Here is a 72,089-nt window from a genome sequence, read left to right on the forward strand (position 1 = left end):
CCTGATTTGGATCCATATGTTTCATGCTATGGTTAGGTTTACCTTAATTCTTTTTTCGTAGTTGCGGATGCTTGCGAGAGGGGTTAATCATAAGTGGGATGCTTGTCCAAGGAACGGTAGTACCCAAGCACCTGTCCACCCACATATCGGATTATCAAAGTAACAAACGCGAATCACATGAGCATGATGAAAACTAGCTTGACGATAATTCCCATGTGTCCTCGGGAGCGCTTGCCTTTATATAAGAGTTTGTCCAGGCTTGTCGTTTGCTACAAAAAGGATTGGGCCAACTTGTTGCACCTTGTTTACTTTTGTTACTTGTTACTCGTTACGAATTACCTTATCACAAAACTATCTGTTACTGATAATTTCAGTGCTTGCAGAGAATATCTTACTGAAAACTGCATGTCATTTCCTTCTGCTACTCGTTGGGTTCGACACTCTTACTTATCGAATGGACTACGATAGATCCCCTATACTTGTGGGCCATCAATGGCAGCTAGAACTACGTCGGTATTTCCCCGGAGAGGGAGGGATGATGTAGCATAGTGACGGTAGAGTATTTCCCTCAGTTATGAAAACAAGGTATCGAAGCAGTAGGAGAATCAAGCAACACAATGTTGGCAACCCCTGCACACAAATAACAACACCTCGCAACCCGACGAGTTAAAGGGGTTGTCAATCCCTTTTGGGTAACGGCGCCAGAAATTGGCGTGTGATGGGAGAAAGTTGTAAATATTGATAGATCGAACGCCAAATAAAATAAATTGCAGCAAGATATTTTTGGATTTTTGGTTTAATAGATCTGAAAATAAAAGCAAGGAAAAAGTAGATCGCAAAGGCAAATATTTGTGGAATAAGACCCGGGGGCCGTAGGTTTCACTAGTGGCTTCTGTCGAGAAAAAATAGCAAACGGTGGGTAACAAATTCATGTTGGGCAATTGATAGAACATCAAATAATTATGACGATATCCAGGCAATGATCATTACATAGGAATCACGTCCAAGATTAGTAGATCGACTCCTGCCTGCATCTACTACTATTACTTCACACATCGACTGCTATCCAGCATGCATGTAGTGTATTAAGTTCATGGAAAAATAGAGTAATGCAATAAGAACGATGGCATGACGTAGACAAGATCTGTTTATCTATATGGCATTAGATATAGATCTCATCTTTTTATCCTTAGGAGCAACAATACATACATGTCGGTTCCCTTTCTATCACTGGGATCAAGCACCGTAAGGTCGAACCCACTACCGGGCACTTCTTCCCATTGCAAGATAAATAGATCGAGTTGTCCAGACAAAACCCAAATATCAGAGAAGAAATACGAGGCTATAAGATATCATGCATGAAAGAGATCAAAGAAACTCAAATACTTTCATGGATATAAAAACATAGATCTAATCATAAACTCAAAGTTCATCGATCCCAACAAACACACCGCAAAAGAGTTACATCATATGGATCTCCAAGAGACCATTGTATTCAGGATCAAGAGACAGAGAGAGAGAGAGAGGAATCCATCTAGCTACTAACTATGGACATGAAGGTCTACAAGGAACTACTCACACATCATCGAAGAGGCACCAATGGAAGTGGTGAAGCCCTCCATGATGGTGTTTAGATTGGATCTGGTGTTTCTAGACTATGCGGCGGCTGGATGAATATTTCGTCGACTCCCCTAGGTTTTTGGGAATATTTGGGTATTATAGAGCAAAGAGGCGGTCCAGGGGGCACCCAAGGTGGGCACAACCCACCTGGGCGTGCCAGGGCCTCCTGGCGCGCCCTGGTGGGTTGTGCCCCCCTCGGGGCACCCCCCAGGTTCAACCAGGGCCCATTGCCTTTCTTTTGGCCCATAAAATCATCGTAAAGTTTCGTGCCATTTGGAGTCCGTTTGATATTGATTTCATGCGATGTAAAAAAACATGGAAAAAAGAGGAACTGGCACTGGGCACTATGTCAATAGGTTAGTACCAAAAAATGATATAAAATGACTATAAAATGATTATAAAATATCCAAGGTTGATAATAAAACAACATGGAACAATAAAAAACTTATAGATACCTTGGAGATGTATCATCGGTCTGGGCCGCTTCATCCAACAATATCGCCGAATCAAAGTAACACGTTACTGGTAAGCAGTATGACTATTATCGCCCACAACTCTTTGTGTTCTACTCGTGCATATAACATCTACGCATAGACCTGGCTTGGATGCCACTGTTGGGGAACGCACTATTTCAAAAAATTTACCTGCTATCATGCAAGATCTGTCTAGGATATGCATAGCAACGAGAGGGGAGAGTGTGTCCACGTACCCTCGTAGACCGAAAGTGGAAGCGTTTAGTTACGCGGTTGATGTCATCGAACGTCTTTGCAATCCAACCGATCCAAGCACCGAACGTACAACACCTCCGCGTTCAGCACTCATTCAGCTCGATGATATCCCTTGATCTCTTGATCCAGTTGAGGACGAGGGAGAGTTCCATCAGCACGACGGCATGGCGACAGTGATGATGAAATTACCAACGCAGGGCTTTACCTAAGCACTATGACGATATGACCGATGTGTGTAACTGTGGAGGGGGCACCGCACACGGCTAAGAGAAGACTTGGTGTGCCTATGGGGTGCCCCCTGTAGCGATCTGACCTCAAACGGTCAAATCTCTGTGCATAAGTGTCATCCCTGGATCGGTAATGCTGACACACACAGTACTTGAAGGATTTATAACAGAGTACCAATCACACACTTATTACATCGAATGTCTCAAAAGAGAACTTATTACAATAAATATGGCTTAAGGCCATCTAAATAAAATAACAACGGAAGGCTTGGAAGATAAAGTGAATCCATCAACTCCAACGGCATAGCTGAGTGCACGATAAACGACCTAGCGCATCTTACTCTTCATCTGAAAAGTCTGCAACATGATATGTAGCAGCCCAAAAACGGGTCAGCACATGGAATATGCTGGTAAGATAACACAGTAGAGCAAAGAACAAGTAAATTCTATCACTACATGCATATATGGCTGGTGGAGGCTCTATGGTTATAATGTTTTTGCGAAAAGCCAATTTTTCCCTACAACAAAGGAATATACTTTATATAACTATCATGGTTGGTTGAAAAGCATTGAGAATGGTAAATCCCCATCTCAATCCCAATTAGAAGTTATTAACATCCCAACAAATTAATTTAGAGTGATGACATCCACATGATAATCCAAGAACCAGATACTCAAGATGTCCATAACCGGGGACACAGCTAACCATGATTAGTTTGTACACTCTGCAGAGGTTTGTGCACTTTTCCCCACAAAACTCGACCTCCTCCGTTGTATATCTCGCACTACATGGTGTTTGAGAAATGGATGACCGAGGCACAGTCTTTCCGAAGAGGTCCCCTTAACCGATAGTTAGGCCGGTACACCTACAATCCCCTACATCTGCTAGCCCATCATGGAAAGGTATCCCACAACTTACTCAACTATGCTAGAGCCCATAATAGCTTGTGGCTACACACGGAAGTTTCCAGCATGAATAATCTTATGATCCCTTTGAGCCTGGGTGGCGAACCAAAAAGGAAAGCACTGTATATCCCCAGGTGCCCGCAACCAATCCACCCAGATGTGTGTTTAAGTAGCCACCTTAAGTAAACCTTTAATTAATAATCTCACATCTGTCATGGATACTCTCAAATCCAAACCACGTCTACGAGCATAGCATGGCAATAAGTAGCATAACGTAGAAGTAACGCCTAGGGTTTGATAGTAAAAAGGGTAATAGGTTCTACCTCATCATCTACTTCCCAAACTCAGAAGTTAAGAGATCCTACTCATGTAATGTTTGAGGGTTGAACTAATGCATAAAACTGGGTAAAGGGGATATGATCAAAGTGTTACTTGCCTTGCTAATGATCCGTAAAACCTAGTCACTCGTAGTAGCACGCTGCGCACTCCGGGAATTCTAGTGCAAACCAACAATAGCATACATACGCACTCAAGCATAGATGCGTAGGTAAATATCGAATAAAAAGATCAAATCTGAAAACTCAACTGAAGAGATTCGATCTGCAAAAAGAATCAATCGAATCAGAGCTACGGAACTGAAACTACGATCAAAAGAACTTCGAAAACAAATCTGCTTGAAACCAAATTTTAAGATTGTCAAAACCTTGTTCAAGTTGATTATACAAAAAGTGGGTTTCGAGACGAAGAATTTGGCGTTGGTTTCGTTGGATTTGGGCAAACGGTTAAGAAACGGCGAGCGTTTGAAGATCAGGGGCTAATCTGTGATAAAAATAATCACAGATAGGTCCCTGGCCGAAAATAAAATAAAAAGAAAAGACTAACGAACGAACGAACGTTCGCTGTCTGAACCTAACCGACGAACAACGTTCGTTAAAATGAATGTACGGACGAACATCCGCTAAATAAACGAACCGACGAAAAACCGATCTAATAAATTAAACCGGGAAAACTAAAAAAACCGGATCTAGATCTAGATCTAGGGTTTACGTAAAAACAGAAAAAAAACATGGCAACTCCGGCGAGACTCCGACGATGGCGGCGGCGGTCGGCGGCGAGGCGGCGCGGCGGTGGCTGGCGACGGTGACGGCGCGGGCGGGGCGGCGGCTAGGGTTTGACGACGAGGTGGGCTGGCGGCGGGGTGGACTGCGGGGGAGGGGGTGGCTTATAAAGCCTGGGCGACCGGGAGTCCGGGTCGGTTATGGCCCGTTAGGTCGGTTGACTTAAAAAAAACAAATTTCGCCAGAAAAATCCTAGAAAATAAAATAAAAATCTAAAAATACCGAAACAATTTTTCACCGTCTAAATAGAATATTTAGAACAAAGTAAACATTTTCTTGGCCTACAAATGTAATTTTTAAAAATGCATATTTCAAACTTGAGGCCAAAGCTTGACAGTTCCAGTGCCCACTCAACAATCCTGCCTGTCGCTTCTGGATTCTGCAGTATCCTCTTCAGCGGAAAGCGAGTGACAACTGTGATCTCATGTGCTTGGAAGTAATGGCGCAGCTTTCTCGAGGCCATGAGAAGGCCGAAAAGCAATTTCTGCACACCAGAGTACCTTGACCTAGCCCCCTGCAGAAGGGAACTGACAAAGTAAACTGGGCGCTGCACCATCTTCTTGTGTATCTCGTCGTGTATCTGCGCAGATCCATCTTTGTCGGGACCAGAGCTTGTCGGGGAGGCTCCCTGCTTGTCGCTGGATGCGCTTGCCGCGGTTGCTGGCTCATCATCTGCCTCCCTCTCTGCTACTAACGCAGCACTAACCACTTGATTGGTTGCCGCTATGTATAGCAGCAACTTCTCTTGTGGCTTAGGTGCGACAAGTATTGGAGGGGAGGACATGTATCTCTTCAGGTCTTGCAGCGCAGCCTTCGCTTCCGGAGTCCATTTCATTGGACCTGCCTTTTTCAATAATCTGAAAAACGGCAGGGCGCGCTCAGCAGACCGAGAGATAAACCTGCTGAGAGCAGCCACGCAACCGGCAAGTTTTTGTACATCCTTGACGCGCTTTGGTGCTTCAATCTGCTCAATGGCCTTGATCTTGTCGGGATTGGCTTCAATTCCCCGCTGAGACACGAAGAACCCGAGAAGCTTGCCGGAGGGAACTCCAAACACACACTTCTCTGGGTTGAGCTTGAGGCTGATCTTGCGCAGATTTGCAAAGGTCTCGTCTAAATCTTGAATCAGGGTTGCTCTGTCCTTGCTCTTGACCACTATATCATCCATGTATGCTTCCACATTTCTGTGTATTTGTGGCTCAAGAGCAACATGGACTACTCTTGCAAATGTCAAACCAGCATTTTTTAATCCGAAAGGCATCCGTACGAAACAGTACGTGCCACATGGAGTAATAAATGCGGTCTTCTCCTCATCCTCTTCTGCCATGAAGATCTGATGATATCCTGAGTATGCGTCAAGAAATGAAAGCAAATCACATCCGGCGGTGGAGTCAACAATCTGGTCAATGCGCGGCAAAGGAAATGGGTCTTTGGGACAAGCTTTGTTAACATCGGTGAAATCGATACAAAGTCTCCATTTCCCGTTTGCCTTGCGCACGACTACAGGATTGGCCAACCACGTGGGATGGAGCACTCCTCTGACAAGGCCTGCTGCTTCCAGTTTCTTGATCTCTTCTGCAATGAATTCTTGGCGCTCCACTGCCTGCTTCCTGACTTTCTGCTTGACGGGCCGCGCAAGGGGACAAACGGCAAGGTGGTGCTCAATTACTTTCCTGGGAACACCGGGGATGTCAGACGGTTGCCATGCAAACACGTCGACATTCACCCGCAGGAAAGCAACGAGCGCGCTTTCCTATTTAGGGTCGAGCGTGGCACTGATGGTGAAGGTACCACCAGTGCCGTCCTCCTTGGCGGATACCTTCTTCGTCTCTGGCGGAGCTGCCATCATCTTCTTGCACTTGCCGGTGGAGCTCGATGGTGCGTCCTCGACGGTAGCGCAGCACTCCGAAGAGGTGCGCTTGCCGGAGTGGGCATCAGAACTCTTGCCGGACTTGGTCTTCTTCCCCCCGGGAGCTTCAGCGGCAAGTGGATTGCGATCTGCCGTGGCTGCTGCTTCCCGGTAGATCTTGTCGGCACAGATAAGAGCATCCTTCTTGTCGCCGGGGACGGAAATGACGCTTATCGGGCCTGGCATCTTCAGCATGTTATATGCGTAGTGAGAGGCTGCCATGAACTTGGCGAGTGCTGGATGGCCAAGTATCCCATTGTAGGGCAATGGAATATCGGCAACGTCGAATGTGACCTTCTCAGTCCTGAAGTTTAGCTCGCTGCCAAATGTTACCGGCAGCGTGACCTTCCCCTTCGGCTTGCTCCTTCCCGGATTGATTCCTTGGAATGTGCCGGTCTCTTCAAGCTCGCTGTCGGGGATCTGGAGTTTTTGGAGTACAGCGGAGGAGATCAGGTTTAAGCCGGCCCCGCCGTCAACTAGCATCTTGGTGACCTTGAGGTTGCGGATAGTTGGTGAAACCAACATCGGCAAACACTCGACCGCAGTCATGCGATCAGGGTGGTCCTCAATGTCAAAGATGATAGGCGTGCTGGACCATTTCAGAAGTTTGCACGATTCGACAGGTGGTTCCGCTGCATTGACTTCCCGCACCCACTGCTTGAGTTGGCGGTGTGAAGTGTGCAGGGAAGCGCCGCCGTCAACGCACAAGACCTCTGTTGCTTTTTGAAACTCCTGCTCACTGGTCTCGACATCATCCATGTCTTCGTCGTCGTCGTCGTCTTCATCGTTGTCGTGGCCGCGGGGAGGTCTGTCTCCTTGCCGCTGCTTGGCCTTACCGCGGCGTCCTCCTCGGCCGGCGCGCTTCTTGCCAGATTCTGCAGCGCCACCTTGGGCCCTCTCCTTGTCTCGCCGCTCGTACTCAGCCTTTTGCTGTTGGACAAGCTGCTCGACCTTTTTGCAGCTCTGGAGGTCATGGCCCTTGGTGCGGTGAATCTTGCAGTATTGCTTGTCGGAGCTGTCCTGCTTGTCGGCGGCTGCCATAGCCTGGCAGTTGGCGCACGCGGCAATCTCCTTGCCGGAGCTACCAACTTTGGCCTTCTTGGCGCCACCTTCATTGCCGGGCTGCTCAACGACTAGCACCTCTTTGCCTTTCTTCTTCCTGTTCCGCCGCCGGTTTTTCTTTGCCAGGGCAATATCCTCACTGTCAGATCCTTCTGCTCCCGTCTTCTCTCTGAGGAGTCTCCTCCCTTCCTCAGCGCGTGCACACTTGTCGGCCAGGGCATATAGCTCACTGACGTCTCTGATCCTGCACATCGCCATCTCCTCCCGCATCCTGCGGTTACGCACGTTCTGATGAAACGTGCTGATGACTGCGGCGGGGTGGACGTTTGGGATGTTGTACTGTACACGGCTGAACCTCTGAATATACTTGCGCAGGGGCTCTCCTTCCTTCTGGACGAGCAGATGAAGATCACTCTCTTGGACATGAGGTTTGTGGCCGCCTGTAAAGGCGTCGACAAACTGATGGCATAGATCAGCCCAGGAGGATATTGAGTTGTCCGGCAAGTGCATGAGCCAGGACCTGACGTTGGGCTTGAGCACCAACGGGAAGTAGTTGGCAAGGATCTTGTCGTCCCGCCCCCCAGCAGCCTGCACCGCGATGGTGTAGATGCTGAGGAACTCCGACGGATGCGACTTGCCGTCGTACTTCTCTGGTACATCTGGTTTGAAGTTCTTCGTACTGGGCCACTGGACTTGCCGCAGCTCATGAGTGAACGCAGGGCAACCTACCGCGTATGGCAAGTCACCTGGTTCCCCTGGCGCATGCATGTCAACAGAGGGCCCAGCGCGCTGGTCTGATTGACGCCGCGCTTCTCTCCGGCGCTCGATGCGAGTACGAGCGTCTTCTTGTTGTCGTTCTTGAAGAACTTGGCGCTGATCGCGACGAGCTCACGGATCTGACGACGCGGTGGAGTCGCTGTTGAGGTGGACCCGGCGAGTCGGCGATCTTGGCCTTCGGGGTGGAGAGTGCACAGTAGTTGCACCCCCACCAGTCTTGTCGTCTCTGGCTCATGCCTGGCTGGCTTGCCGCGGCTGAGACGTGCTCGACTGCCATGGAGTGTCGCCGTTGGCGAAGCCGATGAGACTCTGGATAGTAGCCCTCCAGTCGTCGATCTTGTCCGCCGCTGGAGGGTAGTCTAGGAGCAGCTGAGCTCGCGCCAGAGCCTCTGCTGCGGTGGTGGGTGGCGGTGGCGAACGGTGCGAGGAGCGGGATATGCTCGGACTTTTAACTACGTTAGAAGGAGCAGTATCTCGTCCAGGCGACCGTGTCTCGCTCGCGCCAGCAGGTTGACGTGCATGGTGGTCCTGAGCGCTCCGAGATCCACTAGCTTGATCTTGAACTAGCGAACGCATGGTACCGTGAGTACCATGACGCTGCCGGTCCCGCGCCTGCTGAGATGGGCGCGGTGCATGCACGGACGCCGAGGTCTTGGAGTGCGCCCGGTCATTGTGGGAGCCGGCTACGCCGCCGATGGGCAGCGCAGCCTTGTCCTGGGACCTGGCAGCACCGTGAGTTCCCTCGTCGACGCGTGTCCTTCCGCTGGCGCCTGCCCCACCAACCGTTTGCTCCGGCGGTGGCTGGCTCGGCGTGGACGGAGCAGCTGCCTCCGAAACTTTCTTCTTCGGCGGCATGTTGATGAAGATGATGAAGATCTAGCTCACGAGAACGCCGGATCTGGTTCACACAACTTCGACGCCCCCTACCTGGCGCGCCAAAGATGCCGGGGTGCTGATCCACGGACACCTATGGGACCGGCGGGCCGGGTCCCTTTTGGTTCGGCGGGGGCGGAGATCGTGCAAAGAGCAAATCGAGGCGAAGCACGCGAGCGATTTACCCAGGTTCGGGCCGCACGGATGCGTAAAACCCTACTCCTGCTTCATGGTTTTGTATTGATTTCTAGCTCGGGAGCGTGGAGTGCTACAGTACACACCAGCGGCCAGCAAGACCGAGCGTGAGAGTCCGAACTGGCTAACCCCCCTCTACGTTGCACACCGGCCTCCTTTTATATGCTCAAGGGGCTACCGACAGGTGGCAACAGAGGTAAAGGGCAAGAATGGAAAGGTGCTGTGGTAGGCACAGCTACCTGCTACAGTGTATCATACCTAACCCTGACGGCAGGGGACAAGGGTCTTAAATGCCCGTCTGTGTCGCCTAAACAGTGCGAAAAGGGACCGCCAGGGACGCCACCGTTCGCCACGATGGCGATCTTGTCAGCGCCGCTTGCCACCGCACGTCCCTAGCTGCACAGCCTTCCGCCACGTACGCCTGGAAGGGCCCCAGAGCGACACGTTGGTGGATGTGCTGGAGCGCGGGCGCGGAGAGGTGGCTTGCCGCGGCGAGCGCCTTGCCGCGGTCGTTGTCTTGCCGCGTCCGGGAGCTTGTCGCTCACCGGGTCTTGCCGGAATGCGTGGTGCGCCGCGGCAAGTTCCTTGAAATGCCTTGAGTGGCCTTCCCGGCAAGCTCCTCTTGCCGGGGTCTTGTCTTCTTGACTTGGACACTTTGTTCTTGAATGGCTCCAAAGGAACCACGGAGGATCTTGGCGGTCACCCGGCAAGCCTTGCCGCGGGATGCTGCGACTGCCCGTGCACAAGTTCGGGATACTAGGGTACCCCTACTCTAGTACACCGACAGCATATTTTTCTAATTCAAATAAAATAGCGATAAAATCCAAATAAAGTAATTTATTTGGTTTTAACATTTTTCCTCCAATATTTCAATTACTTTGGAGAAGTCATATTATCTCCTCTCATATATTTTAATATGAAATATATTCGAAGCGAAAAATAATTAAAAACCAAAATGAACCTTGTTTCAATATTTGAGAAAATTCAAATATGAAACAGTGAAGTCCCCAACTCCCTCCGTGTGTCCTTGAGTTGCTTAGAGCTTCGAGGATCGCAAAACAAAAATGCAATAAAATTTGATATGCAATATGATGTCCTATGTATAACATTCCAAATTGAAAATTTGGGATGTTAAAAACCTACCCCCCTTAAGATGAATCTTGCCCCCGAGATTCGGGTTGGCTAGAAAATAGGTGTGGGTGGTTTTTCCGTAGATCATCCTCTTGTTCCCAGGTGGCTTCATCCTTGGTATGGTGGCTCCACTGAACTTTGCAAAACTTGATAACCATACTGCGTGTAACTTGGCTGGCAAACTCGAGAATCTTGACAGGTTTCTCCTCATAGGTCAGATCACTATCCAACTGAATTGCTTCCAGGGGTACTGTATCTCTCAGAGGAATATCGGCCATCTCTGCCTGACACTTCTTCAACTGGGAAACGTGAAACACCTCATGAACTCCTAACAGTCCTTCGGGTAACTCCAACTTGTAGGCAACTGACACGTCTCCGTCGTATCTACTTTTCCAAACACTTTTGCCCTTTTTTTGGACTCTAACTTATCTGATTTGAATGATACTAACCCGGACTGACGCTGTTTTCAGCAGAATTGCCATGATGCTGTTTTATGTGTAGAAAACAAAAGTTCTCGGAATGACCTGAAATTCCACGGAATATCTTACAATAAATAATAAAAAATCCTCACCAAAGATGAAGACCAGGGGGCCCACACCCTTTCCACGAGGGTGGGGGGCGCCCCCCCTAGGGTGCGCCCCCTACCTACTGGGCCCCCTGGAGACCTCCTGACTCCAACTCCAACTCTATATATCTGCTTTCGAGGAGAAAAAAATAGGAGAGAGGATTTCATCACGTTTTACGATACGGAGCCGTCGCCAAGGCCTAAAACCTCTCGGGAGGGCTGATCTGGAGTCCGTTCGGGCCTCCGGAGAGGGGGATTCGTCGCCGTCGTCATCATCAACCATCCTCCATCACCAATTTCATGATGCTCACCGCCGTGCGTGAGTAATTCCACCATAGGCTTGCTGGACGGTGATGGGTTGGATGAGATTTATCATGTAGTCGAGTTAGTTTTGTTAGGGTTTGATCCCTAGTATCCACTATGTTCTGAGATTGATGTTGCTATGACTTTTCTATGCTTAATGCTTGTCACTAGGGCCCGAGTGCCATGATTTCAGATCTGAACCTATTATGTTTTCATCAATATATGAGAGTTCTTGATCCTATCTTGCAAGTCTATAGTCACCTATTATGTGTTATGATCCGTTAACCCCGAAGTGACAATAATCGGGATACTTACCGGTGATGACCGTAGTTTGAGGAGTTCATGTATTCACTATGTGCTAATGCTTTGTTCCGGTTCTCTATTAAAAGGAAGCCTTAATATCCCTTAGTTTCCATTAGGACCCCGCTGCCACGGGAGGGTAGGACAAAAGATGTCATGCAAGTTCTTTTCCATAAGCACGTATGACTATATTCGAAATACATGCCTACATTACATTGACGAATCGGAGCTAGTTCTATGTCACCCTATGTTATGACTGTTACATGATGAACCACATCCAACATAATTATCTATCATTGATCAGATGCCTACGAGCTTTTCATATATTGGTTTACGCTTATTTACTTTCACGTTGCTATTGTTATGATCACTACAAAATACCAAAAACATTACTTTTCTTTCGTTACTCTTTTGTTACCGTTACCATCACTATCATATTACTTTGCTACTAAACACTTTGCTGCAGATACTAAGTTTCCAGGTGTGGTTGAATTGACAACTCAGCTGCTAATACTTGAGAATATTCTTTGGCTCCCCTTGTGTCGAATCAATAAATTTGGGTTGAATACTTTACCCTCGAAAGCTGTTGCGATCCCCTATACTTGTGGGTTATCCAGACTAATTTCTGGCGCCGTTGCCGGGGAGCATAGCTCTATTCTTTGAGTCACTTGGTATTTATATCTGCTGGACACTATGAAGAATTTGAAAGACGCTAAGACAACAATTCATCCCTCAACTACGAGGGGAGGTAAGGAACAACCATCTAGCTCTACACTTGATTAGACTTCTATTATGAGTAAGCTTGCGACACCTAAACCTGCTTCTGCTATTCGTTTTGATATGTCGCATGTTATTGATGATGCTACTTCTGCTATATATGATACTTATGATGAAACTACTTCTATGCTTGATACTACTGTGCCACTTGGTGATTTTCTCGAGGAACGACTTGCTAGGGCTAGAGAGATTGAAAATATTGAATCTGATTATGATGATGAAAGTGATGATGAAGAATCACTTGTTATTCCTGAGGATTATTTATTTGATCAAGAAGCTTCTTTAGCTATTTTAGCTTGAAAAGATAGATATGAACTCAAAAGGTTATTAGCTAAATGGAATAAGCAATCTCTAAATGCTAGGATGAAACCTGACCCCTGCTTTTGCTACTTCACCTTTCTGTGTTACTGATAAGGATTATGAATTCTCTATTGATCCTGATATAATTACTTTAGTTGAATCTGATCCTTTTCTTGGCTATGAATCTGAAACTGTTGTGGCACATCTTACTAAATTAAATGATATAGCCACCCTGTTCACTAATGATGAGAGATCTCGCTACTTTTATATCCTTAAAATATTTCCATTCTCATTAAAGGGTGATGCTAAGATATGGTTTAATTCTCTTGATCCTGGTGTTGTGCATAGTCCCCAGGATATGATTTACTACTTCTCTGCTAAATATTTCCCTGCTCATAAGAAACAAGCTGCTTTATAGGAAATATACAACTTTGTGCAAATTAAAGAAGAGAGTCTCCCACAAGCTTGGGGGAGGCTTCTCAAGTTGCTTAATGCTTTGCCTGACCATCCTCTTATGAAAAATGAAATACTTGATATCTTTTATAATGGACTAACCGATGCTTCCAGAGATTACCTGGATAGTTGTGCTGGTTCTCTTTTCAGGGAAAGAACACCAGATGAAGCTGAAATCTTATTGAATAATATGTTGACAAATGAAAATAATTGGACACCACCTAAGCCAGCTCCTGCTCCAATTAATGATCCTATTCCTAAACCAACTCTGAAGAAGAGAGGTGTTCTATTTCTCAGTTCCGAATATATGCAAGAGGCAAAGAAATATATGAAAGAAAAAGGTATTAAAGCTGAAGATGTTAAGAATTTACCTCCTATTGAAGAAATACATGGTCTTAATTTACTGCCTATTGAGGAAACATATGATCTTAATCCTTTATTTATTGAAGAACCTCCAGACCTCGATAACCCGACACAGGTAGTAAAGGTAAATTCTCTCTATAGATATGATAAAGCTGAAATCCCTCCTGCTAAAATTGCTAATCAATGCTTGGATGAGTTTGATAATTTTATGTTTAAGCAAGAAAACTTCAATGCTTATTTTGGTAGACAATTAAAACAAGATACTGATATGATTAAATATTTGGGTGATTATATGGCTAATATTAGAGGTGAACTTAAACTTGTTAGCAAACATGCTCTATGGTTACCACTCAAGTAGAACAAGTACTTAAAGCTCAAAAGGAATTGCTCAATGAGATGAATAGTAAGAAAAATAATTATGCTGTTAAAGTGGCTACTAGAACAGGTAGAATGACTCAGGAACCTTTGTATCCTGAAGGCCACCCTAAGAGAATTGAGCAAGATTCTCACAGAAATAATATTGATGCACCTAGTTCTTCTAAAAGGAAGAAAAATAAAAATGATAGAACTGTGCAAACTTCCAGTGAACCTATTGCTGAACCTCCTGATAATCCAAATGATATCTCTATGTCTGATGATGAAACACAATCTGGCAATAAACATGAACCTAATGAAAATGTTAATGATGATGTTCATAATGATGCTCAACCTAGTAATGATAATGATGTAGAAATTGAACCTGCTGTTGATCTTGATAACCCACAATCAAAGAATCAACGTTATGATAAGCAAGACTTTGTTGCTAGGGAACATGTAAAGAAAGAGAGCCTTGGGTTCACAAACCCATGCCTTTTCCTCCCAAACCATCCAAGAAAAAGGATGATGAGGATTTTGAGCGCTTTGCTGAAATGATTAGACCTATCTTTTTGCGTCTGCGATTAGCTGATATGCTCAAAATGAATCCTTATGCTAAGTACATGAAAGATATTGTTACAAATAAAATAAAGATCCCAGAAGCTGAAATTTCCACCATGCTTGCTAATTATACTTTTAAGGGTGGAATACCAAAGAAACTTGGAGATCCAGGAGTACCTACTATACCATGCTCCATTAAAAGAAACTATGTTAAAACTGCTTTATGTGATCTTGGAGCCGGTGTTAGTGTTATGCCTCTCTCTTTATATCGTAGACTTGACTTGAATAAGTTGACACCTACTGAAATATCTTTGCAAATGGCGGATAAATCAACTGCTATACCTATCAGTATTTGTGAGGATGTGCCTATTGTGGTTGCAAACGTTACTATTTTAACGGACTTTGTTATTCTTGATATTCCCGAGGACGATAGTATGTCTATTATTCTTGGAAGACCTTTTTTGAATACTGCAGGGGCTGTTATTGATTGCACTAAAGGCAATGTCACTTTTCATGTTAATGGTAATGAGCATACGGTACACTTTCCGAGGAAACAACCTCAAGTTCATAGTATCAATTCTATCGGAAAAATTCCATCGATTATATTTGGAGGTTTTGAATTTCCTCTTCCTACTATCAAGAAGAAATATGATATAGTTATTATTGGGGATGTGAATATCCCCGTTGAGGTAACCTAGTGTTATTCGAAATTTCTCCGGTTTCATGTTAATTGGAATGAGTTTGTTAACAAGACTTGATCAACCTTGTTAGTGGATTCCTTTTGACGAGCATGAGATGGATGAAACCAGAAGCACAAACTTTTGTACCCCACTTTTACTTTCTGTTATTTATATTAAATAAAATAAAAACAAATATTTTTCTGCCTATTATCTGATTATCCATGCAATATGCAAATACCTCAAAAATAAAAGTTCTCCAAATGCCCTGAAATTTAAATATGATTTTTTCTAGAATATTTGAGAATATTTGGCACTGAGAACACAGTAGGGGGGGTCAACCACCTGCCCACGAGGGTGGAGGGCGTGCCCTACCCCCTGGGCGTGCCCCCTGCCTCATGGGCCCACGGTGGCCCTCCTCCACTTATTCCTGCACCCATCCTCTTCTTCTTCCTCCCACAAACACGAAAATCAAACTGAAGCACGAGTTCTAGCCCTCTTTGCTGCCATTTTTGATCTCATTGCTCAAAGCACCTCTCACAAAACTGCTTGGGGAGATTGTTCCTTGGTATGTGACTCCTCCATTGGTCCAATTAGTTTTTGTTCTAGTGCTTTATTCATTGCAAATTTTTGCTGCCTAGGCGACCCTGTTCTTGAGCTTGCATGTCAAATTTATATGGTCAAAAGTAGTTTTGATGCATGATATAGGCCCTAGGCACTTGTAGGAGTGGTTGCTATCAATATTATTGAGTTTGGTTTACTTTTATTTTGAAGTTACTAAAAATTTCAGAATTTTTCAGAAAATGATGAGGAGATTATTGAGGGGCTCATCGAGCCAAAGCTCGAAGGAAAAGGCACCGAAGCCTAAGTATAATTTGCCGCGCACCACGGACGTTTGGGCGTGTGAATGGCCTTCCGAGGATTTCTTAAGAGCAGCCGGGATTTATGAAGATTTTCATGAGTTGGCTCAGACTACAGGCATTACCGCTTTCTTCCACGACCAATGCGATCAGTATCTCTTGCTCACAAATACCTTTGTGCAAAACTTTCATTTTCATTCTAAGAACTCACCACCTACGGTGGAATTTCATTTATATGATGAGCATAAGGAGATGTCACTTTATGATTTCTGTCCGAATTGTTTACTCCCTTTTGGGGGCAAGACAGAAGAACCACATCATGATGATGTGGAGGGATTTATTGACACTATCACTGTAGGGGAAACAAGGAAGTTTTCCGATGCACGAATCACTAGCATACATTTTCCTATTTTACGCTACTTTGCATTATTTGCTAGTCGTTGCTTAATTGGTCGCGAAAACTGTGGAAACATGAGTATCCCTGATATTATTATTTTGTACCATGGCTTATACGGTGATAACTCTTTTAGTATGGGCAGCATTATTGCTAGACGGTTAAGTATGAACCGTACCAAGGGTCCCATCTTTGGAGGCATCTATGCTACACGCCTAGCTGCACATTTTAACATACCCATTAGGCATGCTGAGAAGGAAGAAAAATTGCTGCCTCGTGTTTATCTAGATTATAAAAGTATGGTGGCACATGATTTTATTATTAAGAATAGGGCAGGAGAGCTTAAATATCAATTGTTCTTTAATAAACATCATCCTGAGACTATTACCTTGCTTGCTCCTTCTTTGTTTGATTTGACTGTAGGGACATACCTTGTTCCGTTGACGGCTATTCACTCCTACCGGAACCCTGCACCAGCCGAGGAGCCAGAACCGGAACCACAATTTGATCCTTCACGACAGTATAACTATCAGTGGGATCCGGAGATGATTGCCAGCCAGTGGCAACCGGAGCCTTCTTCTTCCTCATCGCAGTACGACCCCAACTATTATTATGGATATGAGCCAGGCCAGCCGTGGCCATAAACCAACTTAGGCCAAAGGCCTAAGCTTGGGGGAGTACGTATTTCTCACCGACATTACATTTATGTTCACACACACTCATTGTTAGATGTCGGTGTTCATACTTTTTCATTGTATCATCCATGCTAGTTTATTTCCTTTTATGCTTTCTTCTTGTGTGCTTGATAAACCTTAAGAAAAAACCAAAAAAATTAGTTGTAGCTTTTAATTAATTTACTTTCCATGCTTGTAGTAGATATTAAAAAGAAAACCCAAAAATATTTCCTGTTCTTCTTTTGCTTGTTGGGAGCGTTCCCGTGTAAATAGTTTTATTTCTTTTCTTTCGTTGGGGGTCAGTAGGAGAAGACCATGATTAAATTGTTGAAATGGCTCTTATCACTACAAAAAAAGACACATCCGTGACATTTTGGGCCGAACGAAATTTTTTTCTATCACACATATGACACTTCTATGACGATAATTGTGACAAATCCCGGTATCATCATAGATGTGGTGGGCTCCTACTTCTATGACAAAAAATCATGACAGAAAATGGGCTTTTTGTCCTAGGCGGGCCGGAGACGCAGCTGCATGACATTCTTTGGGCCGTCCATGATGGAAAAAACCGTGGTAGAAGCGAGGGGGAGGAAAATTTCGGGGAGTTCCCGGTTACGGTGGGAGGTCGGGGGCCGAGCGATGCACGTTTCTCTTGTACACATACGCGCGTGTGTGCGAGGCGTTGGCTCTAACTGAACCCGAGCGAGGCGTTGGGCTCTAATTGAACCCGAGCGATTGCACTGCAGGCTACGCGTTACTGAACCCGAGCGATCGATCGATGGCTGTTAACTGAACCCGATCGAGCGATTCCTTGGCTACTGCTGCTAACTGAAGCTGATCGATGGGTGAGCGTTGCGAGGGGGGGGGGTTGGATGAACAGTGAGCGGTGGCATTGCCCCGTGGTGTGGTGGAGGGCTGGATGAATAGTAGACGGTGGAGGGGTGCCCGTGGAGGGGTGGATGAACATGACCCTGTGGTGTGGAGGGCAGGATGAACAGTAGACAGTGGAGGGGTGGTTGAACAAGACCCTGTGGTGTGGAGGGATGGATGAACAGTAGACGATGGAGGGTGGTTGAACAGTAGCCGGTGGAGTAGCGCGCGGTGGAGGCTGGATGAACAGGAGCCCGTGGAGGCTGGAGGAGGTCGACGGTGGATGAACAGTAGCTCGTGGAGGCTGGAGGGGGTCGACGGTGGAGATGAACAATATCCCGTGGAGTCCCGTTTTGCGGTACGCCACACCCCTCCCGATGAACAGGACCCCCGTTTTGACCATAGCGCTCCAACACAAGTCCGTTTCCTTCGTTTTGCGGTATACCACACCCCTCCCGATCAACAGGACCCCCGTTTCGATCGTAGGAGGTCCATTTCCTCTGTTTTGCGGTACGCCACAACCCTCCCGATCAACAGGACCCCCGTTTCGACCATAGGAGGTCCGTTTCCTCCGTTTTGTGGTACGCCACACCCCTCCCGATCAACAGGACCCCCGTTTCGACCGTAGGAGGTCCATTTCCTCCGTTGTGTGGTACGCTAGGCCTCGTTTCCATTGCCTCTTCCGTCCAAGCCCTCCCAATGAACACGACCACGCATTCCGTTCCGACCCATGAACATGACGACGATGCTGTTTCTCCGTTCCGACCCAGCCATGTACACGAGCCCTCGCCGTATGTATGCGCGAGTAGGCGTTCGAGACCCCGCCCGTATGTACACATACGTGGCCGTATTTTCTTTCTTGCACCCTGGCCGCTGTATGTACGTGTACATACTACGTGCGCGCCTCTACTACGACACGTGCGCGCCTCTACATCGACTAGTATGTACGTACACATTCGCGACCAGAATGTCAACGCTACGTATGCTTCGACTAGGAGGGTCCCGACTGTCAGGCACTTCCTTGCCTGCGAAGATGTAGCTGGTGGGTCCCAGCAGTCAGGGGGCGAATCGTTTTTTTTTGCCCAGACGCACTTCCTTGCGTGCGAAGATGTAGCTGGTGGGTCCCAGCAGTCGGGGGGCTGGTGGGTCCCAGCAGTCAGGGGGGCGAATCGTTTTGGTTTTTTTGCCCGGACGCACTTCCTTGCGTGCGATGATGTAGCTGGTGGGTCCCAGTAGTCAGGGGGGCGAATCATTTTTTTTGCCCGGACGCACTTGCGTGCGAAGGTGTAGCTGGTGGGTCCCAGCAGTCAGGGGGGAAACGTTTTTTTCGTGAAATACGATGGCCCGTCCGGTGGGTCCCTGCTGTCAGGTGGAGGAATCATTATTTTCCGCGTAATAAGGAGGCACTTCCTTGCTGCCGCCGTGGACCCAGCTGTCAGCCTCTCCACGTACAGTCCACGTCCGATGGAAGTTGTTCCTTAACCACGTTGACCACGCCGCGCCGAGGGCACCAGGGCGGTGGACGACGGCGAGGCCTAGGAAGGGGATGACACGAATGTAGGGAAGACTCGGCAGTTGTTTCCCACGCGGAGGGGAGTACGATTGTACGAGGCTTTACTGGTTCATCTGCGGTCGCCAGAGAATAACAGCAGGTGTGGGTGAGTAGTGGGATGGCTAGGCCAGCGGTGGGAGTACGGTCGCGCGGTGAGGCTTGCGCGGCAGCACAGCCGGCCGCGCGGAGGAGGGAGCAGGCAGTCCCGCCAGCGCTTGTTTGAGCAGCTGGAGCAGAAAGAGCAGAGATGGAAGAAGCACGACGGTCGTTGGATGTACATCCAACAGTCAGTGCTTGTGTGTCAACCTTTTTTTAGGAAAGCCTCAAATCTGTGGAAAACATCATATAACCCATATGCCATTATTTCTAATAATTTACAGCCCATTTGCTAATTCTTAAGGTTTTCTTTGGAGCCCATATTCTTTTTGTTAGCATTACAGCCCATATTGTGGCAACGGTTAAAAAATTATACGAAATTTTGCATATTTCGGTGCGGTCCAAACTGTTTTTAATCCCGAAATTTCGACTCACATTCAAACTGATTTTAAAAATAAATGTATATCAATATAAAATCCAACAAATTCTCCACGCATAAAAATTAATGTCATTTAAAATCTTGAAATGAAAAAAAGATATTTGAAACTAATTGCCGGTTTGATGTGTTTTAAAAATGTACAACCCATTTCTCATTTCTGATGGGCCATTTTCTCGGCCAGCCGAATGAAAGCTCTCCTCGTCTTGAAAGATTTGCAGCCCAACAGGCCTAACAAAGCGACTTACTTGGCAAATCACAAAAAAACTGGGCTCTGGCCGTGGACCCAGCTGTCAGCCTCTCCACATACAGTACTCTTCCGATGGAAGTCGTTCCTTGACCACGCCGCGCGGAGAGCACCACGGCGGTGCACGACGGTGAGGCCTAGGAAGGGGACGACGCGGCAGTGGAAGCCCGCGCGGAGAGGACTACGCGGGTTCACTAGTTCGGCTGCGGTGTGAGGCTGTCGTCGCCGCAGGGCCTGGCCGGCGGTGGGAATAATAGGGGGCGGTCAGGCCTCTGTGGCAGCACAGCCGGCCACGGGAGGCAGGAGCATGTGGCACGACCGGCGGTACTTTGGGCGACTGGAGCAAGAAGACCAGAGGTTGAAGAAGCACTACGGCCGTTGGATGGACATCGTACGGTCACTGGAGCTAGAATCGTTCATATTGACTAAGTTGACAAACCCTTCGTCCCCGTCAACTTAGTAGGCCCGCAAGTCAGCCTCCTAGCAAGGTGGGTCCCAGCTAGCCGGGGGAGTATTCATTTTTTTTGTGCGTAATAAGGAGGCACTTCCGGTGGGTCCGAGCTAACAGCGGGGGGAACGTTTTTTCACGAAATACGGTGGCCCATTCGGTGGGTCCCAGCAGTCAGGGGGAAATGATTTTTTCACAAAATAATGGTGGCCCGTCCGGTGGGTCCCCGCTGTCAGGTGGAGGAATAATTATTTTCCGCGTAATAAGGAGGCACTTCCTTGCGGCTGCCGTGGACCCGGCTGTCAGCCTCTCCACGTACAGTACTCTTCCGATGGAAGTCGGTCGTTGACCACATTGACCACGCCGCGCCGAGAGCACGACGGCGGTGGACGACGGCAAGGCCTAGGAAGGGGACAACGTGGAGCCGTGCAAGACGCGGCAGTAGATGCCCACACGGAGAGCAGTACGAGCGTTCACTGGTTCGGCTGCGGTGTGAGGCTGCCGTCGCCACAGAATAACAGGGCGTGTGGGTGAGTGGAGGGATGGCCTGGCCAGTGGTGGGAGTAGTATGGGGGCGGTGAGGCCTCCGCAGTAGCACAGCCGGCCACGGGAGGCAGGAGCAGGCGGCACGACCGGCGCTGCTTTGGGCGGCTAGAGCAAGAAGACCAGAGGTTGAAGAAGCACTATGGCCGTTGGATGGACATCATACGGTCACTGGAGTATTGACTAAGTTGACAAAGCTCTCCGTCCCTGTCAACTTAGTAGGCCCACAAGTCAGCCCAACAATATGGTCGGTGCTAGCTAGCAGGGGGTATTCATTTTTTTGGGCATGGTAAGGAGGCACTTCCTTGCGTGCGAAGATATAGCTGGTGGGTCCGACCTGTCAGCAGTGGGAACATTTTTTCACGAAATACAGAGGCCCTTCCTGTGGGTCCTAGCTGTCAGGTGGAGGAATCATTATTTTGCATGTAATAAGGAGGCATTTCCTGGCGTGCGGCCGTGGACCCAGCTGTCAGCCTCTCCATGTACAGTCCACTTTTGATGGATGTCGTTCATTGACCCCGTTGACCAGGCCGCGCCGAGAGCACCAGGGCAGTGGACGACGGCGAGGCCTAGGAAGTGAACGTCACGGAGCCAGGGAATACTCGGTAGTTGTTTCCCACGCGGAGGGGAGTACGACTGTACGAGGGTTTACTAGTTCGTCTGCCGTCACCAAAGAATAACAGCAGGTGTGGGTGAGTAGAGGGATGGCTAGGCCAGCGATGGGAGTACGGTCGGGCGGTGAGGCCTGCACGGCAGCACAGCCGGCCACGCGGAGGAGGGAGCAGGCAGTCCCGCCAGCGCTTGTTTGAGCGGCTTGGGCATGAAGAGCAGAGATTGAAGAAGCACGACAACCGTTGGATGGACATCCAACAGTCACTGCTCTCGTGTGTTGACTAAGTTGACAGGGCGTTGCATGTGCGTCAACCTTTTTTTTATGAAAGCATACGTGTCAACCTGTAGTAGGCGCACAAGTTAGCTTCAAATCTATGGAAAACAACATACAACCCATCTGCCATTATTTCTAATAATGTACAGCCCATTTGCTAATTCTTAAGAATTTTTTTGGAGCCCATATTCTTTTTGTTAGCATCACACCCCATATTGTGGCCACGGTTAAAAAGTATACGAAATTTTGCATATTTCGGTGCGGTCAACTGTTTTTAATCCAGAAATATCGATTCACATTCAAACTATTTTGAAAAATAATTTATATAAATATAAAATCCAAATAATTGTCCACGCATAAAAATCAATGGAATTTAAGATCTTGTAATTAAAAAATTGAAACTAATTCCCGGTTTGATGTGTTTTAGAAATGTACATCCCATTTCTGGGCAAACCGAATGAAACTCTCCTCGTCTTGAAAGATTTGCAGCCCAACAGGGCCGATAAAGCAAGTAGGCCTTGTTTGGGTATTTCTTAAAAAAATAGAACTGGGCTAGCCATTTTCAGCAAGAAAAAAACACAACTGGGCTCATGATGTGGTAAACATAAATAAAACCCTGGCTAGGCGGGCCACAGCCCCCGCACAGCCCCGTTGTTACCCTAATTCGTCGCTAAAACTAGTATAAATAACAACTGCTTGTTCGTCAAACAAAACTACGCGACTTGCTGGGTCCCTGGTGTCAGCCGCTCGTAGTGTAATTCTCTCGTTTATTGACTACGTTGACAATGGCGTGAGCCCCAGATGTCCAGCCTTTCCTATGAAAATTTACAGCCCATTTGATGTGCTAGTTCGAAATAAGTTTGTGGGTGCTGGTGGGGGCTAATCACTTGGCTTCTGTAATGCACAGTGAGCTCAAGCAGCCGGCGAGAGTGATGTTATTTCCCTTGGTTTGGGTTTGTTACAATATGTCACTCTAAATTAAACGAATGGCAAGCCATTTGCCTTGTTTCAAAGAAAATATGACAGTCACAGCCGAGTTGAAAAGGGCAGGAACATCTAACTCCAGCTTACAAACTGTACAAAAGCACGAGGGTTAATTGTTCATCAGGTTTACAAAAAAACCAGATTGAAAAGGGAAACAACATCTAACTCCAGCACTGTTTTCGCTAGTCACAGTCAAATGCATCGGTCAGTTCCATAGAATGAACATCCTGGGTCGTAAAATTTACTGGATTATGACCACAATATGTTGTAAATAGAAGCCCGACACGTTCAGAATCTCTTTTTCCCACCTGAAACTCCTTTTTTTGCTCTTCGACATACCCATCCGTCAAAACCATGCTGCTGATAAACTTAAGCCTGATGGACAATAGTAACCTCGCATTCAGCAGGAAGAATGTGACAAATATTGTGTTTGCACGGTTGGCTACATATCGTGCTAGCGTTATTGTCTTCAATCGAATCGCATGAGAAGTGAGAAAATCCTGATGCTTACGAATCCACCGATTGGTTATAACTTTCTTACCCCGTCCTGTTGCCTAAATAGAAATGAAGATTGAAAGCAGTTAAGGTCTAAAAGAAAAGTGTCGAAAGAGCAACAGCTGAACGGTTAATTCTAGTACACTATATGCGGGCTTCCAATGTGCGTGAAATTATCACCTTTATATACAACTTCTCTAGACATGGAAGCATTGCAGCAAGCCAATAATCTTGTTCAGATCAAAACTATTCATTTGGATATATAAGATCTTGACAGAATCCAGCACCATTGATAGGCCATCCATGGAGAAACTCTTCATTGAGCATAGAACATAATATTAGTACAAAATGTGTACTCCAAGATGATATATAAATTATGCGCAGAAATTTAAAATGCAGCTTATGGTTACAAGTGTAGATGATAATATAAAGTACTTGAAGAACTGTGGAGCCAAACACCATATTGAAATGAGCACAGAGATCATGTATTACACCCAAGGTCTCCAGTTTAGGCACAGAGAGGACGGTTATTTGCAACGGTGAATAACTAGAATCAAGGATCAACCTTTGAAGTGAAGGGGCATCTTGGATGATGAGCTGCCTTCCGTCAAAAGAAATTCCAATTCTTACAAGGTTAGGCTACTTTATTTGGAGACAACCAATTCTAACTGTGAAAACAAGCACCGAGCACTCCAGCGCAGGGCAACTGGAGTGGATGATGCTGTGCAATGATGCCTCCGATATACGAACCCGGACAAGTGAATGTTTCTTGAGAAATGGGAGTCGAAGGTTTAGTACCATATTGTCTGGTAGGTAGCACTGCACAAAGGTGGCAGTGTGGAGAGAGGACGAAAACCCCGAGATGGACATCGGTGCTGAGGGCACAAGTTCATGGCATTCGGTATGTGGTATGTGATTTCTAGGGGAATAGTAGAACTCAAGCAGCTGTAGTTCTGTGAATTCAGGGGATTCCAGCCAGGCGTCCACCGTGCAGGGCATGGTATGCTTGCTTAGGTAGCATGACGGGATGCAGAGGCTTTGAACGGAGCCCTGGTGGGAGGAGATGATGGCTCTGGGGATTTCAAAATCATTGAAGAGAGATAGCTGACGATAGTCGAGATTAAGGGGAACGGCGCGCCATTGAGGGCGCCACCGAATTGAGAGGATTTGGGTGCGGAAGCAATCCTTGGTGGGGAGAAGCGAGATGATCTCCCCAAGGATGGCGTCTGGGAGATCGCTGATGCGGTCCACCCAAGATTCTATGGGTTCCTGGGATCCGGTGGGGGCGGGGTCGCCGCTTCTCCCCGCACTGCCGGGTGCGGGATCTACAACAAGCGTCGCCGCTGGCGGGAGCCTCATCTTCTTGGCGCTGGGGTCAGCCGACTCCATTTTCCTCGAGGGCGTCACGTCGCGCTCACGGATTTGAGCAGAGTAACGAATGACGAGCCTAGTTGTAGTGCGAGCGAAGAAGAAGGGGAGCTGGGGGTTTTCTGTAGGGGTGAGGAAGAAGGGGAGCTGGGGTTTTCTGTAGGAGCGAGGAGGAAGAAGAGCACCCAGGTTTTTGGGAGGGGGGGGCGGTGTGCTGGGTGTGGGTAGCGCATCTCATTCAGTAAATATATGGGCTTTTGAATTGATTTTACTATTTACTAGTGTGGATGGGCTGTTTTGTCTTGGGACCCGAGAAACAATTACTACTAGTACAGTGGAGACACTCTACAGCTACCCAGAAAAACAATTACTACTAGTACAGTGGAGACACTCTACCGCTTCTGGCTCCTCCTAGGTCATTGAAACGTCTCCCTCTACTGAATGCCGTTATACTTTTGTTCACCGACATGCGGGCCATGCAGTGTGCGGGCCCAAATGCCATCCACCAAATTAGAAGGTAGTATGCAGGCGGAGAGTCACCCCGGTCGTAGCGCGGTAGTAACGAGCCGTCGTATCACAAAACCCCACATCCCCGCAGTCTAAGTTTGACGGACGAAGCAACCATCATTTCACTCTTCGCTGAATCCCCTTCTCCCTCACCGTCTTCAAGAAAGGCAACACTTGCATCTACCACTGTTCTTCTCTCCGAACGAAGGGAAGGTAAGCGGATCCGTGATGTTGGTATATTTTCGTTCAGAGGAAAAAAACAACTTTTGCAAAGCAGTAACCGATCCTCACTCTCTTTTTTGTTTCATTGTCATTGCCATTGTGTTTTCCTTTCAGTGGTCTCCTAGTATTCGTCAGTTTCATGATGGACCAAGGAGAACCAGGAAAAGATCTGCCGATATTGGAGCAGACGCGGGAGGCTGATCCCCACGAGACAGAGAGCTCCAAGAAGATGGAGGCAACCACCGAGGCGACCCCAGATACTGAGATGGTCAACGCCCCGTTTGAGGTTACAGCCCCCGTGGCACTACAGGAGCAGTTTTCCCCCTTCGAGGATGTGCCCCCCCCGCTGAGCTGCCCTAGGTGATTTCCTTCTTTGCCGATCTCGATTGTGGTTTTTCATCTAAGTATGTGGTGATTTTTTTAGAAAAGGAAGTATGTGGTGATTAATAATGCAAAATTTTATTAACTTCGATGCCATGGTATACGTAGTGGTTTAAATAACTTGTGTTTCTTATACTGAAAATTAATTCAGAATTTGTTTCTGTTTCAATTAGAGCCCTGATGCAGACAAGGATTGTGTGGTTGTACATGTCACTCCCTATGAGGCGGACGACCTGAATATACGCACTGGGAAACACAAAGTTCTTAGGCTGTTGGATCCTGGAAGCCATTTTGGTTATACCAATGAAGAGTTGTATTCCAGACTCACTGTTGTCAGGCGTGTTGTCCAGGGTGTACTAAAGCACAAGAAGTTCAAAGCTACTCCTTCGTTTGTGAGGAATAATGTTCTTGTCAAGCTTACGCATGAAGATGACGTGGCATGCCTCCACAAAAAAGTTTATTAGTGGCAAGGCCACAAGGTTGCCTTCATGAAGGTTCACAGGATTGAGCTGCTGCGGGACGTCCTCGATGATGTTCATGGCAAGGTCCGTCTTGTGTCCAGCCCAAATTAGATCGAGGCATGAAATAGTTGCCCCAGCTAGTGTTTAATAGTAGTTTGGATTGTTTCTAATTATCCGAACCTTGCTTGTTATCGACCCCTCGGGGGCTAGTACTCTATTTGAATCCGTCTATGGGAACTGCTGCTACTTTTGTGTGCCCATGAATCATGTGAGAACCATCGTAATTGTTGCCGAAACAGATGCGTCCTCACTAGTTTTTTCATGAATATGGTAAGACATAAGTTGTCACGGTTTACCATACGAGCAGTGTGTGTTTTGATGAAATAGAGCACTCGTTCGAGAACCGTGCGCCGACGTATACATAAGTACTTGTAAACACTGTTGGTGCTACCCCACTTGTAAGCAGTTGTGCAAAACACGACACATTGGCTCAGCTCGCTTCAACACTAGGCTATCGACCAGCTAACAATCAACAATCTGTTGTCTGACATTTAAGCAACCATGTATCTTTTTACAGTGGTTCATGCAGTTAATTGAGGCCACAATGTAATAAATTCCAAACGTTCACACGCTAGTCCAGCGCTCATGTGGAACAGTCACAGTAAACTCGTCTTCATAAAAACTTGAAAAGCATAAGTTCAGCAATTTTATACATCTCAATGATTCATAGAACATATCAAACATATACTAGTTCACAGCAAAAGACAAAGTTGTGATAAGGTTTACAAATCAGGAAAAAACAAGAAAGGCTTCTCTCTAAGCAAAGGGCCTCCCGACAGGCTTAAAGTTCTTGGAGTTCACTCTGGTTTTTTCTTGTTGCCACCATTCAGGGTTAGGTTCTCTCATTCCAGAATAACCAATTATAATTGTGGTCTCAGCTGGAATGCTGAACTGAACCAGGCAGTGTACTGACCAGGTGAAATTCTTGTGCATTCCACTAAATTTAAGCACCGCTATTTGCAGAAATAAGCAGACCACAATGCCTCTTGTTCACGCACCTGTCCAAAAAACCACCATGCAGCCGTGCCAGCTAGTCCTCGGTCCATGGATGAACTGGTAGAAAGTGCATTCCGGATTAGGATGCAGTTGTTTTCGCTCGTCCCTGCACTGCAATCAGGAAGTAAAACGTACGAATCAGCTTCTTTTAGATTGCCTTGGTCATTCTACCTTAGTTACTACCAATGTAGGGATACCTTGAAGACGGGAGGTTAGACAACGACAACGAGGGATAGCCATCTCATTTTGCGCAGCTGTACTAAAACTGAGGTGTGTGCTTTTGATTGCGCGGATAGAAACGATACGGAGACAGACATCCCGGAACGATATGAAGACAGACATCCCTTTTGCGCAAATAAGAACTACAGTTATTTAAACAGTGACAGATATTACTACTTTCCCCCGTTTCCTCTTAGAACCAAGTCCTAGATTCATGCTACAGCTTTCCCACTTTCTTCCCTGTTTGAACCAACGCTTTGAGTCGACTGTATGAAATAGCTTTACTTCTAATAATAGTAGAAGTCTAGGTGGCTTTGGAACAGCGGACGGAAGTAGAAAAGGATCCACACGAAGGGAGCTGTGGCAGTAGAGCAAGGCAGGTTTCGAAGGAATATATACCTGAGGGTCATCGGCATGTCGCAAAGACGGCATCGGGAGGCTGCATCTTGGCCACAATACCGCAGGGAGGAAGAAGGGGTCGGAGGCCCTCCCTAGCCGGCGCTCTCTCGGAGAGAACGGCACAGCCGCCGATAGGGACGCGCGGGCAGCCGTTGGTCTCCTCCCTCATTGCCGACGACAGTGTGAACGATGCACCTACACCCTTGCCCCGGTCGAGGTTGTCCGACCGGATTTGTGACCAGCCGTGAGCTGAGAGAGAGTGTGGCCACCTATGCGTTGCTTAGATCTGGAGAGCATGAGAGAGTGAATGAGAGGAACCCTAGTAAAGCAAGCGCTGAGGCTCCTGCTTTTATATATAGTGGAGTGATTTTGTTGTACCAGCTTCAAAAAAATGCGCTCCTACGTGTACCCGCGACTGGGTGTGAGAGAACTAGTGCGTGCGTGCACCGCTTCTCTTCGTGAGAGTACAATATACTATGCCCAAAGAATGTTTGCCGCAAGGGTAATAGTACAAGTGTGTGACGTGTGAGCTAAAATAAAATGTGCGCACCATCTTTCGTTTTTTAGAAGTTCTGAGGATAGGGTGTGAAGAGCACATATGTGCGTGACATCTACCTGCAGATAGACGGTGGGTGCGATGTGCGAGTCTGCGAGAGGACTCGGGAGAGTCGTGACTCGTGAGGGTGCGTGTGCGTGAGAGAGAGGGGGCACGTATCAATGCAATGCATGTGTCCGCAAATCATTATCCGACAAACATTCGCCACAAGCCTTTTCCTGACGAACGCCGTAAGAACCATTAGATCGGCATCCGAAAGTGTCAGTTTTGCCATGTCATTTAACAGAACAGCCACTCCTCCTACACACAAATCTTCCATGTGAGTGTTAGCAACTGCCGTATGATCCATCCGTTCCGAAATGCAGTGCATATAGCTTTATTGAAAATTCGAACCTCGCAAACTTCTACCGAGTTTTCGTGTACCAAATTGCACATGTAGAATACCATGTATATGTCATTTCATTCATGTTCGAGAGGTAACTATAAAGTTGGGTGAGGAGTCTACAAAGAAAGACCATCGTATCACCCGCAGCAATTTCAAGCATCCTTTAGTGTCGAGGAATATCATAGGAACTCTATATGATATGATTTTTATAGGATTTTTTCCTTTAGAGCCAATTGGTTCATAGGAATATATTCATATACTCCACATTTCAAAGGAAATAAACATGATATAATTTCTATAGCTTTAGAGCCACTTGGTTCATATGAATGGATTCCTATACTCCCTTAATTTCAAAGGAAAATAAACATTAGCGTATATTTAATAGAAAAGTTCCTATGATATGAACCAAATTACATCTCTTTTCTAATCCCTCCTCATAGGAATTGAGATACACGTCATCTCTAGATTCAATAGAAAAGTTCCTATGATGTGAACCAAATGACATCTCTTTTCCAATCCCTAGTCATAGGAATTGAGATGCTCCATGTCATCTCATTCCCTACAACTTCCATGTATACATCTTCTATTCCTAAATAGATAGTACAACCCACTAGTAGTTTTTTTCCAAAACATGCAACTATGGCACAAGAACTATATAGTGTGCCAATAACTTTGAAAGATGGTCATTGGATGAAGCTAACCCGACAGTGCAGAGATAGGCAAATCCGAGCACTACTGGCCGTTGGATATCATCAACATTCCACCAGATCTGCCACATGTACAATTTAGAATACTCCATGGTTGAACTTGAGCATAATGCACAAACCTCAAAACACAAGCACTTCTCCTTTGTTCTAGAATCTTCTGTATCATAATTGATTATCTTTTTCTAAATGAATTTCCATTATTTGTTTTTTACTTTATGATTTACTCCCTCCGTTCCAAAATAGATCACCCAACTTTGCACTAACTCAAAGTTAGCGCAAAGTTGGGTCATCTACTTTGGAACGGAGGGAGTACAATGCACAACCCCATGAATCTTAACATTTTTATAAAACTTATTGATTTTGAATGAGATGAACTATAAGAACTAAACGAACATCTACATCATGCATATATGACTCAAAGCTTTACATGCTATAGTGTGTATTTATTCATTTTGGTTTCGAAATCTCATGCGTTCAATACATGTGTACTCCCTCCGTCCGTGAATAAGTGTACTTCTAGCCTTTGTTCTAAGTCAAAGTTTTAAAATTTTGACCAAATATATACAAAAAAGTAGTAACATATATGACATAAAATTGATATATTATGAAATTACAATTCAAAATGAATCTAGTGATACTAATTTAGTGTCATAAATGCTGCTACTTTTCCCTATAAAGTTGGTCAAAGTTTTAAAACTTTGACTTAAAACAAAAGCTAGAAGTACACTTATTCATGGATGGAGGGAGTGAAGGAAATATGCCCTAGAGGCAATAATAAAGTTATTATTTATTTCCTTATAATCATGATAAATGTTTATTATTCATGCTAGAATTGTATTAACCGGAAACATAATACATGTGTGAATACATAGACAAACAAAGTGTCACTAGTATGCCTCTACTTGACTAGCTCGTTAATCAAAGATGGTTATGTTTCCTAACCATGAACAATGAGTTGTTATTTGATTAACGAGGTCACATCATAAGTTGAATGATCTGATTGACATGACCCATTCCATTAGCTTAGCACCCGATCGTTTAGTATGTTGCTATTGCTTTCTTCATGACTTATACATGTTCCTATAACTATGAGATTATGAAACTCCCGTTTGCCGGAGGAACACTTTGGGTGCTACCAAACGTCACAACGTAACTTGGTGATTATAAAGGAGCATTACAGGTGTCTCCAAAGGTAGATGTTGGGTTGGCGTATTTCGAGATTAGGTTTTGTCACTCCGATTGTCAGAGAGGTATCTCTGGGCCGTCTCGGTAATGCACATCACTTAAGCCTTGCAAGCATTGCAACTAAATGAGTTAGTTGCGGGATGATGTATTACAGAACGAGTAAAGAGACTTGCCGGTAACGAGATTGAACTAGGTACTGGAATACCGATGATCGAATCTCGGGCAAGTAACATACCGATGACAAAGGGAACAACGTATGTTGTTATGCGGTCTGACCGATAAAGATCTTCGTAGAATATGTAGGAGCCAATATGGGCATCCAGGTCCCGCTATTGGTTATTGACCGAAGACGTGTCTCGGTCATGTCTTGTTCTCGAACCCGTAGGGCCCGCACGCTTAAGGTTACGATGACAGTTATATTATGAGTTTATGCATTTTGATGTACCGAAGGTTGTTCGGAGTGCCGGATGTGATCACGGACATGACGAGGAGTCTCGAAATGGTCGAGACATAAAGATTTATATATTGGAAGCCTATGTTTGGATATCGGAAGTGTTTCGGGTGAAATCGGGATTTTACCGGAGTACCGGGAAGGTTACCGGAACCCCCCGGGAGCTAAATGGGCCATGATGGGACTTAGTGGAAAAGAGAAGAGGCAGCCTTACATGGGCTGTGCGCCTCCCCCTTCCCCTAGTCCTATTAGTACTAGGAGAGGTGGCCGGCCCCCTCTCTCTCTTTTCCCCCTCCGCGAATCCTATTCCAACTAGGATTGGGGGGGGGGAATCCTACTCCCAGAGGGAGTAGGACTCTCCTGGCGCGCCACACCTTGGCCGGCCAGCCTCCCCCCTCTAGTACTTTATATACTGAGGCAGAGGCACCCTAGCACACACAAGTTGATCCACGTGATCTATTCCTTAGCCGTGTGCGGTGCCCCCTGCCACCATAGTCCTCGATAATACTGTAGCGGAGTTTAGGCGAAGCCCTGCTGCTGTAGTGCATCAAGATCTTCACCACTCCATCGTGCTGACGGAACTCTTCCCCGACACTTTGCTGGATCGGAGTCCGGGGATCGTCATCGAGCTGAACGTGTGCTCAAACTCGGAGGTGCCGTAGTTTCGGTGCTTGATCGGTTGGATCGTGAAGACGTACGACTACTTCCTCTACGTTGTGTCAGCGTTTCCGCAGTCGGTCTGCGTTGGGTACGTAGACAACACTCTCCCCTCTCGTTGCTATGCATCACATGATCTTGCGTGTGCGTAGGAATTTTTTTGAAATTACTACGAAACCCAACAGTGGCATCCGAGCCTAGGTTATTTATGTTGATGTTATATGCACGAGTAGAACACATGTGAGTTGTGGGCGATATAAGTCATACTGCCTACCAGCATGTCATACTTTGGTTTGGCGGCATTGTTGGACGAGACGACCCGGACCAACATTACGCGTACGCTTACGCGAGACCGGTTCCCCCGACGTGCTTTGCACATAGGTGGCTTGCGGGCGACTGTCTCTTCAACTTTAGTTGAACCAAGTATGGCTACACCCGGTCCTTGCAAAGGTTAAAACAGAGTCTATTTGACAAACAATCGTTGTGGTTTTGATGCTTAGGTGAGATTGGTTCTTTCTTAAGCCTGTAGCAGCCACGTAAAACTTGCAACAACAAAGTAGAGGGCGTCTAACTTGTTTTTGCAGGGCATGTTGTGATGTGATATGGTCAAGACATGATGCTGAATTTTATTGTATGAGATGATCATGTTTTGTAACCGAGTTATCGGCAACTGGCAGGAGCCTTATGGTTGTCGTTTTATTGTATGCAATGAAATCGCGATGTAATGCTTTACTTTATTACTAAGCGGTAGTGATAGTCGTGGAAGCATAAGCTTGGCGAGACGACAACGATGCTACGATGGAGATCAAGGTGTCACGCCGGTGACGATGGTGGTCACGACGGTGCTTCGGAGATGGAGATCACAAGCACAAGATGATGTTGGCCATATCATATCACTTATATTGATTGCATGTGATGTTTATCCTTTTTATGCATCTTATCTTGCTTTGATTGACGGTAGCATTATAAGATGATCTCTCACTAAATTATCAAGAAGTGTTGTCCCTGAGTATGCACCATTGCAAAAGTTCTTCATGCTGACACACCACATGATGATCAGGTGTGATAGGTTCTACGTTCAAATACAACGGGTGCAAAACAGTTGCACACGCGGAATACTCAGGTTATACTTGACGAGCCAAGCATATACAGATATGGCCTCAGAACACGGAGACCGAAAGGTCGAGCGTGAATCATATAGTAGATATGATCAACATAACGATGTTCACCATTGAAAACTACTCCATCTCACGTGATGATCGGTTATGGTTTAGTTGATTTGGATCACGTAATCACTTAGAGGATTAGAGGGATGTCTATCTAAGTGGGAGTTCTTTAATTAACTTGATTAAATTGAACTTAAATTTATCATGAAACTTAGTACCTGATTAGTATCTTGCTTGTTTATGTTTGATTGTAGATAGATGGCTCGTGCTGTTGTTCCGTTGAATTTTAATGCGTTCCTTGAGAAAGCAAAGTTGAAAGATGATGGTAGCAATTACACGGACTGGGTCCGTAACTTGAGGATTATCCTCATTGCTGCTCAGAAGAATTACGTCCTGGGAGCACCGCTGGGTGCCAGGCCTGCTGCTGGAGCAACACCAGATGTTATGAACGTCTGGCAGAGCAAAGCTGATGACTACTCGATAGTTCAGTGTGCCATGCTTTACGGCTTAGAATCGGGACTTCAACGACGTTTTGAACGTCATGGAGCATATGAGATGTTCCAGGAGTTGAAGTTAATATTTCAAGAAAATGCCCGGATTGAGAGATATGAAGTCTCCAATAAGTTCTATAGCCGCAAGATGGAGGAGAACAGTTCTGTCAGTGAGCATATACTCAAAATGTCTGGGTATAATAATCACTTGATTCAATTGGGAGTTAATCTTCCGGATGATTGCATCATTGACAGAATTCTTCAATCACTGCCACAAAGCTACAAGAGCTTCGTGATGAACTATAATGTGCAAGGGATGAACAAGACTATTCCCGAGCTCTTCGCGATGCTGAAAGCTACGGAGGTAGAAATCAAGAAGGAGCATCAAGTGTTGATGGTCAACAAGACCACTAGTTTCAAGAAAAAGGGCAAAGGGAAGAAGAAGGGGAACTTCAAAAAGAGTGGCAAGCAAGTTGCTACTCAAGAGAAGAAACCCAAGCCTGGACCTAAGCCTGAAACTGAGTGCTTCTATTGCAAGCAGACTGGTCACTGGAAGCGGAACTGCCCCAAGTATTTGGCGGACAAGAAGGATGGCAAGGTGAACAAAGGTATATGTGATATACATGTTATTGATGTGTACCTTACTAATGCTCGCAGTAGCACCTGGATATTTGATACTGGTTCTGTTGCTAATATTTGCAACTCGAAACAGGGACTACGGATCAAGCGAAGATTGGTTAAGGACGAGGTGACGATGCGCGTGGGAAACGGTTCCAAAGTCGATGTGATCGCAGTCGGCACGCTACCTCTACATCTACCTTCGGGATTAGTATTAGACCTAAATAATTGTTATTTGGTGCCAGCGTTAAGCATGAACATTATATCTGGATCTTGTTTGATGCGAGACGGTTATTCATTTAAATCAGAGAATAATGGTTGTTATATTTATATGAGTAATATCTTTTATGGTCATGCACCCTTGAAGAGTGGTCTATTCTTGTTGAATCTCGATAGTAGTAACACACATATTCATAATGTTGAAAGCCAAAAGATGCAGAGTTGATAATCATAGTGCAACTTATTTGTGGCACTGTCGTTTAGGTCGTATCGGTGTAAAGCGCATGAAGAAACTCCATACTGATGGACTTTTGGAACCACTTGATTATGAATCACTTGGTACTTGCGAACCGTGCCTCATAGGCAAGATGACAAAAACACCATTCTCCGGTACTATGGAGAGAGCAACAAATTTGTTGAAAATCATACATACAGATGTATGTGGTCCGATGAATATTGAGGCTCGTGGCGGATATCGTTATTTTCTCACCTTCACAGATGATTTAAGCAGATATGGATATATCTACTTAATGAAACATAAGTCTGAAACATTTGAAAAGTTCAAAGAATTTCAGAGTGAAGTTGAAAATCATCGTAACAAGAAAATAAAGTTTCTACGATCTGATCGTGGAGGAGAATATTTGAGTTACGAGTTTGGTGTACATTTGAAAAATAGTGGAATAGTTTCGCAACTCACGCCACCCGGAACACCTCAGCGTAATGGTGTGTCTGAACGTCGTAATCGTACTTTACTGGATATGGTGCGATCTATGATGTCTCTTACTGATTTACCGCTATCGTTTTGGGGATACGCTCTAGAGACGGCCGCATTCACATTAAATAGGGCACCATCAAAATCCGTTGAGATGACTCCTTATGAACTGTGGTTTGGCAAGAAACCAAAGTTGTCGTTTCTGAAAGTTTGGGGCTGCGATGCTTATGTGAAAAAGCTTCAACCTGATAAGCTCGAACCCAAATCGGAGAAATGTGTCTTCATAGGATATCCAAAGGAAACTATTGGATACACCTTCTATCACAGATCCGAAGGCAAGACTTTTGTTGCTAAATTCGGAAACTTTCTGGAGAAGGAGTTTCTCTCGAAAGAAGTGAGTGGGAGGAAAGTAGAACTTGACGAGGTAACTGTACCTGCTCCCTTATTGGAAAGTAGTGCATCACAGAAAACTGTTTCTATGACACCTACACCAGTTAGTGAGGAAGCTAATGATGATGATCATGAAACTTCAGAACAAGATACTACTGAACCTCGTAGATCAACCAGAGTAAGATCCGCACCAGAGTGGTACGGTAATCCTGTTCTGGAAGTCATGCTACTAGATCGTGATGAACCTACAAACTATGAAGAAGCGATGGTGAGCCCAGATTCTGCAAAGTGGCTTGAAGCCATGAAATCCGAGATGGGATCCATGTATGAGAACAAAGTATGGACTTTGGTTGACTTGCCCGATGATCGGCAAGCAATTGAGAATAAATGGATCTTCAAGAAGAAGACTGACGCTGACGGTAATGTTACTGTCTACAAAGCTCGACTTGTCGCGAAAGGTTTTCGGCAAGTTCAAGGGATTGACTACGATGAGACCTTCTCACCCGTAGCGATGCTTAAGTCTGTCCGAATCATGGTAGCAATTGCCGCATTTTATGATTATGAAATTTGGCAGATGGATGTCAAAACTGCATTCTAGAATGGATTTCTGGAAGAAGAGTTGTATATGATGCAACCAGAAGGTTTTGTCGATCCAAAGGGAGCTAACAAAGTGTGCAAGCTCCAGCGATCCATTTATGGACTGGTGCAAGCCTCTCGGAGTTGGAATAAACGTTTTGATAGTGTGATCAAAGCTTTTGGTTTTATACAGACTTTTGGAGAAGCCTGTATTTACAAGAAAGTGAGTGGGAGCTCTGTAGCATTTCTGATATTATATGTGGATGACATATTGTTAATTGGAAATGATATAGAATTTCTGGATAGCATAAAGGGATACTTGAATAAGAGTTTTTGAATGAAAGACCTCGGTGAAGCTGCTTACATATTAGGCATTAAGATCTATAGAGATAGATCAAGACGCTTGATTGGACTTTCACAAACAACATACCTTGACAAAATTTTGAAAAAGTTCAAAATGGATCAAGCAAAGAAAGGATTCTTGCCTGTGTTACAAGGTGTGAAATTGAGTAAGACTCAATGCCCGACCACTGCAGAAGATAGAGATAATATGAAAGATGTTCCCTATGCATTAGCAATAGGATCTATCATGTATGAAATGCTGTGTACCAGACCTGATGTGTGCCTTGCTATAAGTCTAGCAGGGAGGTACCAAAGTAATCCAGGAGTGGATCACTGGACAGCGGTCAAGAACATCCTGAAATACCTGAAAAGGACTAAGGATATGCTTCTCGTATATGGAGGTGACAAAGAGCTCGTCGTAAAAGGTTACGTTGATGCTAGCTTTGACACTGATCCGGACGATTCTAAATCGCAAACCGGATACGTGTTTACATTAAACGGTGGAGCTGTCAGTTGGTGCAGTTTTAAACAAAGCGTCGTAGCGGGATCTACACGTGAAGCGGAGTACATAGCTGCTTCAGAAGCAGCAAACGAAGGAGTCTGGATGAAGGAGTTCATATCCGATCTAGGTGTCATACCTAGTGCATCGGGACCAATGAAAATCTTTTGTGACAATACTGGTGCAATTGCCTTGGCAAAGGAATCCAAATTTCACAAGAGGACCAAGCACATCAAGAGACGCTTCAATTCCATCCGGGATCTAGTCCAGGTGGGAGACATAGAGATTTGCAAGATACATACGGATCTGAATGTTGCAGACCCATTGACTAAGCCTCTTCCACGAGAAAAAACATGATCAGCACCAAGGCTCCATGGGTGTTAGAATCATTACGGTGTAATCTAGATTATTGACTCTAGTGCAAGTGGGAGACTGAAGGAAATATGCCCTAGAGGCAATAATAAAGTTATTATTTATTTCCTTATAATCATGAAAAATGTTTATTATTCATGCTAGAATTGTATTAACCGGAAACATAATACATGTGTGAATACATAGACAAACAAAGTGTCACTAGTATGCCTCTACTTGACTAGCTCGTTAATCAAAGATGGTTATGTTTCCTAACCATGAACAATGAGTTGTTATTTGATTAACGAGGTCACATCATTAGTTGAATGATCTGATTGACATGACCCATTCCATTAGCTTAGCACCCGATCGTTTAGTATGTTGCTATTGCTTTCTTCATGACTTATACATGTTCCTATAACTACGAGATTATGCAACTCCCGTTTGCCGGAGGAACACTTTGGGTGCTACCAAACGTCACAACATAACTGGGTGATTATAAAGGAGCATTACAGGTGTCTCCAAAGGTAGATGTTGGGTTGGCGTATTTCGAGATTAGGTTTTGTCACTCCGATTGTCGGAGAGGTATCTCTGGGCCCTCTCGGTAATGCACATCACTTAAGCCTTGCAAGCATTGCAACTAAATGAGTTAGTTGCGGGATGATGTATTACAGAACGAGTAAAGAGACTTGCCGGTAACGAGATTGAACTAGGTACTGGAATACCGACGATCGAATCTCGGGCAAGTAACATACTGATGACAAAGGGAACAACGTATGTTGTTATGCGGTCTGACCGATAAAGATCTTCGTAGAATATGTAGGAGCCAATATGGGCATCCAGGTCCCGCTATTGGTTATTGACCGAAGACGTGTCTCGGTCATGTCTACATTGTTCTCGAACCCGTAGGGTCGGCACGCTTAAGGTTACGATGACAGTTATATTATGAGTTTATGCATTTTGATGTACCGAAGGTTGTTCGGAGTCCCGGATGTGATCACGGACATGACGAGGAGTCTCGAAATGGTCGAGACATAAAGATTGATACATTGGAAGCCTATGTTTGGATATCGGAAGTGTTCCGGGTGAAATCGGGATTTTACTGGAGTACCGGGAAGGTTACCGGAACCCCCCGGGAGCTAAATGGGCCTTAGTGGAAAAGAGAAGAGGCAGCCTTACATGGGCTGTGCGCCTCCCCCTTCCCCTAGTCCTATTAGGACTAGGAGAGGTGGCCGGCCCCCTCTCTCTCTTTTCCCCTCCACGAATCCTATTCCAACTATGATTGGGGGGGGGAATCCTACTCCCAGAGGGAGTAGGACTCTCCTGGCGCGCCACACCTTGGCTGGCCAGCCTCCCCCCTCTAGTCCTTTATATACTGAGGCAGAGGCACCCTAGAACACACAAGTTGATCCACGTGATCTATTCCTTAGCCGTGTGCGGTGCCCCCTGCCACCATAGTCCTCGATAATACTGTAGCGGAGTTTAGGCGAAGCCCTGCTGCTGTAGTGCATCAAGGTTGTCACCACGCCGTCGTGCTGACGGAAATCTTCCCCGACACTTTGCTGGATCGGAGTCCGGGGATCGTCATCGAGCTGAATGTGTGCTCGAACTCGGAGGTGCCATAGTTTCGGTGCTTGATCGGTTGGATCATGAAGACGTACGACTACTTCCTCTACATTGTGTCAGCGCTTCCGCAGTCGGTCTGCGTTGGGTACGTAGACAACACTCTCCCCTCTCGTTGCTATGCATCACATGACCTTGCGTGTGCGTAGGAAATTTTTTGAAATTACTACGAAACCCAACAGGGAGTACCTTACTAGTAGTTTTGAGTAGAGTAGCAAATTTCACGCGGCCCCGGGTATATCAAAATGCAGGGCCCATGCATCATTGCCTTTCGGTCGAACCTACGTCCACAATTTTTTGTACGTACTATATCTCCACTGGTCCTCAAACCCAAAATTCTGCCTCGTTCCCGTAAAACCAAGCGGACCACACATATTTAAGGCGTCGGCTCGAACCCGTTTACTACGACGTGGCCCCGCACGCCGTAGTACTCCTACAAACCCTACCGCGGCACTCACCATCGGATTTCTTCAAGAGGACGAGGGAGAAGCCGATTTGTAGTGGAGGCGCTTTCAAAAAAAAGGATCTGCAGTGGAGACCCCTACCCTAGGGTGCCCTAGGTAGCTGCCGCACGCATCATTGTTTTCTCTTTTCTTTATGCTCTTGCGCCCTAGAGTGAAATGATGGTTGCTTCGTCCGTCCAGCTTAATGCGGGAAAGGTGGGGCTTTGTGATTTGACCCCTCGTCGCTCATTTTCTACTACTGCGGTGCTATGATCGGGGTGCCTCCAATTCCAACCGCTGCTCCGAACTGTAATTTGGTGCATCACACGTGGAACAAGACGGTGGATGAGCCACATGTCGGCCAAAGGGGTCCTGTTAAGTGTGTCGCCATTTCGTGTGCGGACTGACCCTGCTTGAGTTGCTACGCCAACACGACAGGAGCAGCCTACCACTTGGTTTTGCTCCTTGGTGAATCCCGACTATATTGATCTAAAAAGATACGTGCTGAACTACCCTCTCCGTCTCAGTTTTTTTGTTTTAAGGCGTCTCAGTTTATAGGGCCTGCACGTAGTTCTAGGTCATCCATTTGACTAACTAAATAGGAGTTACTATGTCACAAAAAGTATATCATTGGATTCTTAAGCGGATGTAGTTGTATTTAAAAGTCGAGGGCGGGGCTTTTCCTGCGCGGTAGGCGGCAGGGCAGTTCCGCCTAGTCGGTTCGACAGAGACGCGAGAAGACGAGGGAGTAGCTACTGCAAACGTAGGGCTGTGTGATTTGACAGCGAGTTACTGCTGGCAGGTGGGGCCCCATGATTTGACTTGCCATTATCATCTTAACTGCGGCGCTACGACCGGCGTGAGTCTCCCAGATTCCTGACCACCTCCATACAGGTGCCTCTCCCAATGCTCCACCATGTAGTAGAGGCTGGCTCTTGCATGAGAGCCCACTTCTCCACTTTTTCCTTGCCTCTCTTTCCTCCACATACGTAAAAATGCCATGTAAAGCGCACTATTGTACTTACTTTTACTTGCTCCTACAGGTGCTTAAGCTTGCCACATAGGCATAAAGTCTGATGTGGCAAGTTAATCCAGAAGAGAGAGACTAGTTTGGTGTCCCAAGGAAGAAACGGTGCTAAGCGCGTGTACCTAGGTGAAAAGACAATTTTGAGTCTATAGCTAATTAAATGAAGCAAACTTAGCAACACCATTTCATTGGAAGAGGCCACTCCTTGGCAAATGCAATAAATACACGCGCTTACTAGCACCGTTTCTTCCTTGAGTACGAAGAAAGAGATAGAGAGGAGTAACAAAAAATACAGTTATAGCCAACCTTGTTGTAGTATGAGTGACTAAGTGATGACTATGTATGACATGCCAACATCAGATAGCCTAACACACCATGTTAAATCTCCAAGGGCGCGACCGCGCGAGCGACGCGACGGTGGTGGTAGGCGCGACCATGATACGGGCTGCTGGCAGCCCTTGGATCTGAGATCAAACGGTCGCATGCTAAGTTGCTGAAAATTTGCAGAATAACCCTCTAGGATAGGATATTCACCCATAGGTCTAGAATCACGCCATGCAACCGTTCGATCTCAGATCCAAGGGCTCTCGGAAGCCCGTATCATGGGAGAATGGAAAGCCACTACCCTGCAGTTCGCACGCTGGCAGTTCGCTCCTACTCGTCCATGCACGTCCTTCAATACTACAGTGGTTCGCTCCTAGTCGTCCCTCCCATTCACATTACAGCAGTTCCACTAATCCTAACCCTCCTCCCAAATCCATGGCGTCCCAAATCTCCATGATCGGCAGTGAGTACAAGGTTAGAACCATCACCGGCGATGAGTTCGACGTCATCTACACCCGTTCTTCCGTGACGGTGAAAGGATGCCTTTCTCACTTCAGACGCATGTTCGAAAACTCAGAAGATGAGTGGGTCGCTGGGCTAGATGTTGAGTACACCACAGTCCTGGGACGAGAGAAGGATCTAAAGGACGAAGAGAGGAAGTAGCCCGCCGTGATCCAGGTTTGCGTGCATGACTTATGCTTGGTCTACCACATATGCCATGCCGACGTTGAGTGCCAGGATTTTAAGGACTTCCTCGGGAGCAACCTAGTCAGATTCGTTACTGTAGACCTTGGTAACGACAAAGAAATCCTGGGTCAGATAGGCCTCGTTGTAGGCAACCCCTTCGACCTCCAGAAGAATCGGTTGGTGCCCTCTCATCAGCCTTCAATGCTGACCCTGGCAGGAGCCATGGTTCATCCTTCGTACGGTAAACTGGTGAAACCTCCATACACGTTTCATCGTCATGCATGGCAGCGGAATTTACTAGATATATACCACATCAACTATGCTGCAATGGATGGCTACCTTTGCTTCAATATCTACAAGGGTTGGATGAAGAGCAACAGCCAAGTGTGCGGTTCAAGCAAAGAAGTATCGGCCAAGAGGAACAGGGACAAGGACGAAGTCAAGGACGTGGACGAGGACTCCGAGTAAGGTGGCAGTGTCGTTACTCATGGTGGTTCTAAACTTCTAATGCAGTGTCTACCGGATTAGTTGCATAGTTTAATTTCAGGTGTGCTTAGTTTAATTTGAGGGGTGTGTTGTGCTGAGCCCCCAGCAGAACTATGTCATGTTTCTTCTCGTTACTTTCACTCTTCAGTATGTACATACTACTAGTATTTCTTTAATTGAATTTGGCACCCCAATTAAGCACGTACTAGCTTTTTTAATAGTACTATATGCATAATTTGGCGACGAGCGCTCTCTATATGTACCACCTTTTTTTAATTTCAAGTTTTGCTCCATGGCGCAATCCATCGATAGTACTACTGTACAAAAGTATACATTTTTTAAAAGGCTAGTGTACTGTCCATCACATATATAGCTAGTTAAATTCTCAACCTAGAACGACGTGCATGCCATGTAGTAAACCAATACGGAGGAAGTATAGTAAAAATGAGGTGATTTTACCGAGCGATCGGCGGGGGAGGATGGCCTATCATGCGGTCCCACGTGTCATGATGTACCAAGGCGATGCACGTGTCCCTCTTGAGGCAGAAGCGATACTAGTACGTGGTTTGAGATGATGGCGAACCGAAGGCCTAGTTTGGATCAATGGGTTAGAGTTAGTTCGGGTTAGTTTGGACTCAACTAACTCAAAAAGATCCAAACAGGAGGGTTAGTTTGGGTTAGATGCATCTAACCCATCCAAAAACACTAACCCATACAAGAGGTGTTTATTTGGGTTAGTTCTTCTCAAGGCCATTAAAAATATTTTTTCTCTCGCTCTCCCCGCAGTAGATCCCTCCCCGCTTCCTCGAAGCTTATCCTCCTCTCCCTCCCTCCCTCTCGCACCGTCCGTGAAGGCGCCTCACCGTATCCGCGCTCCATCTAACCCTGCCATCCAAACACCTCTTTGGTTAGAGTTAGTTCAGGGTTAGAATCTAAATCTAACCTCTAACTGAGTTAGAGTATCCAAACAGGGCCGAAGTGTGAAATAAGGGTTGCTTCGTCCGTCTGGGAAAGTGCGGCATTGTGATTTGACGTCTCATTGCTCATTACTACTACTGGGCCGGTACGAGTGGGGTGCGTCCCCCTGCTGTTCTGCACTATTATTTGGTGCTTGACACGTCGACCCGGTTGCTATATGTCCCACATGTCGGCGACAGGAAGTATAGAATTCATGAAAGGGAGCATCGACGGAGGAGTATACCACTACAGAATTCATGAAAGGGAGCGACTTAGTTTTGGAAAAATCTGTTTTTACGGAGTATGTACCCACTAGGGTTTATAGGGCTCATCTAAAAAACATTCGTTTTTCCGTTTGATAAGTCTCAATTCTACTCCACTATACTAGTAGTAGTACCATTACATGTTGGATTTCGAGGTGCGTTAGATCACCCGACGCAAGCAGTGTCAAGAGGAAACTAACCAATGCATGTACAAGTTCATGGAAATTTAGTGGTCATTCATGCATTCGTTCTAATTAATTCCTCGGTAAACACAACTTCTTGAGAAAAACGAGCATACTAATTACTTGTGCAAACTACGAAATTAATTCGACCACTCACCGTCTACCTTGGTTGGAGAGATTTTGAAATTGAGCCATAAACTGGAAAGGAGGGAGTAGTAACTTTTTTCTCGATTACTATTTGTGGCCTTGTATAGATGCAAAATGTATTTTTTATAGTGGCCTTGTATAAGTAAATGGAGGGAGTAGTAACCAAAGTACGTAGTAGGGACGAGGAGTAAACAGAGGGAGTAGTAAAATTTTCTCGGGCTACGAGCCACCGCGCGCGTGGGCGAGGGAGCGGGTGTAAGGCGTGGTAAGCAAGCTTCACCTCATCCTGCGAGCCACCGCGCCCGTGGGCGGGGGAGACGGCGTACTAAGCAAGCTTCTCCTCGTTCTGCGAGTTGACGGGACACATCAAAAGTACTCCAGTGTATAGAGCCTTGCCTCTAAGGTAGGCCCCACATGGTTTGCCTCTTTTTTTAATTTAACATAACGCGTCAAGTCACAATTTGTTTGTTCACCCGTGGTAGACGATCCTCCCTCCACCAAGTGGACAACTAGTACGCGTGCCAAACTACCACGTGGGCTACCTTTTTCGTACAGAAATGAGCTCCACCGTGTACCCGCGCGGGTGTGGTTGGGAAAGAGACGGGAGTACATGCGCCGTTTGTGCACCTCTTCTCTTCGTGCACGTCCCCCGCCTACGTGGGTGTGTGTGAGAGAGATACAAACCTAGACATAATGTGCCGTCCATCCCCATGCCTCCGCCCAGTCCGACCACCAGTCACCACGACGCCCCACTCCTCCTCACCTTATCTCTCATCTTTCTCCCTCCATTTTTATATACAAGGGGCCACTATCAAAATTACAATTTGCAGATATACAAGGCCACTAACACTAATCGATGCAATATTAATGGTGTTTGCGTCGTGGTACTAGCAAAGGAGGACATTAATTATCCCTTGCATGCATGTGGGAGTTTGTAAAAAAATGCATCTTGATGTTCCGTGCAATGCACGGGCATCTTGCTAGTCCATGAAAACAACACATGGCAAAATTCCACGGCGAACGAGGGATTTGAATCTGTTGGGAGGGGCTGTTTGGATCTTGCCTGGGGTAGCCAAAATATTAGCGACTACTTCGCCATGGCCGGCACCGGCTCGAGTTCATCCTAACATTGCCCTCTTCTGGGGAGCCCATGCGGGGTCGACGAAGGTCCTCGCAACAAAAGGATCCGGCAAGACACCTACTATGTACGCCGGCGTCGCCTCCGCGGTGGCCTTCATGGGACCCAAGCGGCGGCGGCCTCCCGTGTTCTACTTCTCCTTGATGATGGCGGCGGACGCGGAGGCGCTGGCCATTGACTCGCCGCTCTCCGCACACCCGGCTTCTATTGCTGCTTGCATGGCGCGGCCGCCGGCATGGGAGTCTCGTCCACAGAAACGGGAGACGCGGTACGAGGCGGCGGCGTGGACGGCAGCAATGACGCCCATGCGCCGCTCCTCGTTGAGCTGGCCTGGAGCGGCGAGTTGCTGAACCGCGCGCCGGCTTGGGGCGGCAACTGGCTCCGTCGGGCGAGGGGAGGGAGGTGGATCAGCAAGCTGCATAGCTCGTATCCGTCGGGCTACCCAGCCGGCTTGGATGCAGAATAACTACTCTTCGTAAGCCATTGTAAGAGTGGACAAAATGGTGGAGGAGATAGGGGAGCGGCGGAGGTGTGTGATTCTTGGCCGGCGTTTGGCCTCGTTTAAATAGGAGATTAAATAGACGGCGGACGGGAGGAGCTCCGCCAGCGTTGCGTTTAACGCCGGCCCGGTCATGAACGGACATGTGTCCAGAGTGGGTTTCTCGGCTTCCACACGGGCGGGTTTCATGGAGGCATTTGAATGCGGCACGGAGGCGTGTTCAGCTGGGCGTGCCGTGAGTGGCGCCCTCGACTCTGACCTAGGACACCGCGCCGTTCTTCCACTAACGTGTGGGCTCTTTGGGTGCATGGCCTGCATGTCAGTGACCCAACGCAGGCAGCGCACAGCAGAGGAACCTTTGGTTGGCCAGGGCGGTCAGAAGCGATCATTTCATAAACCGATGATTGTTCATTGAGTGTGACGTCATCTTTTTCATGTAGATAAGCCTACTATGTTGATAGCCCGTTCGATACGTTGTGATTCATAGGGACCGCTGCAAACATCAATGATCTGCTTATCACAGATAAGATTGATTAATACCCGTAACAATCCATGTCCTTAACAAAGGGTGCATGCACGTATAGGTTGAACATGTGTCTTGCGTCGTGTGCTGTGTGCATGCAGGCGTGCGAGTGTTGCGTGCGTGCAAGGGTACGTTTCAGTGTTCCATGCATGGGTGCGTACGTGCGTGTGTTCGTGAGTGCATGTGTACGTGTCAGTGTTGCACGCCAGCATGCGTGCGTGTGTACGTGTCAGTGTTGCACGCCTACATGCGTGCGTGTCTTGCGTGCGTGCATGTGTACGTGCAGGGTGAGGCTACACGTCAGTCGACTGCCTTTTTCATCTCTGGTCATTAGATTTTCTAGCCGTTGGATACGAAATCAAGGGCCTCCAGTTTATCATCAAACTCCACCCCCAGAGCCGCCAGCCACCACCGGCCGAACCACCAGCCCCCGCCGCCCGCGGCCGGCCCGCCCTCCCCGAAACCACTCCCCACCGCCGGTCCGCCGCTGCACCGGCTATCCCTCTAGCCCCCCTGCCAAGCTTTTTCTCCGGGGATCCCCACCCCACCGCCCAATGAACGCCCCCAACCGCCGATGACTGCCAACCAGAAATCTCACGACTTCGAATACCCGCTGACCACTAATTTATTACCATTTCTGTCCTTCATATACGCGCTGACGGGTGGGCCCTATGGTAATGTGCACTGCTGAGTGTGGACCGTTTGACTGGTCAATTGATCGTGTTATCAACAAATTATGGAGTTGTATGGTGAGCCAGTGACCGTACGATCACCCTAAAATGTACTCCTATTTTATTAACACAGTACAGACTCAAACTACCATTTCTTTCTTTCATATACGGGCTGACAGGTGGGCCCCACGGTTACGCGCCCCGATGGTGCAACACTAGTTGCGCGGCGTGGAACGTTTGACTGGTCAATTGATTGTGTCATCAACAAAATACGGAGTTGTACGGGTGAGCCAGTGACCGTAAAATCATGATATGTATTTGTTTAACACGGTACAGACGCAAGGGCTCATATATACACGCAAGCACTCACCGCTATAAGCGCACACACGCGAACCCGACCCCTATGAGCACCTTCGAGAGAGTGGGCCAGCATATATGATCTTGAGATTTTATGAAGTCACCATAGGTGCCTCGTAGTCGAGTGGAACGTCTCCTCCCACTAAACGTACGTCGCCGAAAAATACTGAATTAACACAAGATAAATGCGAGCACCGGGACTTTAACCTTGGTGGGCTCAAGAAACCACTGTCCTCTAACCATCCAACCACATGTTGGTTAGCACGACTAAATGTATGTGGTGACCATGATGAGCTTATTCTGAAGTCCAGTGACCATATCGTGCTTTCGCTTCAAATACAATGACCGTAAGTGTCATCAACAAAATACGGAGCACGCATCAAATGCAAAGTCCGTCAGTGTGATCAACAAAATATGCAGACGTATCGTGAGCTAGATACCGTTGTACTATTGTATATGCTTATTCTCTTAGTGGCCGATTGCGTGTGTGGTGTGGTGGGCACATCATTTCTAGTTGTGGTGGGTCAACATGAAGACTCATGGGTCGGTTCCATCTTGCGCCACATATAGGTTGGACCGAGATGTGTTATACGAAGACCCATGTGGAGGACTCGGCGTACAACACGAAGCTACCAGAGTCACGGAGGACTCTATCCCCACTGGTGATAAGCCGACTATATATGATTTGTAACCCTAGGCCCTTAGTATGTTATACAAGCTTGGGGGCTAGTTCGCCGATAGTATCCACACACGCACAATGCCTAGTATTCACGTGTACTTTGTACACACCCCTATCACTAATATACAGTACCAGGAGTAGGCTCTTTCTTCAACAGCAATTGAATTCTAGCATGTGCATGTGTTTATTTCATATTATCGATCCATAGAGTGAGAGCGGTTTGAAATACAGGCAATGGATGCTTTTTCAATTCGTATATAAACATTAATTAGTGCACTCCATGTTGTTAGTGTGAAGAACTTTATACATTCGTCACTTGCATGGATACATTCCAAATTACTAGCTACGAAATAGAATACATGTCGAATTCAACATAAAGGGGGTTTCAAAGATTCGAATTCATAGGAAGTGCATTCATCTATTTGAACCCGAGATAATGGCATTTGTGAATCAGATGTAAAAGGGGGCATCAATCTTTGTTGTGAGTTTGAACATGCTATATATATATTCATACGCATATCTAACTTTTTTTTGCAACCAAGGAGATTATATCTGGAACCATGCATGAACTGAGGTAAGTTGCATATTTTTTAATATATACTCATGTACAATGTATATTCAAATGTACCCCCTCCATTCCAAAATAATCGTAGCTTTAGGATTTTCAGGAGTAAAGATTTGTGAAGTTTGAAAAATCCTGAAAGTTCAATTCAAGAGAACCGAAAACGTTAATGCTTCTACTCCCAAATATTGAACGAAGTGCCAAATAGGCCTCTGGTCACCCGAAACCGCGCGAGACTAATGATTTGATGGTAGGAAATTACTGTCCTGACTCTGGCCCGTGTAGCCTATCGTCCCGATGTCCAAAGGTCTAAACCGGGGTAGGTTTGTAACTTCACCAAGACGCCAGATAAGCATTCATACGCCGTGGGCGCCTACCCATGCGCTCGGCCGAAATCTATCCCGCCCACATTTGGGACACCTGACATGACTGCCCTACCCCCAACCCGCAATATGTCCGAAATTTTAGATGAGGGGAAAGTTTGTAACTTTCCCCAAATTTCAAACAAGTGTGTCTCAAACCGAAACATTGTTCCCCCTTAGTTCCCCGCCTCCCTCTATTTCAAACAAGTGTGTCTCAAAACGCCCTCTGCACCAGCTGCGAAACCCCAGTCTCCTCCGTCCTCCACCCCATAGCAGCCAATCCACCGCCGCCCTCCTCCATCACGCCAGAGCCGGTACACCGACGTCATCGTCCAACGCAACCGCAACCGCAACGCCCTCAAGGACTTAGCAGCTGAAGCCGATGCAGAGATACCTCCATGACACCGACGCCGATGTGCGCCGTACCAGAACCACTCCGAACACGCCGTCCTGCGCCTCACTGCTGCGGCTCCACTATCGCAACCGTCCACCGTACTAGAGCTGTTCCCGCTACGCCGTCATTCGCCGCCTCAGATCTGCTTCCCCGCCGCCGACAGACGGCCACCGCACCACACTCAACAACTTGTCCATGGGTTCGTCCAAGGCTGCACCATCCTCCACAACTTCTGGTTTCCGGCGAACAACAAGAAGATCGTCGGAAAAATAGAAGGAGGACACAGCACTGCCAGCAGAAAGAGGTACTCCTCTTCCCATATTCGTGCAAATCTTACATCTCCGCTCACACCGTATTCATCCCACAAAAGAAACTAGTTGAGCGCTTCTTACTGCATCTTCTTCGTGATACTAAATGCACAAGGTTTCCTCCCTTTTACTATTTCACCTTTGCTAGAGGTCAGTAGCCCGCCTGGATTTCAATTCAGGGTCAGTCGAACCGCAGTTAAAAGAAGCAGCACCTGCTTAGGCGCGCGGAGCACCTAGTCCGCCTGCTCCCCGTGGAAGCGGGGTGTGGGGCACAGGAGCTGCTTGCGCCCGATCTGGAGGTCGGCGGGGCTTGAATGGATGGCCGGGGGGGGGGGGGTGCCAAGCATGGCGGTGTGGTGAGGTCGAGGGGAGGGGACGGCGCGGGCAGGGGAGGAATACTGGGCCGGTGGTTGCTGGTGTTTCGAGGAAGATCATCAACACTGACTGGCTGGAGGTAGATGAAGGCGATCTGCCCGTTCTTTGTACATTGGACGGTGCAGAAGAAATAGACTGACCTATTTTCTTTCAGTCGACTGTTATTTTCATAGAATCATGTAGTAATTTAGTGTGCCATGCATGTTGTAGAGCTATCATATGTCTCCAGTCATTTATTTCTCACCGACCTGCTATCTGCTACCTTTACACTATACTAATTGTGCACACGCTTCACCCATACTCACACTATTGTTTTTTATGCATGGGTATTTCAGACTCTGACGCAGTGTTGATGAATGCAGAAAAGAAAAGACAGAAGTCGCTCCAGTATAATTCGAAGATAAGCACTAAGTGTTCCAGCGCTCTAGCGGGTGCAGTGTCAGCAGTTGGAGACAGTAAACGTAGCTCTGCAGTTGATGATCTCAATTGCCACACACAACCATCCCAGGTGCTTGCTTTAACTTCGCGCTGTCAAATGTGGTTGCATGTTGCATATGGTTTCTAGCTTGTATTGCTTCCAATTTGGTTAAATTGCATCTGCTTACTTTACACATTATACCTTTGATAATGACATGCTTTCCTATTTTCGATACATATTACATATGTCTATTAACCATGTTCGTACATCAAACTAATGCTCTTTTGTATCCATCGTCAATCACTTATGATGAGACAGTCACCCGGGTGGGTTACTGTGAGACCCCATACTCGTTTAAAGAGTGTAGTGTCATCCTCCCCACATGATTCTCAAGAAACAGCAAGGCTAAATGAAGATAGTCAACGTAGCTCTCTAGTTGATCACCGCAATTCCCCCACACCACCATCGCAGGTGCTTGCTCTTACTTGGCAGTGTGATATGTGGTTGCATGTTGCATACGGTGTCTTGCTTGTAATGCTTCTAATTAGGGTAAATTGCATCTGCTTAGTTTACACACTATACCAGTGAATATGACATGCCTTCCTAATTTTGGTACACACTACATCTATGTGTTAACCTTGTTCGTACATGAAACTACCTCTCTTCTGTATCCTACATCAATCACTTACGATGAGTCACCTTTATTTGTTGCATATTGCATATTATTTCTAGCCTGTTGCCATCTATTGCTTCTAATTTGGTCAAATACATTTGTTAGGGCACCCTTTTAATTTGGCAGAGTAATATTGGTTTCATCTTTCATATGGTTTCTAGCTTGCATCGATTCTAACAAGTTCAAGCACCTTGTGCTTAGTTTACACTTTATACATCATACATGTCAATATGTCACGCCGTCCTGTTTTTCATACATATTCCATCCTCCTATCATGCGGCTGCCTTACATGAAAGTAGTGTTCGTCAGTATCATGCATCAATGAGTTCTGAAGAGCAAATTTTATTCCTTTTTCTTGTGGGTTTGACTTGACAATGCAAAATCAAGAAAGAGGAAGGAAAAGAGTAAGGAAGGCGATGATGGTGGTCCTCTGCAGCAACGTAAATGGAGCATCTGTACCAATTCTCCTTGTACTAATAGTGCATTACAAGGTCCAAGTCTCCGCTCCCCTACTCCACCATCCGAGGTGCTTGCTCTAACTTGGCAGTGTGATATCTGGTTGCATGTTGCATATGGTGTCTAGCTCGTATTGCTCCTAATTAGTGTAAACTGCATCTGCTTAGCTTACACATGATACATGTGAATATGACACGCTTTCCTGTTTTTGGTACATACTATATCTTATGATAAGGCACCTTTAAGTCGCCATTGTGATATTGGTTGTGTCTTGCATATGATTTCTAGCATGTACTGCTTCTAATTTGTTGAAACGACATACAGTTTGAACTTGGCAGAGTGATATTGGTTGCATCTTTCATATGGTGTCTAGCTTGCAGTGCTTCTAATTTTTTGAAATGCCTTCTTCTTAGTTACCACATCATAGGTGTGAATATGTCACACCATCCTGTTTTTCATACATATTCCATCCTCGCATCATGTGTTTGTCTTTTATCCGAGTAGTGTTCGTCAATATCATGCATGAATGAGTTCTGAAGAGCGAATTTTATTCCTTTTTCTTATCGGTTTGACTTCACAATGCAAAATCATTACAGCTGAAGGAAATTAGTCCGTCAGTGGATGATGGTGGTCCTTCGGAGCAACTCAAACTGGGGGTCTCTACAGATTCTACTCCGCCATCCTCCCAACAAGATTCGCAAGACAACATAAGGCTGGACAGTCAACGTAGCTGTGTAGAGGATGAGCACATCTCCCCTACTCCACCATCACAGGTGCTTGCTCTAACTTGACACTATTATATGTGGTTGCATGTTGCGTATGATGTCTAGCTTGTATTGCTTCTAACTTGAATTGCATCTACTTACTTTACACATAATGCCTGTGAATATGACACGTGTTCCTGTTTCTAGAACATACGTGTACATGATGAGCACATCTCCCCTACTCCACCATCACAGGTGCTTGCTCTTACTTGGAACTGTTATACGTGGTTGTGTTTTCCGTATGATGTCTAGTTTGTATTGCTTCTGATTATGTTGAATTGCATCTGCGTAGCTTACAACTTATACCTGCAACGATCACTTACCCATAAGACACATTTAACTTGGGATTGTGATGTAGGTTGCATCTTGCATTGTCTTCTAGCTTGTACTGCTTCTAATTTCTTCAAATGGCACTTACGACGAGACACTTTTTACCTGATAGAGTGATATTGGTTGCATGTTCATATGGTGCCTGGCTTTCATTTCTTCTAATTTTGTTGAAATGCCTTCCGCTTACTATTTTTTCATACATATTCCATCCTCCTATCGTACGTGTGAATATGAAACGCTGTCTTTTTTTGTATATATTCCATCCTCCTATCCTGCGCTTGCCTTACATCAAAGTAGTGTTCGTCTGTATCATGCATCAACCAGTTATGCAGAGCTAATTTTATTCATCTTGTGGTTTTGACTTCATAAGGCAATATCAGAAAATAGGAAGGAAAAGAGTAAGTTAGGGGATGTTGGTGGTCCTCCGCACCGACGCAAATAGAGACTCTCTAGATTTGCCACTGCTACTTCTAATGAAGTTGAAGTCCGAAGTCCACATGATGAGTTCATCTCCCGTACTCCACCATCGCAGGTGCTTGCTCTAAGTTGATAGTGTGATAATTGATTTCATGTTGCATATGTTGTCTAGCCTGTATTTCTTCTATTTTGATTAAATTGCACCTGCTGAGTTTATACGTTATACATGTGCATATGACATGGCTTTCTATGTCTAGAATACACTGCATCTATCTATCATACCATGTTCTTACATCAAAGTACTGCTGTTGTGTATCCCGCATCAGTCACTCATGATTGGACGCTTTTAACATGGCAGTTTGATAGTGGTTGCATCTTGCATTGATTTCTACGTTGTACTGCTTCTAATTTTTCGAATTGCTACTTATGACAAGACACTTTTAACTTGGCAGAGTAATATTGGTTGCATCTTTCATATGGTGTCTAGCTTGCATTACTTCTATTTTCTTGAAATCATTCTGCTTAGTTTGCACGTCATAGCTGTGAATATGTCATGCCGTCCTATTTTTCTTACATATTCCATCCTCATATGGTTGTCTTACATCAAAGTATTGCTTGTCTGTATCATGCATCAATGAGTTCTGAAGAGTGATTTTATTCTTTTGTGTTGTGGGTACAGCTTGACATGGCAAAGTCAAAAAAGAGCAAGGAAAATAATATAGTAGGGAGTGTTGTTACTCGTCGGGTGAAACGGAAAAGGTTCTGTCATCAAGATTCTGCTGGTACTTATGGTGCAGTAGAAGGTCCAAGTCCACTAGCTAAATCTACAAACACAGTATCACCTGCTCCACCAGCTGCAACATCCGCTTCAACTGTACCAGCGTCTCAACCAGTTACTCGTTCGTTTGCTCCCGAACTGGCCAGTTCCCAAGCTGCCTTCACACCTAACACTACTTCCGAAGCACTGCTGGCACAACAGGACTTGGCAAGATCAGATGAACCTTATGAGCATCAACACCAAGACAGTACGTGACCGAGTCAAGTTGCAGTTGCATGCTCCTTTATATGTACTCTCACAGTTTGATGTACACTAACACTTTCCATATTCGTTGTTGAACTAGCACCACGGTGCAAGCGGAAACAGACATCAAGGATAATGCTTGACAGATTAACAAAATCTAAAGGAGGAAGAATGGAGATCCATTTTGAGGCAGGTTTAAAAAGGCCACGTGATGCTACAGAGTCTGCCAAGTTAGTATCAGAGGCAGCCGTTGCCGTTAGGTGTCATGCACGTATCCTCCCAACGTGGATCTAGTACAGGAATGAGAAAGACAATACCCAGTTTAACACCTTCCTTGACCATTTATCCGTAAGCAATGTTATTCATCGCAATTAGTAGTATTGTCTTGCTCTGTCCCATACTTTCTAGCTTCCACCTAATAAGACTCACATTCTTTTTTCAACAGATGAGGTTCAAGTTGGATCCAAAAGATGATGCAACTAGACAAGCATGCACTCATGTTTTTTAGTCTGCTCTGCGACAGTATCGGTACCACCTTAGAAAATCTCACTTTGAAGGGAAGGCTAACAATGGAATCGCCCAAACATCTCCAGTGGAATATATTACAGATGAAGACTGGACAGCCCTCGTTAAACACTAGTCTGATCCAAAGTATCAGGTAGGCTATATGTATTTGATCAGACCACATATTGAACTTGTATTTATGTATGTGCCTTACAAGTGTATCTTTTTCTAGGCTAATTGTTTGAAGAACAAAACCAACCGTTCTAAAGTGAAATTCCAACAGACTACAGGATCTCGTAGCTATATTGCACACTGCGAGGCTCTTGTAAATAGCTGCTACTTCCTTCTTTTTTTGTGCCATATTATCGTATCTATATTGACTTGTTCCAAATATAGAGGAAATCCCGTGTGGACCAAAAATAACCTGAACCGAATGAAGTGCAAATCTTCAAGGATTGCCACACCAGTAAGATGAAGGGCATGAGCACACCAGTTCAAGCCGTGGTTGTAAGTCCTTACTCCTCCTGCCTTGAACTGATTGGTACTGTGATGTGTTCATTTAACTACTTGGTTTGTAGCCAATGTCAGTTACTCTGTTCAGTTTCATTCACAGTTGTCTTAACGTATCATTTCACCTTACATGGTTTAAAAGAGATGAAGGATATTCTTTTGGTCTTGATCTGTAATCTAGTTGTTATGTTCACGTGCGCACACAATGATAAAATAGCCTGTTTGTTTTATATCTGTTTGTCCATGATATGAATGATGTCATACTATGTTCATCCTACTTTAAACCATGTCTCTTTATCCTTAGATCTCAACGAATGTGAGGAAATAGACAATACAGTAGGCATGCTACATGGACATATGTTCCGAAAGTGATTTTATTATGTAATTGGCACTACAATACATGCTAATGTATTACAGTAGTTCACCAAAATAAGTTATGTATAAACGTTTAACCTACTTTGTTTGTTTTTATCTCATTAGTAACTTATCTGGTACACTAATCTACAAGTTCAAACTTTCAGGAAGCTATGGAACAAATGATTGAACAGCCACAACCACCTGAAGGTGACGAGGCTACTACAGGCACAATGTCACCTCTTGCTCTAGTTTGTCAGTATCTCTCCACTAACAGTGCAAAAAGCACCTTCCTGCATAATTCTGGGTTGGTTGTCAAGGTAACCTCGTCCAAATCGCCTACTGAACAAAACCTTCCTGCTAGACAGAGTGATATATCTGTGCTCCAGAAACAAGTCCAAGCCCTAATGGACGTTGTTTCAGAAACAAGAATAGTGGTTGAGAAATGTCGTCAAGATATGAATGGTTTCGAAACCAGACTATCAGACATTCACTTTGTTGTTCAAGAGCAATGGTGGAAAAAAGGTGGAGATCGTGCTGCTCCATCAGATTCTACAGCCTGAAACATTAGCACTCAGGTCAAATGATCTGTGCTTCTATACATCTGATGGTGCTTTTATCTGGAAGGACTGTAAACTTTATGCCAACAGGCCTTTTGTTGTATGGTTGGAATTTATTTTGTTGTGATACAACATTTATGATGCTGCCTCATGCTGCAGTAATTACGGCGCTATTTTTGTATAGTGTAGGTTTATCTTAGTAATGTATTTGGCCGAAACCTTCGTAGGAGCCCAACATGCCAACATTCATCGGGCCCATTCCAATTGGGCTAAAAACGATTACGGGCCAAAATTGGCATGTAGCCCACTAAAAATATCTGGGCCTAAATCAGCATAAGCTTTCATATTTTTCTGGTAGGCCTGTGCCCATAGTGGGCCTTTAACTGGCCTAAACATAATTGGGGCCCTCAGTAAAAATAGGCCGTTTACAGGTGTAAATATCTCGACCCCATAAAATACATGGGCCTTTAATAGACCGAAAGTGAGATTGGGCCCTGATTGTGCCAAATAACCCACTGGACTTTAACAGGCCGAAATTCGGACGGGCCGTAAATGCGCCGACCTAATACACGGGCCCTTAACAGGCTGGAACTTCGGTCGGGCTAGATTATCGTCATTTTTATATGGGCCGTTAATGGGCCCGATGTGACGTTGGGCCACATATGGCCCATGGTTTACGTCCGGCGTTAACAGGCCGAAAATGACAACAGGCCGAAAGTGGCCCAAAGCTATAGTGGGCCTCTAACAGGCCGAATGTCAGACATGGCCGAATATGACCCAAATCCTTCACGTTCGTTTATGGGCCGAAAGTTTTGATGGCCTGTAAATGGGCCCAAATGAAGCCGGACCTTTAACAGGCCGGAAATACATCGGGCCGTAATTCGGCCCAATTACTTAGCGGACTGTTAGCAGGCCTGAAGTGACCATGGCCGCGTTGATGACAAGTTTAGGACAGGCCATTGACGGGCCAATTTGACAGAGAATGTTGGGCCTTTAGCTGGGCCGGCCCATTATGGTCGGCAGAATCTAGTGGGCCTTTAGTTGGGCCGGCCCATTGTGGTCCGCAAAATCTTGTGGGCCTTTAGTCAGGCCGGCCCATTATGGTCTGCAAAATCGTGTGGGCCTTTAGTTGGGCCGGCCCATTATGGTCCGCTAAATTTTGTGGGCCTTTAGCTGGGCCGGCCCATTATGGTCCGCTAAATCTTATGGGCCTTCGGTTGGGCCGGCGCATTTAATCTTTGTGGGCCACTTTTGGGCCGGTCCACGTGTCAACATATCATAGGCCCATCTCGACCGTTGGATGAGTGACACCTGTGCCAACGCGGAGTTGACGCGTGGATCCGTCAGCCAATGGGAATTTTACACGTGGAAAATCGGCATTGGTCGTGGCTGTTAACGGGTTATCGGATCCAAAATCCGACCCGATAGCTAAACGGTGTTCCGTTACGGTGGATGCCACGTGTCAGTCACCCTTGACGAAAGCACTTCTGTGACGCGCGATTTATCGTCATGGAAGTGGACACTTCTCTGACGATAATTTTGGCAATGTCATGGAACACTTCTACGACAGCACAGGTATGACTATCTTGATTCTGTCATAAATTTGTCATGGATGTACATGCATGACAGAAAACGTGACCTACTATGACAAACACGTGTCATCATGGAAGTGTATTTTTTTGTAGTGTATATGCATTATTGTTTATCTGACAAAAGAGCCCATATTGCCTTGTCTTCTCCTGTTTATTGAATGCCTGCAGATTCCAGCTTAGTCCAATGCACGTGCACTATTATTATTATTCACATCTTTCGGTCGTGCAAGTGAAAGGAAATTATGAATATATATGATGGACTGACTGAGATGAGAAAAGCTGGTATGAACTCGACCTCTTTTGTTTTTGTAAATATGATGAGTTCATCATTCTTGAATCAGCTTGTTATGAATAAACATGTTTGCAATGAAAATTAGAGATCATAGTTGCTTGTGCCATGCTTGATTAGCTATGAGTTATAATGGTTTACCTTGCGTGCCAACATGCTATTGAGATGGTTATGATGTAGTATGATGGGGTGGTATCCTCCTTTGAATGATTTAAGTGACTTGACTTGGCACATGTTCACGCATGTAGTTGAAACAAATCAACATAGCCTTCACGATATTTATGTTTATGGTGGATTATGTCCTACTCATGCTTGCATCCAATGTTTATTAATTTTAATGCATGTACATGGCTGTTGTCGCTCTCTAGTTGGTCGCTTCCCTGTCTTTTGCTAGCCTTCACCTATACAAAGCGGGAATACTGCTTGTGCATCCAATCCCTTAAACCCCAAAGTTATTCCAAATGAGTCCACTATACCTTCCTATATGCGGTATCTACCTGCCGTTCCAAGTAAATTTGTATGTGCCAAACTCTAAACCTTCAAATAATCATCCTGTTTTGTTTGCTCGAATAGCTCATGTATCAACTAGGGCTGCATGTATCTTCCATGCTAGGCGGGTTATTCTCAAGAGGAGTGGACTCCGCTCCTCACTCATGAGAAAATGGCTGGTCACCGGGATGCTCAGTCCCATGCTTTATGCAAACTAAATCAAATATAATTGCAAAACAAAACTCCCCCTGGGACTTGATGTATGTTTGAGGCACTTGTTGTTTCGAGCTAGCCATGGATTGATGTTTGTTGGTGGAGGGGGAGTATAAACTTTGCCATTCTGTTTGGGAACTGCCTATAATGTGTGTAGCATGGAAGATATCGCCATCTCTTGGTTGTTATGTTGACAATGAAAGTATACCGCTCAAAATGTTAATTATCTCTATTTCAAAACCGAGCTCTGGCACATCTACAAATCCCTGCTTCCCTCTGCGAAGGGCCTATCTATTTACTTTTATGTTGAGTCATCACCCTCTTATTAAAAGCACTAACTGGAGAGCGCAGCTGTCATTTGCATTCATCACTGTTAATTTATATTGGGTGTGACTATGATTGGATCTCTTTTACCATGAATTAAAACGTCTAGTCGGTCCTTGATCTTTAAAGGTGCTCTGCATTTATGTTTTGCGATCTCAGAAAGGGCTAGCGAGATACCATCTTGTTATATCATATTATGCTTGTTTTGAGAAACTGTTGTCATCCGAGATTTATTATTATGGCTTGCTAGTTGATTATGCTATTGATATGGGTAATCATGAGACCTGAGAATTGTTGCAAATATGGTTAGTTATAATCTTTGCTGAAAACTTGAATGCTAGCTTGACATATTTACAACAACAAGAGCAAACAGAGTTTGTAAAAGTGTTTCTTTATCTCTTTCAGTTTGTCAACTAAATTGCTTGAGGACAAGCAAGTATTTAAGCTTGGGGGAGTTGATACGTCTCTGTCGTATCTACTTTTCCAAACACTTTTGCCCATGTTTTGGACTCTAACTTGTATGATTTTGAATGAAACTAACCCGGACTGACGCTGTTTTTAGCAGAATTGCCATGATGTTGTTGTATGTGCAGAAAACAAAAGTTCTCGGAATGACCTGAAATTCCACGGAATATCTTACAATAAATAATAAAAAATCCTCGCCAAAGATGAAAACCAGGGGGCCCACACCCTTTCCACGAGGGTCGGGGGCGCCCCCCCTAGGGCGCGCCCCCCTACCTCGTGGGCCCCCTGGAGACCTCCCGACTCCAACTCCAACTCTATATATATGCTTTCGGGGAGAGAAAAATAGGAGAGAAGATTTGATCGCGTTTTACGATACGGAGCCGCCGCCAAGTCCTCAAACCTCTCGGGAGGGTTGATCTGGAGTCCGTTCGGGCCTCCGGAGAGGGGGATTCGTCATCGTCGTCATCATCAACCATCCTCCATTACCAATTTCATGATGCTCACCGCCGTGCGTGAGTAATTTCATCGTAGGCTTGCTGGACGGTGATGGGTTGGATGAGATTTATCATGTAATCGAGTTAGTTTTGTTAGGGTTTGATCCCTAGTATCCACTATGTTCTGAGATTGATGTTGCTATGACTTTGCTATTCTTAATGCTTGTCACTAGGGCCTAAGTGCCATGATTTCAGATCTGAACCTATTATGTTTTCATCAATATATGAGAGTTCTTGATCCTATCTTGCAAGTCTATAGTCACCTATTATGTGTTATGATCCATTAACCCCGAAGTGACAATAATCGGGATACTTACCGGTGATGACCGTAGTTTGAGGAGTTCATGTATTCACTATGTGCTAATGCTTTGTTCCGCTTCTCTATTAAAAGGAGGGCTTAATAACCCTTAGTTTCCATTAGGACCCCGCTGCCACGGGAGGGTAGGACAAAAGATGCCATGCAAGTTCTTTTCCATAAGCACGTATGACTATATTCGGAATACATGCCTACATTACATTGACGAATTGGAGCTAGTTCTGTGTCACCCTATGTTATGAATGTTACATGATGAACTGCATCCGGCATAATTATCCATCATTGATCTGATGCCTATGAGCTTTCCATATATTGGTTTACGCTTATTTACTTTCCCGTTGCTATTGTTACGATCACTACAAAATACCAAAAACATTACTTTGCTTTCGTTACTCTTTTGTTACCGTTACCATCACTATCATATTACTTTGCTACTAAACACTTTGCTGCAGATACTAGGTTTCCAGGTGTGGTTGAATTAACAACTCAATTGCTAATACTTGATAATATTCTTTGGCTCCCCTTGTGTCAAATCAATAAATTTGGGTTGAATACTTTACCCTCGAAAGTTGTTGCGATCCCCTATAATTGTGGGTTATCAGCAACCTCTCCCATACGTTCCAAAACTCGGTAAGGTCCTACAAATATCGGGGCTAGCTTTCCCTTAACTCTAAAACGTTTAACTTCTCGCAGGGGTGACACACGAAGATATGCTCCCTCTCTGATTTCGTAGACTACCTCCTTGCGTTTTGAGTCTGCACAACTTTTCTGCCTGGATTGGGCTATCTTCAGTCTGTCTTGAATCAACTTAACCTTCTCTTTTGAATCTTTGATCAAATCTGGTCCAAACAACTAGCGGTCTCCAACTTCATCCCACATCAATGGTGTCCTGCACCTTCTTCCATACAAAGCTTCAAAGGATGCCATCTTCAAACTGGCTTGTTAACTGTTGTTGTAAGAGAACTCTGCGTAGGGCAAATTATCATCCCAACTAGATCCATAGTCAAGCGCACAAGCTCTCAACATGTCTTCCAGAATTTGATTGACTCTCTCGGTCTGTCCATCTGTCTGCAGATGAAAAGTTGTACTGAACTCTAGCCTAGTGCCCAAAGTCTGGTGCAACTGGTGCCAGAACTTTGAAGTAAACCGTGTTCCTCTGTCTGATACAATAGTCCTTGGAACTCCATGCAGACATACGATCCTGGTCATGTATATCTTGGCCAACTTCGCACTGGTATAGGTGGTTTTCACTAGGATAAAGTGAGCCACTTTGGTCAAGTGATCCACTACTACCCAAATAGAATCATGTCCCGATTGGGTCCTGGGTAATCCGGTGATAAGAATAATTGCGGATAGGTCCGTGACCGAAAATAAAATAAAAAGAAAATACTAACGAATGAACATTCACTGTCTGAACCTAACCGACGAACAATGTTCGTTAAAACAAACGTACGGACGAACGTCCGCTAAATAAACGAACCTACGAAAAACCATTCTAATAAATTAAACCGGGGAAACTAAAAAACGGATCTAGATCTAGATCTAGGGTTTACCTATTAACCGGAAAAATGCGGCAACTCCGGCGGGACTCCGGCGACAGCGGCGGCGGCGTGGGCGGGGCGACAGCTAGGGTTTGGCGGAGGTGGGCTGGCAGCGGGGTGGGCTACGGAGTAGGGCGCCGGCTTATAAAGCCTGGGCGGCGGGGAGTCCGGTTCAGTTACGGCCCGTTAGGTCGGTTGACTTAAAAAACAGAATTCTCCAGAAAAATCCTAGAAAATAAAATAAAAATCTAAAAATACTAAAACAAATTTTCGCCGTCTAAATAGAATATTTAGAACAAGGTGAACATTTTCTTGGCCTAAACATGCAATTTTGAAAAAAGCATATTTTTCTAATTCAAATAAAATAGCGATAAAATCCAAATAAAATAATTTATTTGGTTTTAACATTTTTCCTCCAATATTTCAATTACTTTGGAGAAGTCATATTATCTCCTCTCATATATTTTAATTTGAAATATATTCGGAGGGAAAAATAATTAAAACCAAAATTATCCTTGTTTCAATATTAGAGAAAATCAAATATGAAACACTGAAATCCCCAACTCTCTCCGTGGGTCCTTGAGTTGCTTAGCATTTCGAGGATCGCAAAACAAAAATGCAATAAAATATGATATGCAATATGATGTCCTATGCATAACATTCCAAATTGAAAATTTGGGATGTTACACCCCCCTCCCACATATATAAAGGGGGGAGGAGAGGTGGCCGGCCCAAGGGGGGCGCCATGGGGGAGTTCTACTTGGACTCCCGGTCCAAGTAGGATTCGATCCAACCCCCCCCCCTCCTATTCCCACTAGGAGAAGGAGGGAAGGAGGAGGAGAAGAGAAGGAAAGGGTGGCCGACCCCCCAACCCTAGTCCAATTCAGATTGGGCTTGGGGGGCGCCACCACCTGGTCGCTGCCTCCTCTCTCCACTAGGGCCCATGAAGGCCCATTAACTCCCTCGGCGGGGGGGGGGGGGTTCCAGTAACCCCTGGTACTCCGTAAAATGCCCGAACCTTTCCGAAACCATTCCGGTATCCAAACATAACCTTCCAATATACCAATCTTTATGTCTCGACCATTGCGAGACTCCTCGTCATATCCGTTATCTCATCCGGGACTCCAAACAAACTTTGGTTCATCAAAACAAATAATTCATAATACAAATCATCATTGAACGTTAAGCGTGCGGACCCTACGGGTTCGAAACTATGTAGACATGACCAAGAAACATCTCCAGAAAATAACCAATAGCGGAACATGGATGCTCATATTGGCTCCTACATATTCTACGAAGATCTTTCTCGGTTAAGCCGCATAACAACATACATTGTTCCCTTTTTCATCGGTATGTTACTTGCCGAGATTCGATCGTCGGTATCATCATACCTAGTTCAATCTCATTACCGGCAAGTCTCTTTACTCGTTCCGGAATACATCATCCCGTGACTAACTCATTAGACACATTGCTTGCAAGGCTCATAGTGATGTGCATTACCGAGAGGGCCCAGAGATACCTCTCTGATACACAGAGTGACAAATCCTAATCTCGATCTATGCCAACTCAACAAACACCATCGGAGACACATGTAGAGCATCTTTATAATCACCCAGTTATGTTGTGAAGTTTGATTGCACACAAGATATTCCACTGGTATTCAGGAGTTGCATAATCTCATAGTCAGAGGAACATGTATAAGTCATGAAGAAAGCAATAGCAATAAAACTAAATGATCATTATGCTAAGCTAACGGATGGGTCTTGTCCATCACATCATTCTCTAATGATGTGATCCCGTTCATCAAATGACAACACATGTCTATGGTCAGGAAACTTAACCATCTTTGATTAACGAGCTAGTCTAGTAGAGGCATACTTGGGACACTCTCTTTGTCTATGTATTCACACATGTACTAAGTTTCCAGTTAATACAATTCTAGAATGCATAATAAACATTTATCATGATACAAGGAAATATAAATAACAAATTTATTAGTGCCTCTAGGGAATATTTCCTTCAGTTATCTATGACATCATGTTAATTTCTGGGAAATAAGAAGTATATTCTTATCACTGTTTATAATTCCTTACTGATTTCCTTGTCCCACATAATGTACTTCTATATGAATAAGCCGCACATGCATCTATTCGTCCTGGTATTCCTCTTTATTGTATAATCGTTAATTTCATCTTCCCTCATAGGTTCTGAAGTGACTTTGCTTCCAGTAACATGCTTGTGTTTGTTTTTCTCTTAACAAGTAAATCTTCGAGACTCGTGAATATTGCAAGTAGGAAATATATAAATCAATAAGTTCACATAATATGCCTTAAGAATTAACACAGAGATTTGTATTTATTGCATGGAATCTTCACAAGTTGATGATTGGGCCACACCACTCTTTTAAATAAATTAAGTTCTTTAAAAAATGCAATGTTTTTATTTCTTCATTTTTGTATTCTATGTTGAATTTCATTGGAAGACTATCATACATGTTATCTATTTTGATATTCCTGGCTGATGTAAGATAAAGCATTCAGATCCATATTTTGTACAATTCTATACACCATAATCCGGAATGTTATCCAAATCTTAGGATGGATACAATTCTTTTGTTCATGTGTTATACAAGATAAATCATTACAGAATCTGAATGCAAGAATATTCTAACCTTTGTTTACATGAATCACAACTCTAAACATGCAGAGATATGAAAAATATTTTGGAATTATCAAATATGAAGTCACTTCATACATTTATTTTATTTCCAGTTTCAGCTACATCCGATTTCTCAAGTTTGCTGTACCTATTTGTATTGTTGATCAGTCATTTGTTAATCATCGACCACTCGACCTGTTGGGTTTCGTAGTAATTTCAAAAAAATTCCTACGCACACGCAAGATCATGTGATGCATAGCAACGAGGGGGAGAGTGTTTTCTACGTACCCAACGCAGACCGACTGCGGAAGCGATGACACGACGTAGAGGAAGTAGTCGTACGTCTTCACGATCCAACCGATCAAGCACCGAAACTACGACACCTCCGAGTTCGAGCACACGTTCAGCTTGATGACGATCCCCGGACTCCGATCCAGCAAAGTGTCGGGGAAGAGTTTTGTCAGCACGAAGACGTGGTGACGATCTTGATGTACTACAGCAGCAGGGCTTCGCCTAAACTCCGCTACAGTATTAGCGAGGAATATGGTGGCAGGGGGCACCGCACACGGTTAAGGAATAGATCACGTGGATCAACTTGTGTGTTTCTGGGGTGCCTCTGCCTCAGTATATAAAGGAGCCAAGGGGAAGGGGGGCGCCGGCCAGGGAGGAGGGCGCAGGAGGAGTCCTACTCCTTCCGGGAGTAGGACTCCCCCCCCAATCCTATTCCAACTAGGATTCCCAAGGGGGGAAAGAGAGAGAGGGGGGCCGGCCACCTTCTCCTAGTCCTAATAGGACTAGGGGAGGGGGAAGGTGCGCAGCCACCTTTGGATGCCCCTTTCTCCTTTCCACTAAGGACCATGAAGGCCCATATGGCTCCCGGGGGGTTCCGGTAACCTCCCGGTAACCCGGTAAAATCCCGATTTCACCCGGAACACTTCCAATGTCCAAACATAGGCTTCCAATATATCAATCTTTACGTCTCGACCATTTCGAGACTCCTCATCATGTTCGTGATCACATCCGGGACTCCGAACAACCTTCGGTACATCAAAATGCATAAACTCATAATATAACTGTCATCGTAACCTTAAGCGTGCGGACCCTACGGGTTCGAGAACAATGTAGACATGACCGAGACACGTCTCCGGTCAATAACCAATAGCGGGACCTGGATGCCCATATTGGCTCCTACATATTCTACGAAGATCTTTATCGGTCAGACCGCATAACAACATACGTTGTTCCCTTTGTCATCGGTATGTTACTTGCCCGAGATTCGATCGTCGGTATCCAATACCTAGTTCAATCTCGTTACCGGCAAGTCTCTTTACTCATTCCGTAATACATCATCTCGCAACTAACTCATTAGTTGTAATGCTTGCAAGGCTTATGTGATGTGCATTACCGAGAGGGCCCAGAGATACCTCTCCGACAATTGGAGTGACAAATCCTAATCTCGAAATACGCCAACCCAACATCTACCTTTGGAGACACCTGTAATGCTCCTTTATAATCACCCAGTTACGTTGTGACGTTTGGTAGCACCCAAAGTGTTCGTCCGGTAAACGGGAGTTGCATAATCTCATAGTCATAGGAACATGTATAAGTCATGAAGAAAGCAATAACAACATACTAAATGATCGGGTGCTAAGCTAATGTAATGGGTCATGTCAATCAGATCATTCAACTAATGATGTGACCTCGTTAATCAAATAACAACTCATTGTTCATGGTCAGGAAACATAACCATCTTTGATTAACGAGCTAGTCAAGTAGAGGCATACTAGTGACACTTTGTTTGTCTATGTATTCACACATGTATTATGTTTCCGGTTAATACAATTCTAGCATGAATAATAAACATTTATCATGATTATAAGGAAATAAATAATAACTTTATTATTGCCTCTAGGGCATATTTCCTTCAGTCTCCCACTTGCACTAGAGTCAATAATCTAGATTACACTGTAATGAATCTAACACCCATGGAGCCTTGGTGCTGATCATGTTTTGCTCGTGGAAGAGGCTTAGTCAACGGGTCTGCAACATTCAGATCCGTATGTATCTTGCAAATCTCTATGTCTCCCACCTGGACTAGATCCCGGATGGAGTTGAAGCGTCTCTTGATGTGTTTGGTCCTTTTGTGAAATCTGGATTCCTTTGCCAAGGCAATTGCACCAGTATTGTCACAAAAGATTTTCATTGGACCCGATGCATTAGGTATAACACCTAGATCGGATATGAACTCCTTCATCCAGACTCCTTCGTTCGCTGCTTCCGAAGCAGCTATGTACTCCGCTTCACATGTAGATCCCGCTACGACGCTTTGTTTAGAACTGCACCAACTGACAGCTCCACCGTTTAATGTAAACACGTATCCGGTTTGCGATTTAGAATCGTCCGGATCAGTGTCAAAGCTTGCATCAACGTAACCTTTTACGGTGAGCTCTTTGTCACCTCCATATACGAGAAACATATCCTTAGTCCTTTTTAGGTATTTCAGGATGTTCTTGACCGCTGTCCAGTGATCCACTCCTGGATTACTTTGGTACCTCCCTGCTAAACTTATAGCAAGGCACACATCAGGTCTGGTACACAGCATTGCATACATGATAGATCCTATGGCTGATGCATAGGGAACATCTTTCATATTCTCTCTACCTTCTGCAGTGGTCGGGCATTGAGTCTTACTCAACTTCACACCTTGTAACACAGGCAAGAATCCTTTCTTTGCTTGATCCATTTTAAACTTCTTCAAAATTTTGCTAAGGTATGTGCTTTGTGAAAGTCCAATTAAGCGTCTTGATCTATCTCTATAGATCTTAATGCCTAATATGTAAGCAGCTTCACCGAGGTCTTTCATTGAAAAACTTTTATTCAAGTATCCCTTTATGCTATCCAGAAATTCTATATCATTTCCAATCAGCAATATGTCATCCACATATAATATCAGAAATGCTACAGAGCTCCCACTCACTTTCTTGTAAATACAGGCTTCTCCGAAAGTTTGTATAAAACCAAATGCTTTGATCACACTATCAAAACGTTTATTCCAACTCCGAGAGGCTTGCACCAGTCCATAAATGGATTGCTGGAGCTTGCACACTTTGTTAGCTCCCTTTGGATCGACAAAACCTTCCGGTTGCATCATATACAACTCTTCTTCCAGAAATCCATTCAGGAATGCAGTTTTGACATCCATCTGCCAAATTTCATAATCATAAAATGCGGCAATCGCTAACATGATTCGGACGGACTTAAGCATCGCTACGGGTGAGAAGGTCTCATCGTAGTCAATCCCTTGAACTTGCCGAAAACCTTTTGCGACAAGTCGAGCTTTGTAGACAGTAACATTACCATCAGCGTCAGTCTTCTTCTTAAAGATCCATTTATTTTCAATTGCTTGCCTATCATCGGGCAAGTCAACCAAAGTCCATACTTTGTTCTCATACATGGATCCCATCTCAGATTTCATGGCTTCAAGCCACTTTGCGGAATCTAGGCTCACCATCGCTTCTTCATAGTTCGTAGGTTCATCATGATCTAGTAGCATGACTTGCAGAACAGGATTACCGTACCACTCTGGTGCGGACCTTACTCTGGTTGATCTACGAGGTTCAGTAGTATCTTGATCTGAAGTTTCATGATCATTATCATTGGCTTCCTCACTAACTGGTGTAGGTGTCACTGAAATAGTTTTCTGTGATGTACTACTTTCCAGTAAGGGAGCAGGTACAGTTACCTCATCAAGTTCTACTTTCCTCCCACTCACCTCTTTCGAGAGAAACTCCTTCTCTAGAAAGGATCCATTCTTAGCAACGAATGTCTTGCCTTCGGATCTGTGATAGAAGGTGTACCCAACAGTCTCCTTTGGGTATCCTATGAAGACACATTTCTCCGATTTGGGTTCGAGCTTATCATGTTGAAGCTTTTTCACATAAGCATCGCAGCCCCAAACTTTAAGAAACGACAACTTTGGTTTCTTGCCAAACCACAGTTCATAAGGCGTCGTCTCAACGGATTTTGATGGTGCCCTATTTAACGTGAATGCGGCCGTCTCTAAAGCATAACCCCAAAACGATAGCGGTAAATCAGTAAGAGACATCATAGATCGCACCATATCTAGTAAAGTACGATTACGACGTTCGGACACACCATTACGCTGTGGTGTTCCGGGTGGCGTGAGTTGCGAAACTATTCCACAGTTTTTCAAATGTACACCAAACTCGTAACTCAAATATTCTCCTCCACGATCAGATCGTAGAAACTTTATTTTCTTGTTACGATGATTTTCAACTTCACTCTGAAATTCTTTGAACTTTTCAAATGTTTCAGACTTATGTTTCATTAAGTAGATATATCCATATCTGCTTAAATCATCTGTGAAGGTGAGAAAATAACGATATCCGCCACGAGCCTCAATATTCATCGGACCACATACATCGGTATGTATGATTTCCAACAAATCTGTTGCTCTCTCCATAGTACCGGAGAACAGTGTTTTAGTCATCTTGCCCATGAGGCACGGTTCGCAAGTACCAAGTGATTCATAATCAAGTGGTTCCAAAAGTCCATCAGTATGGAGTTTCTTCATGCGCTTTATACCGATATGACCTAAACGACAGTGCCACAAATAAGTTGCACTTTCATTATCAACTCTGCATCTTTTGGCTTCAACATTATGAATATGTGTATTACTACTATCAAGATTCAATAAAAATAGACCACTCTTCAAGGGTGCATGACCATAAAAGATATTACTCATATAAATAGAACAACCATTATTCTCTGATTTAAATGAATAACCGTCTCGCATTAAACAAGATCCAGATATAATGTTCATGCTCAACGGTGGCACCAAATAACAATTATTTAGGTCTAATATTAATCCCGAAGGTAGATGTAGAGGTAGCGTGCCGACCGCGATCACATCGACTTTGGAACCGTTTCCCACGCGCATCGTCACCTCATCCTTTGCCAGTGCCCGCTTACTCCGTAGTCCCTGTTTCGAGTTGCAAATATTAGCAACAGAACCAGTATCAAATACCCAGGTGCTACTGCGAGCTCTAGTAAGGTACACATCAATAACATGTATATCACATATACCTTTGTTCACCTTTCCATCCTTCTTATCTGCCAAATACTTGGGGCAGTTCCGCTTCCAGTGACCAGTCTGCCTGCAGTAGAAGCACTCAGTTTCAGGCTTAGGTCCAGACTTGGGTTTCTTCTCCTGAGCAGCAACTTGCTTGCCGTTCTTCTTGAAGTTCCCCTTCTTCTTCCCTTTGCCCTTTTTCTTGAAACTAGTGGTTTTGTTAACCATCAACACTTGATGCTCCTTTTTGATTTCTACCTCCGCAGCTTTCAGCATTGCGAAGAGCTCGGGAATAGTCTTGTTCATCCCTTGCATATTATAGTTCATCACGAAGCTCTTGTACCTTGGTGGTAGTGATTGGAGAATTCTGTCAATGACGCAATCATCCGGAAGATTAACTCCCAATTGAATCAAGTGATTATTATACCCAGACATTTTGAGTATATGCTCACTGACAGAACTGTTCTCCTCCATCTTGCAGCTATAGAACTTATTGGAGACTTCATATCTCTCAATCCGGGCATTTGCTTGAAATATTAACTTCAACTCCTGGAACATCTCATATGCTGCACGACGTTCAAAACGTCGTTGAAGTCCCGATTCTAAGCCGTAAAGCATGGCACACTGAACTATGGAGTAGTCATCAGCTTTGCTCTGCCAGACGTTCATAACATCTGGTGTTGATCCAGCAGCAGGCCTGGCACCCAGCGGTGCTCCCAGGACGTAATTCTTCTGAGCAGCAATGAGGATAATCCTCAAGTTACGGACCCAGTCCGTGTAATTGCTACCATCATCTTTCAACTTTGCTTTCTCAAGGAACGCATTAAAATTCAACGGAACAACAGCACGAGCCATCTATCTACAATCAACATAAACAAGCAAGATACTATCAGGGACTAAGTTCATGATAAATTTAAGTTCAATTAATCATATTACTAAAGAACTCCCACTTAGATAGACATCCCTCTAATCTTCTAAGTGATTACGTGATCCAAATCAACTAAACCATAACCGATCATCACGTGAGATGGAGTAGTTTTCAATGGTGAACATCGTTTATGTTGATCATATCTACTATATGATTCATGCTCGACCTTTCGGTCTCCGTGTTCCGAGGCCATATCTGCATATGCTAGGCTCGTCAAGTTTAACCTGAGTATTCTGCTTGTGCAAAACTGGCTTGCACCCGTTGTAGATGGACGTAGAGCTTATCACACCCGATCATCACGTGGTGTCTGGGCACGACGAACTTTGGCAACGGTGCATACTCAGGGAGAACACTTCTTGATAATTTAGTGAGAGATCATCTTATAATGCTACCGTCAATCAAAGCAAGATAAGATGCATAAAAAGATAAACATCACATGCAATCAATATAAGTGATATGATATGGTCATCATCATCTTGTGCTTGTGATCTCCATCTCCGAAGCACCATCATGATCACCATCGTCACCGGCGCGACACCTTGATCTCCATCGTAGCATCGTTGTCGTCTCGCCAATCTTATGCTTCCACGACTATCACTACCGTTTACTAATAAAGTAAAGCATTACATCGCGATTGCATTGCACACAATAAAGCGACAACCATATGGCTCCTGCCAGTTGCCGATAACTCGATTAAAAAACATGATCATCTCATACAATAGAATTCAGCATCATGCCTTGACCATATCACATCACAACATGCCCTGCAAAAACAAGTTAGACATCCTCTACTTTGTTGTTGCATGTTTTCCGTGGCTGCTACGGGCTTAAGTAAGAACCAATCTCACCTACGCATCAAAACCACAATGATAGTTTGTCAAATAGACTCCGTTTTAACCTTCGCAAGGACCGGGCGTAGCCATACTTGGTTCAACTAAAGTTGGAGAGACAGTCGCCCGCAAGCCATCTATGTGCAAAGCACGTCGAGGGAACCGGTCTCGCGTAAGCGTACGCGTAAGGTTGGTCCGGGTCGTCTCATCCAACAATACCGCCGAACCAAAGTATGACATGCTGGTAGGCAGTATGACTTGTATCGTCCACAACTCACTTGTGTTCTACTCGTGCATATAACATCAACATAAATAACCTAGGCTCGGATGCCACTGTTGGGTTTCGTAGTAATTTCAAAAAATTTCCTACGCACACGCAAGATCATGTGATGAATAGCAACGAGGGGGAGTGTGTTTTCTACGTACCCAACGCAGACCGACTGCGGAAGCGATGACACGACGTAGAGGAAGTAGTCGTACGTCTTCACGATCCAACCGATCAAGCACCGAAACTACGGCACCTCCGAGTTCGAGCACACGTTCAGCTCGATGACGATCCCCGGACTCCGATCCAGCAAAGTGTCGGGGAAGAGTTCCGTCAGCACGACGGCGTGGTGACGATCTTGATGTACTACAGCAGCAGGGCTTCGCCTAAACTCCGCTACAGTATTATCGAGGAATATGGTGGCAGGGGGCACCGCACACGGTTAAGGAATAGATCACGTGGATCAACTTGTGTGTTTCTGGGGTGCCTCTGCCTCAGTATATAAAGGAGCCAAGGGGAAGGGGGGCGCCGGCCAGGGAGGAGGGCGCAGGAGGAGTCCTACTCCTTCCGGGAGTAGGACTCCCCCCCCAATCCTATTCCAACTAGGATTCCCAAGGGGGGAAAGAGAGAGAGGGGGGCCGGCCACCTTCTCCTAGTCCTAATAGGACTAGGGGAGGGGGAAGGTGCGCAGCCACCCTTGGCTGCCCCTTTCTCCTTTCCACTAAGGCCCATGAAGGCCCATATGGCTCCCGGGGGGTTCCGGTAACCTCCCGGTAACCCGGTAAAATCTCGATTTCACCCGGAACACTTCCGATGTCCAAACATAGGCTTCCAATATATCAATCTTTACGTCTCGACCATTTCGAGACTCCTCGTCATGTCCGTGATCACATCCGGGACTCCGAACAACCTTCGGTACATCAAAATGCATAAACTCATAATATAACTGTCATCGTAACCTTAAGCGTGCGGAC

The sequence above is a fragment of the Triticum urartu genome, chromosome 7A, assembly GCF_056163025.1.
Source record: "Triticum urartu cultivar PI428250 chromosome 7A, HENAU_Tu73, whole genome shotgun sequence".
NCBI lineage: Eukaryota > Viridiplantae > Streptophyta > Magnoliopsida > Poales > Poaceae > Triticum > Triticum urartu.